Below are 72,089 nucleotides of genomic sequence, written 5' to 3'. Positions count from 1 at the left end.
ACACCACATGGGAGAGACACACTTACGCACTCTGACCTGTGCTCAGTAATATTTGCTGTGAAATTTGCACACCAGTCATCATCTGACTTGCTTCCTTGCCTGGAGCTCTTTAAAGAGCCAATGAGCACTTCAGGTTCTATAGTGCCATAGACCGCACTTAGGAGTGATTCTGTCAATAGTCCTCTCCATCTTGCCATTCCATAGCAAGTCTAGGGCCTTAAAAAAAGTGCCAGCAGGAATATCCTGTCAGAACATTCAAGAATTCCTCAGATAAATCTCCAGGGGCTGACTTCCACCATTAGCCTCTTGTCCCTGCAGGGAGGGAATCTGCTGCCAACAATCAAAATCTCATCAAGGAGTGATCTATCCATGACAACATCCATGTTACCCTTCCCACTACTCACTAGAAGCCAAGCATTCATTCATTCATTCATTCATACATTCATACATTCATACATTCATACATTCATACATTTTCTGTCTTTCTGTAAAATGCTCAAGGTGGTTTACAACAACATAATTAAATTAAATTAAAATAAAATATGAGAGCATAGTAGCAAAATCAGCCACATCAGCAAATAGTAATTTCTTTAGACCTTCCTCCCACCACCAGTCTTAGCAGCAAAAAATAGGTGTCTCTCTCTCTGCATGTATGTACTTCGAATCAGCCCAAGAGTTTTTGTGTGCCTCCATCCCTCAGGTGAAAGAAGAAGACATGACAACATATATTGGATTAAAATGACACTTTGGGGCTGACTGTGCTTTCATTGGTAGCTTCGGGCCCCTTTTGAACTCTAGGAGCAGAGCAGAGTGGAGAGTACCTCAAGCACCCCTGTTGCCCTGCCCCCAGGCCACTGCAGATAAGCTGGATTTGAATCTGGGTTTGGCGGGAACGAAGAAGACACCATGCCGGCCATGGGAGTGAAGAAATGGCTGAAAAGAAATGGCATGGCTGTGGGAGGACAAGAGAGTCCCATGCTGGGTTGCAAACATCACCCACCGGTGGATTGGGTGAGCAGCCATTATGAAAAAGCAGCTTTTGCCACATACAGAAATACCAGACATGAGATAGAAATGCTGTAGACCTATTTGGGGGTGATGCTCCACAACTGAGGTTCTGCAGTCAAAATGCTCTCATTGTGCATTCTCTCCAGTTGCACTGATTATAGCTGGGGATAGGTGGGAGATAACTTCTTGGTTGCTAAACAATGTACAGACAGGTTTATGTGGAAGGATACGGTATTTAAGATATCCTGGTCCCAAGCTATTCAGTGTTGAGTTGTTCTCCAAGCTCTGTGCCCAAAATCAAATCAAATCAATCAATCAATCAATCAATCAATCAAATTTCTTCGACAACCAACCTGCCCAATACTCTGCTTTTATTTTTCTTGAAACAGCTGTGAAATTTCAGCTAAAAACACCACAGAGTTTTCATGATTTGAATACCGAGAATATCGGAAGCCGCGCTTTGGTTTCCAAACATTTTGGAAGTTGAACTGACTTCTGGAACGGATTCCGTTCGACTTCTAAGGTACAACTGTACTCAATATTGTTACAGGCAGCCAAAGCAGATGCTGCTGCACACAGCTTTTTGAAGTAAATCAAGCCACATGATCTTAAGGTCCTGGTCAGCTTGGCTAGTCAGTCCATCTGTCATGGTGGAATCATTGGACTTCCTTGCAGGTAAAGGTAGCTTGGCCAGGGCAGTCAAATAGACAGACAGGTACATTACCCTCTTCCATACCAGCCAAGTGGGCACTGACTGGGCACTTTCTGGATTGCGCAAGCATGGTTCCCTTTCTCATCCCAAGGCAGTCCAAAAGGAGAATGGGAAGCTCACTTCTTCCCTTCCGCAACTTTAAACTCAGCACCAGCCAATGAGGAATGCAGGCAGTGACATACTGATCATTACTCAGTAATCTTTCTGACTGAGAAAGGAATTGAATCTAGGTTCTTGATATAGGGACACAGGTTAGGAATGATTCAAACTGTGAAGCATTATGCTGCAGTGGACAGATGCCCAGAACCAATGGTCTGAGCACACAGCAGGGGCGCCATCTGGGGGGACCAAGGGGATGAGGGCTCCCCCAATTTTCAAGGAGGGGGCCAGGTCCCCTCAGTATTGCATGGTGATGTGTGCATGCTATATGCGCACATGCTGCACAACATGCTCATGTCAATTGCACACGCCATGCAACATGCTCATGTCATGCGAACAAGCTACATGTCATGGCTGCAACATGTGCATGCCACTTCAGCATGTTGCTCAGCATGTACACATTGCACAGCATGCACATGAGATGTGAGCACATCCCATGTGCATGCGCCTGTCCCCTCAATCGCAGAGACAAGCTGGTGTGCCTGGCACACAGTAAGATGTGGAGAACCAACACTCCACCAAACAGGAATGAGCTCCTTAAGAGCGTAAGTGGGAGAATAAAATTGGTTTTTTCACATATTGGTTTCTGTTTTGCAGTTTTTCAACAGTGTCGTTTCGACTGAAAAAGATAAAAATAACCATAAGCTCTGCATTTACTCAGAATTATTATGTGGCAGGAACTATTGGAAGAAAACAGATTCAGAAGGAATTTATCATGTCATGCTTCTCATACGCAGTTAGAGAGATACAAAACGGAGGCTATGGGCAGGATGTGTATAATGGCTTAATGTGTCTTCCCTTTAGAAGGCTGCCTGATCAAGAGCAGAGACGGGAGCAAGACACTGTTTCATTAGCATCGAGGAGGCATAAATCTAATAACAAATAATGGGCTTTTATCTGACCAAAATACAAAAACCCATTCCCAAAATCATTAGCTCCAATCGCAAATTAATTTTGCAGGGTTTCAAGATAGTTTGCACCTTTGTAACGAACTCTAATAAATTCATTGGACAACATGTTAAATAAAGAGATAGAAGGGTCTAATTTACTGGTTCATTACACCAGCTGATTTCTAGGGCGCCTGGCATAATACTTTGAATTTCATATCTCTGAAACATGAAGAAAGTCGAAGCATCTGGCTCTAATGTAGTGTGGCGCGCAATTAAGAGCTCAAAAGCCTTGAATCTGTTTTCATCGCAGATATACAACGCTATTATTATTTCATTACCAAAAGCTGTCAAATATTACATATCTCCAATACTTACTGTGACACCTGATTTGAATGTTTAAGCATATGTTGCCCGTTGCAAACTCAGTAATTTGAAAATGCCCAAGCTATTCCCTCGGAGAGTTTTCCCATGCATTTCGTTTTTTTGTTTTTTTTTATAAATATTTATTAAGGTTTTTAAATATAAAACATAATAAACAATCTTATTTCTTTCACAACAGTTTCATCACTTCTTTGGGCTCCCTCACGTCTCCCGCTCCCATTTACATCGTTAAAAAATTTTTTCCAAACAAATTATCAACTTGTTTACAATCTCATGTCCACTCACACCTATAATCTAGCGCTTCTTCCAGAAAATTTTATATTTTCTTTAGTCTCACTTATCATCAAATTTAAATCTAGTTTAGTGGTGACCAGTTTTTTATAATCTAGCATCCTTCTTAACATTCAACCAAATTACAATGTTTTTGTAAATACATCTTGAATTTCTCCCAGTCTTCCTCCAACTTCTCTTCTCCCAGATCACGGATTCTGCCGGTCATCTCGGCCAGTTGCATATAGTCCATCAGCTGCATCTGCCACTCTTCCAGTGTGGGTAGATCTTGAGTTTTCCAGTTTTTTGCGATGAGAATCCTTGCTGCCGTTGTTGCATACATGAAAAATGTTCGATCCTTCTTTAACACCTTCTGGCCGACAATGCCCAGAAGAAAGGCCTCTGGTTTCTTTGTGAAGGTATACTTAAATACCTTTTTCAGCTCATTATATATCATTTCCCAGAAGACCTTCACCTTAGGGCATGTCCACCAGAGGTGAAAGAATGTTCCTTCATTTTCTTTACATTTCCAACATTTATTATCAGACGAATGGTATATTTTGGCAAGTTTAACTGGGGTCATGTACCATCTATATATCATTTTCATAACATTTTCCTTCAGAGCATTACATGCGGTGAAGTTCAGCCCAGTGGTCCACAACCTTTCCCAGTCCTCAAACATAATGTTATGCCCAATATCCTGTGCCCATTTTATCATAGCCGATTTAACCATTTCGTCTTGTGTATTCCACTTTAGCAGCAAGTTATACATTCTAGATAATACCTTGGTCTTTGGTTCTAACAATTCTGTTTCTAACTTCGATTTCTCCACCTGGAACCCTAACTTTTTGTCATTTTAAAAAACTTCTTTAATCTGAGCATAATGTAACCAGTCTCGCACCTTATCCTTCATTTTCTCCAAACTCTGCAATTTCCAATTGTCTCCATCTTTTTCTAATATTTCCCAATATTTTGGCCATTTGGCCTCCATATTGGGTCTTTTTCGGGCCTTGGCTTCCAGAGGTGAAAGCCACCTTGGAGTTTTATTTTCCAATAAGTCTTTATATTTTGTCCAGACATTAAACACTGCTTTCCTGACAATATGGTTCTTAAAGGCCTTATTGATCTTAACTTTGTCATACCATAAATATGCATGCCAACCAAAAGCATTGTTAAAACCTTCCAGATCCAACACGTCAGTGTCTTCGAGAAGTAGCCAGTCTTTTAGCCAGCAAAAAGCTGCGGCTTCATAGTACAACTTTAAGTCTGGCAGGGCAAAGCCCCCTCTTTCTTTCGCATCTGTTAATATCTTAAACTTAATTCTGGGCTTTTTGCCCTGCCAGACAAATCTAGATATATCTTTCTGCCACTTCCGGAAGCACTCCGTTTTGTCCACAATCTGTAATGTTTGAAACAAAAACAGCATTTTTGGCAATACATTCATCTTAATAGCAGCAATTCGGCCTAACAAAGAAAGCTTCAATTTTGTCCAACTATTCAAGTCTCTCTTAATTTCAGACCAACATTTTTCATAGTTATCCTTGAATAGACTCAGGTTTTTTGCTGTTATGTTTACCCCTAGGTACTTTACCTTTTTAACCATAGTTAATTCTGTTTCTCTCTGAAACCGTTCTGACTCTGTGTCTGTCAAGTTTTTTCCCAACACTTTGGTTTTCTGTTTGTTTAATTTAAATCCCGCCACCCGACCAAAGTCCTGTATCAATTGTAATACTCTTTTCGTACTAGATTCTGGCTCCTGCAGGGTCAAAACTAGGTCATCTGCAAAAGCTTTAAGTGTATTGTTTCGCTCCGACCTGAATCCCTTCCACCAACCGGTCCCCTCTAATCATATTCAAGAGCACCTCCAGAACCGAGATAAATAACAAAGGGGAAATCGGGCAGCCTTGTCGTGTTCCTTTTTCAATTTTGAACTCTTCTGTAACCACATTGTTAACTATCAGTTTGGCCTTTTGTTCTGAATATATTGCATCAATCCCATTCTCAAACCCCCGTCCCACTCCCATTTCTTTCAAATTTCCCTTCATGAATTTCCAAGAAATATTATCAAAGGCCTTCTCCGCATCTATAAAAATTAACACTGCTTTTGTATTTATGTCTGTTTGCAAAAGTTCCAAAATGTCAATAATGTTTCTAGTGTTAGCAAACATATGTCTACCTGGGAGAAAGCCTGCCTGGTCTTTATGAATTACTTCATTAAGAACTCTTTTAAGTCTACTTGCCAAAATGTCTGCAAATATTTTGTAATCCACATTCAGAAGGGAAATGGGACGATAGTTTTTGAGTTGTGTCTTTTCAGTTTCAGATTTTGGTATCAATGTGATAAAAGCTTCCTTCCACGATTCCGGCGCCTTCTTCCCTTCCATAATTTCATTGCAGACCTCCATCATTGGTTGGATCAAATAGTCTTCTAATGTCTTATAATACTTGGAGGTCAAGCCATCTGGCCCTGGAGATTTGCCCAGTTGCATGTTCTGAATAGCTTGTTCAATCTCTTGTTGTGTTATTTTGTTATTCAGGATTACTCTGTTTTTTTGTGACAACTTTGTTAGTCCATTTCTTTCCAAAAATTGTTTAATCTCAACCTCATCTTGCGGCCCTTGAGTATATAATTTTTTGAAGTATCTCTGGAAGCACTTTCTAATTTCCATGGGGTTCTGAATGTTTCTTCCTTCAATTTCTAGGTTTGTAACTGTGTTTAATTTCTGTCTCTTCTTCAACTGCCAAGCAAGCAGTTTCCCACATTTATTCGCCGATTTCCCATGCATTTCGATGTCTTTTGCTCCATATTAAATTCCCCTGGGGAAGTTGGCACCAGTCCTCATAGCACTAAGGGCAAGCTGTTATAACCTCCTCCTGCCTAAGCTAGCCACTGCTTAGGCATGGTCAATCATTTATCAAGAGGAAAACACAGCAGATATCTGAGCTATGATTGTGTACAGCGGCTAAGGGCCTTCACAGGGAATCTTGTAAAATAAATGTTCGGCCATTGTGGGGATCCAGACAACTTTTTCCAATATAGTGAGCTTGTTCCAAGGAAAATCGCATTTTCTGCACACTGCAATCTTTGGGCCCTCTAGTAACTGGTCAATTACAGAAGTTGGTGGAGGGTATTTATATATGTTTGTCTTAAGGCAAATTTTTAAAAATGTAGTATAAACACCAACAATGGGGAAACACTTGCCTGTGAGCGCTCCAGTTGGAGAACAGCCTTTACCAAAGGTGACATGGGCTTTGAAGACACTCAAACTCAGGACGCAAGCGAGATACGTGCTAAGAGGAAGGCACGCTTGGCAAATCCACACTGTGATCAACTCCCACCCGGAAACCAATGTCCCCACTGTGGAAGGATCCAGAATTGGACTCCACAGTCACTTACAGACTCGTTGTTAAAACCGTGTTTATTGAAGACAATCTTACTCAGCTACGAGTGATCAACAAAGAAGATGTTTGTGACTACCTAAAGAATAATGCTGATCAGAACGATTACAGAGTTGCAAACCTCAACAACAAAAACCCACTCGAAAAGATAGCGTCCCAAGTCTTTAAAAAGTAAATTTATCCACATTGCAATGTTAAAACCCCCCAGTAATGAACATACATTGGTCTCTTTCGGGTTTTCAATGACTTACCCTTGATAATATGATTGGCTGTGCTTTTTAATTATTCTTAGGCTCTTTTGGGACATCCTCCATCTTGACTGCCTTTCAGCAGCTGAATATATGAGCCACTGGGGACATGCTGCATGTCTTCTCTCTGTCTTGGATGGAAATTAGTATCCTTCACACAGTAAATCTGAACATGAATTAATGCCTCATTATTCATTTGTATTTAATAAAAATGTATGTGTTAATGTCACGGATGTGCATAGCATTAGGCTCTCTGTTCTTATAAGCTGAAACATGTGAGCAATAGCAACACAAGTTTTAAATTACATAGCGTATGAAATGAATTGTTACTTAAGAAGCTGGGAACAAGTGTTGACCCTACACATTCCTTCCTTGCCTCTTCACATGATAGTTTCATCTCAGAGATCCTTGTTTGTTTAAACCAGTGCTTCTTGTTATGCCTGAAACAGGGACTTTTGGTTTAGTATCAGCTTACTAACCAGGAAATTAAGCCAGGGATACAAAGGTAAAGGGACCCTGACCATTAGGTCCAGTCGTGACCGACTCTGGGGTTGCAGCTCTCATCTCGCTTTATTGGCAGAGGGAGCCGGCGTACAGCTTCCAGGTCACGTGGCCAGCATGACTAAGCCACTTCTGGCAAATCAGAGGATCGCACGGAAATGCTGTTTACCTTCCCGCCGGAGTGGTACCTATTTATCTACTTGATGTGCTTTCGAACTGCTAGGTGGGCAGGAGCTGGGACCAAGCAACGGGAGCTCACCCCATCGCGGGGATTCGAACCGCCGACCTTCTGATCAGCAAGTCCCACAGCGCCACCCGCGTCCCTAGCCAGGGATATACTGGTTTGTAAATTGACATAATTAGATGCTATGGAGAATTGACATAATTAGATGCTGTTTGTTTGCTTTAAACAAACCAGATTCTCTGAATTTTGTACTACAGTTTTCAGCTTAGAAAATGTAATAAAATGCTGCATATCTTAGCGTAAGTATGTTTATAAATAAGTGTGTTAGGATAAAATATGTATATAGACAGTATTTAGTGATAAAATACATAACGGTAAATATATAAATACTAATTTTCATACAGACCTGCAGAGTCACGTGGAAACAGGATGGTACAGATTTACGAATAAACATATGTGATATTGACACAGACCAGAAATAGAGTGACCTCTCCATCTTCATTCAGCCACAGCATAGAAACTCTGGTCCCTTTTTGAATGGAGCATGCACTATGCCTGACTTGTGAAACCAAGGTTCCCAGTCAGTCCAATGACAGGTCTTGCACCCAGGGGCAGAGGAAGCAGGGTGCAGTAGGGGCGGGCCGACCCGGGTGTCACCACTGGGGTGTGTGTGACAAAATGCCGGGTGACACTCACCCCGGGGCCTGCAGCGTGCCAAAGCCATGCGTCTCTCCTGGGAGTGGCGCAGTGGCTTGGGCACCCACAGGCTCCCCCCGGCTGTGGGGCAGCTGAGTGGGAGGAGGCAGGCAGACTCCTCGGAGGCCCCATGGGTGGCTGGCCCCACCCCTGGGCGCAGGGCATGCGTGCCGCCCCAGATGTCCGATCGGCTTGCTCCACCGCTGCTCACACCAGATCCTGGGCACCATTCAGGATCAAGTCTAAGGCTTCTTTAGCCAGTAATGGAAATGTATACAGCTGACAGAATCCTACAAACCAAAAATGTATTTTCAAATAAGTGATAATGCTATTTCAAGGGCAGTTTAAAGCCTCTTCACATCCCATATTCTCATTATCATTCTAAGCAATAAACTGAAGCCCCTCGATTCTGGCATAGTTCTGTTAATCTCTGTTCACAATATTCAATTTCCCTACAATGATTTGGCTGATTTATTGGCTCTCTTTTATATTTTAATGGCAAGAGCTGCCGAATAACCCCATAAATTTGTTTCACTCCCTCAGCTTTGATATTCAAGGTCGTTAAAACCCCTAAAAGATTCTCTGCTTGTATCACAACTAGAAATGTTCTCCAGGTTACCCAGTGGCTTGTTTTATAATTACTGGAGGCAATACCATCGTTTGTGTGTGTGTGTGTGTGTGTGTGTGTGTGTGTGTGTGTGTGTGTAAGAGATGGAGAGAGATTTATGATTAACAGGAAAGAGAGGAAATGAAAATTGAATAAAATGTTTAAGTTAGATAAAATATAGTAACCATCATGGCTGCAATCTCACATATAGTGCTAACGGAAGTTATAGATGAGCAGCTTTGCATGGGGAAAGCTCAGAATTGTGCAGTGCATTGCAATTGTGCATTTATAACACCCAAAACACTTTCTATATCCCCCGACCCCAACTTTCCTTCACCTTGCATGCTGTCATCATTTACTCTGCCATAGGCCGTCCCGCACAGAGTTCTGAAGTCAGTTATGGTCATCACATTCCCCTGTCCCTTATTTCACTTAAGAACATATAATAGAACATCGATTTGCAGCACAGTCCTATCCATGCCTACTGAGAAATACGCACACACACCCTAATTGTGTGTCTCTCTGTGTGTTAATCTTCCTGGAGAGTGCAGCTAGGGATCAAGCAGTCATCTTTTCCCCTGCCCCCGCCACCAGCCGCATCTCCAGGATTAGTATGATCACCTATAACAATTAGGTTTGAAAGGAATATTCTATTGGAGGCAACAGAAAGCTTTTCCAAGTCTAACTGTAGCAAGGAGGGACATTTTCAGAGGGTTACAGCTGGGTGTCTTCCAAGCCTAATTTCAGAGCGGGGCAGGAGTGGGGAGACCCTGTGGGTTTCTGCCAGAGGTCCACTTAGACAACCCGTGGCTTTAAAGGGCTGAAGTCAAGGTATCTTAAACTCCTGAACTGCATGGCCCTTTTATCGCTACCCGACAAGTCATTCAGAAAACGATTAAGGCAAGCACTTGGCCACCATCTGCCTGATGACGAATCGAAAGATAATGTAAGTGACTCTTTAGGCACGGAGCTAATTAATAAGGAGTTTGTCCAAGAGCACAGCAGGAATAGGTTGCCGCAGCGGTTCGGAGTAAGCAGACACCGATGTTGCTGAAGGGAAAGAACAAAGCATGCTGCAAGCACAGTGTACATTGCAAAGCTGGGACTCGGGAGGTATGAAGAGCTAATCAGCACAATTAAACAGATATCTCAGTGCCACTAATGGTTTTGTGATTAATTCATAATCTGTTTCTACAACTCTGCTGGAACAATTTAATGACATAGTTTCATGTGCCTATAAATGCACCGGTCAGATTACAGGTCTTCTGTGGGTAGTGAAAGTGAGTGTTGAATCCCAGGCAGAGACGCAGTTGTCTAGGTGATCTCGGAGAGAGGAGAAAGCGAGTGTCAACACCAGAAAGCTCTCAACAGGCTGCAGATGGGCAGGCAAAGCTTGCTGCTTGCATATAGCAAGTTATTGCTATTTGAAGACTGTTCATCCTGTTTCCAAAACTTATCTTTTCTAGGCAAGGACTGTCACGGACTGGCTGGATGCAGAGGAGTGGTAGGAGGCACCAGCTGGGGAACCCCCAAGGGAAGAAGGCTCAGAGCCAAAACTGCTTGGATCTCTGCTTTCTAGGCATGGGCCAAGCACAAGGCTGGATGAGCCGTTTCTTAGCATGTATCCAAAGCCTGTATAATCTGCCTGTGGGCATAGTGAAGGCAGTTCCTTTCTAAGTGATGCAGCAAGCTTCAAAAAGCAGGAACATGAATAATTTGCACCATGCTGGTATTTTGCTGGAGGCTGTAATGTCCAGAGCTGCCCTAAGCAAGGCCTTTCCAGCAGAGAGTGACCAGTGGGAATGCTCTTCACGGGCTGCACCTTTAAAGAAATGCTGGAGCCAAGTCGGATTTACAGGTCAAACTCTGCACCTTGGATTGTGGAAGGCCCATAGCTCAGCATGCAGCAGAAGCCAACTTCAGCACCTGACACCTCCAATTACAAGAGTCTCAGACAGCAGGTGTTGGAGGCCTTGGAGAGCCACTGCCAGTCAGAGCTGATTTTTACCATATAGAAGTTAGCTTTCTATGTTCCAGTGCAGTGCTGATGTTATTGCAACTTAGTCCCCATGGAAGAGAACAAAATAAAAAAATTCCTTCCAGTAGCACCTTAAAGACCAACTGAGTTAGTTCTAGGTATGAGCTTACGTGTGCATGCACACTTCTTCAGATACACTGAAACAGAAGTCACCGGACCTTTCTATATAGTGAGAAGGTGGGGAGGGGTATTACTCAGAAGGGTGGTGGGAATGGGTGATTGGCAGATAGCTGCGATGAGCCTGTTGACGACTCTTAACGACTGCAATAGGTCTAACAGGAAAAAGCAAGGGGTGAGAAGGTGAAAAATGGCTTTGTCATGTATAATGAGATCTGTCCCATGGAAGAGGTTCTTCTTAGAAGCTGCTCTGCAAACATAGGAGCCAACTCCTAGGGGCTGAGGTCCCATTGCCCCCCAATAAAATATTTGAGGGGCCAGTCCCCCCCCCAGGTTGATGGGCATTGCTATTCAAATGGTGTGTGCGCACTGCATCATGTGATTGATTATGTGGGGTGGGGCTTACCTGGGCCCCCCAATATTTTATTCAAGTTGGCACCTGTGTCTGCAAACAAATATATTCTCTCTCTCCCCCTGCTCTCACTCTAAACCTCTATCTTTGAGGAGCACCGTAAAAGGAATGCTGGCATGACAATGCTTCTGGCTTTTAAAAATCTATGCTTTAGTTAGTATTAGGTTTTTTTATATTATCAGTACAACTGTGCTTTTAGAAATATTTTTGCACTTGCTTTTTGACAGTGTGTGGGAAAAAGTGTGTGTGTGTGTGTGTGTAAATGCCAAACAAATGAATAACCAGCACCAAAATGTACAAAAACCAGACAAGTGATCTAAAGTCGTGCAGTCTCCTGCTAAAACAGCTCAGAAAAATGTGATCTATGTGTGCACCTTTTCCCTCCTGCATTAGGATTTTCATTCCTTCTGTAAGGAGAGACCTTGAATAGCCATTTTAAAGAGGTTTATCATTGTAGTTGAAACCCCCAAATAGCTCCTGGAGCAGGTGTGTTGGGAACGCAGAGTATCTCCAAATGATCACTGTTGACAAAGCATGTTCAGTTTGGACTTGAAGCACAACGTTTTGGAGACTGTGAGATTTCTTTCGGTCCCTGGCGTCTTTGTCCAATGCCTCTGACCGTCTGCTTTAGCCATGGATCTTATCTGCAAATGCTTTTTGTATCTAGGGCAGGCCGAAAGTGACTGGCAGTTTCACCATTTGCTTCACTTGGAATTGGATTAAGCCCCGTAAACATTAGTGAAGTGTGTTTACTTCCCTAACCTGAAAGAGCCTGGCGGAAAACAATTGTCAGGTTGCAGTTCTCTTACGCTCATTATGCTCCTCTGCATCTTCACATTCACATCTGTGCTTTCCCCCCTTTTCCTTTGAACTCCCTCCTCTCCCGACCAAATTCTACAGAGATCACTGTACTTAGATGCCCTCCCTGGCATTGTGTTGCTGCTGTCCTAAATGTAGTGTCAGTGTGTGTGGATAGCATTGCAGCCTTACGTGCGTACCATGCAAATGGATCCCTTGCTGTTAACGCTACCTCCTCCACAATGGAGCTTTTTACCACTTAATCCTTCCTCCCCAAGAATGGAGCTGCTTCACTCTACAATGGCACATAAATAAAGACAAGATTAAACCTTACTGGATGCTGAGAGGCAAAGTGCTGCTCTCTGATGTTCAAAAAGCCAGAATAATGTGATGCTTATAGAGACAGACAGCTCAGGCAAGGACTGCCTGGAGCACGGAATGATTGTCAGGATGGGCAAAAATATAAAAAATCATGTGAGTGTATAAGCTGCCAAGGCCAATTAATCCAAAGAACATTTTGCAACCATTAGGGTATTTTTACCATGCAGACAACATAATTGCTATGGGCCCATGTGTATAAGATGGCAAACCTTTCAATGATATTGAATTTTCGTTTGACCTATAATTTATGCTCATTGTGTTTGTCTCCATCTGGATGACATTAGTATCGGACATCTGAATTGCTGACTCGTTTCTAAACCATCAAACAAACCATATTGGGAGAGAAGCCTAGGAAGTGCCTACTAAGTGGAAGGACTGTAGTTCAGTGGCCAAGCACCTGCTCTGCATGCAGAAGATCTCAGGTTCAGTTCTAGACTACCAGGTAGGACTAAGAAAAAGCCCTCTCTGAAAAAGCCTTGGGCAACTGCTGGCTACCAGGGGAGAGAATACTGAGCTAGTCTGGCTTAGCCTAAGGCATCTTCTTGGGTTCCTACAGAAACTGTCACACATACTAGCTTAGGTTTCCCCAGCCTGGTGCCCTTCAGATGTTTTGGACAACTCCTCCCTTCAGCCACAGTCAGAATGACCAGTGATCAGGGATGATGGGAGTCATTATCCAAAATATCTGGGGAATATCTGGTTAAGGAATGCAGTGCTACGTTTTGGATGATGATGCAGGCACTGGTGGAGGAAGAGGAGTGTGGGGGAAGCGCACCGCCCCTGGCAGTGTGATCCCCAGGGTGCCATTGCAGCTGCCGCCCACCCGCGCTGGGCACCCCACCCCCGCAAGTGGCACGCCCTGCCCCGCTTGCTCTCCACCCCCGGTGCTGGAGCATGAAGCTCCGCCACTGGATGCTAGTGTTTATGAAAGGGAGTTTGCTTCCTAGATATTTGTAGTTTAGTCATGTCTGACTCTTCATGACCCCATGGACCAGAGCACGCCAGGCACTCCTGTCTTCCACTGCCTCCCGCAGTTTGGTCAAACTCATGCTGGTAGCTTCGAGAACACTCTCCAGCCATCTCATCCTCTGTCGTCCCCTTCTCCTTGTGCCCTCCATCTTTCCCAACATCAGGGTCTTTTCCAGGGAGTCTTCTCTTCTCATGAGGTGGCCAAAGTATTGGAGCCTCAGCTTCAGGATCTGTCCTTCCAGTGAGCACTCAGGGCTGATTTCCTTAAGAATGGTTCTTCTTGCAGTCCATGGGACTCTCAAGAGTCTCCTCCAGCACCATAAATCAAAAGCATCAATTCTTCAGCGATCAGCCTTCTTTATGGTCCAGCTCTCACTTCCATACATCACTACTGGGAAAACCATAGCTTTAACTATATGGACCTTTGTTGGCAAGGTGATGTCTCTGCTTTTTAAGATGCTGTCTAGGTTTGTCATTGCTTTTCTAGATATAACAGACTGATAAATCTCCCTCCCTCCTTCCCTCATGCTTATGTTATCTGAAACCGTCAGTTCTGCTAATTTAGGGCTTAATTACACATTACCGGTAATTGTGTGGCTTTTCAGCCATGTCAAGAGAGACACCTCACCCTATATGTATACGGTTCCCAATTTTTACTGGAACCACAGGAAGTGGAGAGGGGAGATTTAACCCTTCTTTTCCATGCTTTACTTTGCTGCAGGGACACAAGTGGACCTGTGGTCTGAACCACTGAGCCTCTTGGGGTTGCTGATTGGAAGGTCGGCGGTTCGAATCCATGTGACGGGGTGAGCTCCCGTTGCTCTGAGCCAGCTCCTGCCAACCTAGCAGTTCGAAAGCACACCAGTGCAAGTAGATAAATAGATACCGCTGCAGTAGGAAGGTAAATGGCATTTCTGTGCGCTCTGGCACTCGTCATGGTGTCCCGTTGCACCAGAAGCAGTTTAGTCATGCTGGCCACATGACCTGGAAAGCTGTCTGTGGACAAACACTGGCTCCCTTGGCCTGAAAGCAAGATGTACCTCCTAGTCTCCTTTGATTGGACTTTACTGTCCAGGGTCCTTTACCTTTTTAATTTGCTGCATTTTTTTTTATTCATCTCAGCTGGGGTTCTCTCACCAAACAGTGCTTGCCTGAAACCTGGATTCTGGCATCCAGGGAATTCTCCATTTATAGCCCATTTTTTCCCTTGCCACCAACAGCAAATGGATTGCATTATTCAAGATTTTAAACGCAAAACTGTTTTCTTTGTTTGGGTATGGGCTGTGAACTGCGAGTTATATTTTTGTTTGGTGGATGTTATTTTAAGTCTCTGTTCTGTTGCTGTACAGTGCTCTGGGCAACTCAGCTGGAAACGTAAGGAATACATATCTTCACCCCCCTGTGTTACTACCAGCATTAGCCAATCCCATTTCTTCTCCCAATGCAAAGAACTGTAAAAGAGTCCAGAGGAAAATCATTTGCCTCTTATCTCAAGGGACGCATAACATAGTACCATAGTACTGCTGAGTATTATAAAGGGAGCCAAATGCCCTCCTGCCTTCTCATCACTTGTAAGTGGAACATGAACAGCAAACAGAAAAACAGTCTCATCACAGCCAAGAGGGTGAACATTATTTTTCTTTTCAAAAGATATGAATACTGCCTCTCCAGAAAACTTTGGGTGCAATTTGCTAGATGAGGGCTTTAAATCTGAAACAAAGAAAGCAAGTTAAGATAGGAAACAAGGGCTTCTCTGTTTAGCGCTGCTGAATCCTGCCCCACCCATAGCACACTTTTGGGGTGTATGTGTTCGTGCGTGTGTGAAAATATGGTCCATGTTCTCACTGTGGACAACAGATCTTGAAAAGCTGAAGCACGTTATTTAAAAGCATCTGTTTTTATGAGAAATCTGCTGTTACGTGTGTGAGTTATTGAACCAAAGACACACAATAAGATTCAACATGAATTCTGCCACCCGATATTTCCCAGAATGGCAAGGTAGAGTTCAGTTTATGAGAACTGCAGTGAAGCCTTAGCTGCTATGCTTGCTGTCATTAGGTGAGGATGGGGAAAACACAAATTCCCATCCTTGGTTCCCCACCTGGGAAATGAGACTGTAAACTGTAATATCTATCGGTTTATAGCAAGATTACTTATTCATCTATTTACAAAATTTTAATCCCACCTTTAATAATGATATTCAGGTGTGGGGGGAATAACATGAAAAGGTTTAAAGTTACCAAATAAAAATTAAACTTAAACCACCAAAACATCCAGAACCAGCACAAAAACAGCCACAGTCATCGTATTAGTGTGCTGAATCATCCAGCATTATAGGGGTTTTCTGGAAACCATGTGAAGTAAGATGGGAGGGGAAGTCTCAAGGCACAAAAAACCCCCAGAAACAATATATGGTCCAGTGCTCCATTTGCTCCTATGCTTCCAGACTGCCTCCATTATGTACCCATACCTCCATTTTGTCTCAGTCTCCATCTTCTCTGCTGCTGCCCAACTGTGCTAGAATTGGTTTCCACCCTCTGTTGCCACGATGAAAGACATATCCGAACCCTAATTGCCTTGGAATTCTTATATGCACAAAAGTCAAAATTCCCTGTGTCCTAAAGCAAAAAGAACACCCTGTCACCCATTAAGTGCCTATACAAAAAGCCTCGCGTTCGTTTGTGTGGCTTTCCACTGATGTCCAAGTCTGCCAAAGGCCATCTTTTCAGGAAATAGCTTGGGCACCTCCACCATTTTTGTTCCCCTGGAAAACACCCTTCAGAGGACACCTGTGTTTTTCGTTTTGTAATATCAGATGCTTCTGAACCCCTGAAGAAAATGTGCTCTTTGGAGAGTGGTCTTGTCAGTATCCATATTCTCCAAGATTTGCACCCAAAAGTCCCTGAGCTGTTGCTGCTCTTGCCCCTCTGCCTCCTGTGATGCTGCCTGAGAAAAGCTCTATCATGACCTGGAAGTACTCACTATGCCTCCCTTTTGATTTACACTGCTGTTGGGGATCATTCTACCTTCCATTTCTCCGTGCATCTCAGCAGACACAATGACAGGTAAAACCCCTTTCCTTCCTCTTTCCCACATTCTCTCCCTGCCTCTTCATCCATGCTCTGCCTCTTTTTTCTCTATTTCTGCCTGGATGCTGCTGCTGCTGCTACACAGCCTTAGGCTCATTGTGGCTTCTCTTCTTCTCCCATATCCCCTCTGGGATAGCTTTCAGCAACCTGACTGCAATTTTGCCAGTTACTGCCTTCTAATAAAAACACTCCTTTTCTGGGGTTGGTGTCTAGATCGTGGCCACTAGCTTTAGATGGCTTTAGAAAAGGGGTATCTAGATTTTTAAAAAATCCCGAGGGAGAGATCTATCAGTGCTTCTGAGTTATGAGGCTATATACAATATCCGGGTTCAGAGGTAATAACTGGTCACTGAATGCTGGTTTCTGGAAAGCTATGAAGAGAGAGGCTATTGCTTTCAAGATCTGCTTTCAAGAACCTAAAGTGGGGAGGGGGACTGGCTCAACACACAACGGTCTTTCACACCCCCAAACAGCAAAAGGTTGCTTATTCTGCAGACCGAAATTGTGAAACCTTCCTTGGAGGTTTTGAAGCAGAGGTTGGATGGCCATCTGTCGTGGATGCTTCAGCTGAGATCTCTGCAGGGAGTTGGACTAGATGACCCTCAGGGTCCCTTCCAACTCTACAGTTCTATGGTTCAATGTTTGCATTTTACAGTAGATGCAAAGAGTCCCCGGTTTGGAAATCCAGCTTCAGGTTGCCTTCCTGAGTATTGGTGTTACGCACCAACTGGGTCCCTCTTGAAATGCGCCATTCATTCTGCCATTGTGCTTATAATAAAGCCCAAGTACATTTCAAAGCCATATGGTGTCATGAATATTTGAGTGTTTCATAAAATTAATGGGAAATTCTGCTGAAAAATGGATGTCCTAGCATGGCCTCTTTTTCTTACCAGCAGTGGAGAAGTTTAGCAATGTATAAATATACACAAAAAGCTTTAGCTGATTATTATTAGTATTATTCAGAGCATCACATCTGCTCCCTTTCTTCATTTTCAGTATCAGGAGCTTTTGCCCCATGGAGCTCAAAGCCCAATCAGGTTGGCAGCATCAAACTTACAGTGACAAGCCTTGGACAAAACTAGTCACAATACACTAGCAAACAGAGTCTGTGCAGCTAAATGGGATTTAAAAATTGATATGGCACTGGTTTGTTTTACAACAAGGGCGTGCATCCCACTAAGGCAGGCAGGGAACTTTTTTGGCCTGAAAGCCACATTCCCTCATGGGCAATCTTCTGGAAGCCATAAACCAGAGCGGGATGGGGGACAAAGTCACATCCACATGTCCACACCCTTTCCACACATATCTGTCTATCTATGCATCCAGGCCCCATTTACAAACACATCCATGCACGCATGTTTTCATATACACTCTTTCATCACTTTTGTTCCTTTAAAGAAGCAAGGGAGGAAAAATGTGTGTGGTGGGGAGAACCCCTCCTCACAGTTTAGAAGGAATTGAAGGGAGGATTTGTATTAACTAAAGTGGCACATTTAACAGTGCAAGATTGTGGTTCACATTTATTATTAAAAATAACTCAGGGTAGCTGAAAGGAAATGTGTATTATAATGACTCATTAAGTGAATTAAACTAGACACTTCAACATAGGTTATAAAAAGCGAACTTTGTTTGAATCTGGGAGGAGGAGGTTATGCTGCAAGCAATGGAGGCAGATGTGCCTCTCACATCTCAGACACATGTCTGAAGCTAACTTTGCTGAATTTCTACTAAGAATATTTTACCTGCCTTATTTTATTGCTGCTGCATAAAGGAAAGTTCATGCCTGAGACCTAGAAACTGTAAGTAAAGCATTTAAACTTACTCTGCAGTCTGTGGTCTGATTGATTGAAAAAGGGGTAAAAGGAATAAATAAGATTTAATAGTGTCCCTTAATCTGTCTAATAATGGGACTCAATTGCTTTGCTACTGGGGCTCTCTGTGTGCCAGCCCTATGTTTTTTAAACTAGGCACCAGCTGTTTTCCTTTGTTGTTAACCCCCACACATGGGTCTTTAGAGGATTAAATATGATTAATATATCCTCTTACCAATTCCCATCATTTCTCACCTCCTCAAAGCTTTGACAGGCTCAAGCTAGATGGCAAGTTACACCCATGGCGGTGATGACCCTGCCATGAGCGTGCTGTTGCCATGACAAGGGCTGCCTGGTTCCCCTCTTCCCAGCTGCAATATATGGAATAAGTCGAATGAAAGGAATATTAGGCCTTAAGAAGAAGAAAAAGGTGTGATAAATAAATATAACTAATAAATATTTTTTTATTTATACCCCACCCTTCCTGGTTCAGAAAACTGGGCTCAGGGTGGCTAACAACAAATTTAAAACACTTAGTTGATGCAACAAAAAACAGCATAAAATGCAGTATAAAATGTGAATAACAATAAAATCATAATTCAAAAATCAATTTAGGGGGGAAATCCATGCAATAAACATTAGGTGATCACCAGGGCTAGCTGGCTAAATTACCGGTAGTCCTATTTGGGCCAGTGAGGAGACTAGGGGAGAATTAGCTGTGAGATCCAGAGCGGGTAATCTTCATAAAAAGGGGAAGGGGAGGGAAGAAAGGGAATGAAAGATCAGGCTAAGTTCAAATTGAAAGCCAGGCAGAATAGCTGTCTTACAGGCCCTGTGGAAGGAAGTTAAATCCTGCAAGGCCCTGGTCTCATGGGACAGAGCATTCCACCAGGTCGGAGCCATCACTGAGAAGGCCCTGGCCCTGGCGATAAGGGGCCTACAGATGTCCGGGGTAGTGGTGCTGGTGGTGCAGAATAAGCAGGGCCATAGTGTAGCACCCTGCTTGTGGTTAACGCTTAGCTGGAATGAAATATTCAACGCAGCAATAGAGAAATTAAAATAGTAATTTATTTGTCAGACAAATAAATAAGAGGCACAGTGGTACATGGTTACCAAGCTCTGGCCTGGCCTCCTGCCATTCTGGCCAGCACTTATATTCCCTTAATCCAGCCCCCTTTGCTCCTCCTGTGGCTGCCTCTGTCCAATCAGCCTGGTTGAAATTCCTATTGGCTGTTTGCTAGAACCAATCACAAAAGATACACCCACAAAAGATACACCCACTTCCTTGCCCTTATAAGGGAGACAAAGAGCTATATATATGACATATAAGTAATAATAGATCTTACATGGAATCTTAATTACCAGCTCACCTCTTGCCCTCCTTGCCCTATTGCCTTCTAAAACAAATGGTTAATCTTACATTTTTATGTTCAACAGATGTCAAGGATCTTGAGTTTCACATCAACATTGAAAGATTTCCTTCATTTAAGGTTTCTAAACAAATGCCTGACAACTATATATCAAGACTGCTTGGATGGCGTCTTCTGTCTGGCAGGGGGGCTAGGCTGGTGGCTGACTTAATTTCAGGATAAATACAACTCTTACAACCATATGAAATAAGAATCTAGCATTCCTTAAATCCTTTGCATAATTACATTTAAGCCAATATATTTAAGCTAATATATTTCATACATTTATCATAGGTAGCCTCTTAAAAGAATAAAGCTTTTCAAAGTAAAAAGGAAGGAACTCAATAAAACACAGCTTTTAAAAAGAAACCTCTTCAGTGTACACCTCCCCCTTTCACCCCCCTTTCCAGCCTCAAAATAAAATAGGAAGAAGCTTCTTCTTCTGCCAAGCCAGTTGCCTTTCCACCATTTAACACATTTTAACCTTTTTAACTCTCTCAGTTTAAGAAACAGCTTTAGAAGAGACTTTTCAAAAATGTTCTCTTTTTCTGTCAGCTAAATGTTTTTCCCCATTTGCTCCTGGCCTTTGAAAATACAACTCAAGGTTTAAGAGAGGCCCCATGGTATCATTTTACTATTTACCCATTCCTAATTGTGTTTTCTCAGCCTGCAAGGGCAGTGTATGTAATTTCCCCTTTTTATGACTTTGAGAATTGTTTTTCTACTATAAATCAATGGGGCCCCCTTGTCTTAGGAGAATGGCCAAGGTTTTCTCTGCCTGGCATGAAACATTTGAAAATCCTTTTTAAGCTCATTTTTAAATACAAGCCTTGATTGAAATGTATAGAAGCTTTGATAAAAATGCAGGCTTATGGTTAGGTGCCTCATTCCCCCCTTTCAAGCTCAAGGACCTTCATCCCAAGTGTCCTTGATAGCTTGACCTTCATCATATTCCTGAGGTAAAGCTCTGTATAGGGCCATGATATGAGGTAGAGTTTCATTTGAAACCATCTTGCTAATTGTACTTCTAAAACATGAAATGATACATGGCATCATACATAAAACCAATACTACTACTGTCAAGAAAAACAAGCAAGACAATAGTATCCCTTTGAGTCCTGTGACATTAGGTAACCAATTGGTGAGCCATCCCATATCCCATCCTTCCCATGTTTGTACTGGGACATGTGCTATATTCTCCATCTTTGTGGCCAACACACGGATTGCCTCACCATTATCAGAAATGTTAAAGCAACAGGCATTCCCTGTCAAGTTCAAGACTCCACATAGGCCTCCCTGCCTGGCAAGTACATAATCCATTCCCATTTTCAGCTGCAAAATGGCGGCTCTACTTTCATCCAACTGTTGTGCAATAAGTCTCAAACTCTGGGCCGTTGCATTGGTTACAAGTTCCACTACTGCTTGCAATCGAATTATTCTGTTTAGAATATAAATAGGATCCCGTGCCCCTTGTATGAGCTCACCAGGATTCCAGGAGGCAGGATCATAATAGGCTATAATGCGCTCTGGCGGCCAATCATCAGTACCGCTCCAACTTTGGGTACTTCCTCCTGCTATATGAGAAATATCAGCATTCCTTCGTGTTCGCCTGGCCGAACTAGTGGGCATAATCCACATTGGTGGTAATACCCAACCCAAGAAACAAGTCCCACTCCATTTGGAAGGGAGTTTCTTGTATGCCCATTCTCCACATATCCACCACAACCATCGGGTCTGAGGTTTTTGGTACGTGGAGTACAGAAGGCGAAATACCAAAAGGGGTAGAGAGTTCACAGTGCAGTATGTTAGATTGCCTTTTTCTGTCACAGTTATGTTCCACACCACTTTCCATGCGTGAATAAAAGGAGGTGCACAGGGCAAGGTATTCCGAGTTCAATAGGTAGTACCGTGTGCCCAGGTATGACTATTCTTCTTATAATCCCAAGTATAGTGACAATGAGAAGAGCCTATCATGGGAGAATCAGCTGCATCTGATGATTTATGTACACAGAATTCCCCTTGTACAGGTATAACTCGTAATGGTTTAGTTGAGTTCCATCCGGGGAAATTCTGTATTTCAGTTTGGTGTGGCATTTCGCTTACCATACCAATGGCATCTAATGGTATCGGTAATAAGGGCATACCTCCCTCTGAATCATCTGGCCCAAGAGAGCAAACAAGGCAATTGGTCCTATTTGCAACATTAGCTACCATTTCAGCTAAACCTACCCACATATTGTGGTCATGGCTGAATCCATATTTAGCCAATTTGGTCAGATTCAAGGACCCTTCCCCTTCCCAAGGGATCAGGATTAATAAAATCATGTTGATGTCTAGTATATGCATTCCTTCCACAAAAGATTACCTTATTGTGATAGCAAATAATTATTAGCCCCAATATAATTCCCCCAGTGACAGAAATGGGGAACCACCAAGACCAAAACATATATCCCGAGGATCCCCAATGAGTAATATCTCTGATAATTGTTCCACAAGGGGGGCAGTCAATCAATTGTATTAGAGAATCTTTCCGTTCACAGTCGCTGGTTCAGACGCTCCTCAAGCTTCAGGCGTGCGCAGGTCAGCCAGCTTCCAGGTTGTGGCTGCAGCAGGCCGGTCGTCAAATGTTGCCCGTGACCTAGCCCGTTCCCGGTAGGGCTAGATACAGGGGTTTTTGGAGAGAGTTAGTTTTAAAGGATTAGAGGGGTCACCTTTGCACGTCCAACTGCCTTCGGACTTCTTCAAACGAGAGTGATGAATCCAGGGGGTCACCTCAGCTACCTTCACTGCTGTTGGAGTAGAGAGCAAGACGGTGTAAGGTCCACGCCACTTAGGTGCAAGTGGATCGCGTTTCCACTCTTTCACCCATACGCTATCGCCAGCCTGGAACTGATGAATCGGCTCGGCAATGCTGCACGGCGTGCGCTCGAGGGCCCACCTGTTAAGAGAAACAAAAACACGGGAGAGAGATTGCACTTGTCCCTGTGTCACATGATCTCCTATTTGTTTAAGGTCAGCTGGAATATCCTGAACAAAGGAGGGCGGTCTCCCATACAGGAGCTCAAAAGGTGACAACTTAAGTCTTTTTGTGGGTGCACACCGAACACGAAACAGTGTTATGGGTAACACATCTACCCATCCCAATCCCTTTTCCTGGGTTAATTTTGCCAATTGGGTTTTCAGAGTCCGATTCATTCTTTCAGTTTTCCCTGAACTCTGAGGCCTATATGCTGTATGCAGTCTCCATTTTACTTGTAGGACTCGACATACATCTTGTACTACTTGATCAATGAACGCTGGCCCATTATCACTTCCAATGCATCTAGGTAATCCAAACCTTGGGATCAATTCAGTGAGGAGTCTTTTAGTTACCTCTCGTGCCTTTTTCTGGGAAACTCGGTAGCCAGCTTCCCAGAGCAAGTGGAGCAGTTCCTCTGTCCCTTCTTTACAGGTATCAAAATCCTTTGCAGCTATTATAAGATCATCCACATATTGCAGAACCACCTTTTCTCCCGGTATTGAGGGGTAACTTGTTAGATCCCTCGCCAAGGCAGTGCCAAATAAAGTTGGGGAATTTTTGAATCCTTGGGGCAATCTTGTCCAGGTTAGCTGGCCTTTTGTTCCTGTCAAAGGGTCTTCCCACTGGAAGGCAAATATAGGTTGGCTCTGTGGTGCCAGCCGGCAACAGAAGAATGCATCTTTCAAGTCCAATACAGTAAAAAATGTTGCTTCTGGTGGGATCAAACTCAGCAAGGTATATGGGTTTGGTACATTTGGGTGCAAGGTCTCGATAGCCTGGTTTACGAGCCTCAAGTCCTGCACTGGCCTGTATTCATCTGTCCCAGGTTTTCGAACAGGCAAAAGGGGTGTGTTCCATTCTGATTGGCAAGGCTTAAGCAGACCATATTTTAATAGGCGGTCCAAATGTTTCTGGATGCCCTCTGCTGCTCGCCGGGGTAAGGGATATTGCTTTACAGATACAGGGGTAGCCATAGGTTTTAGGGTTACTACAATTGGAGCTATATTCTTAGCCATTCCTGGTGGGCTATTTTCGGCCCATACTCCTGGTGGCACCTGTAGAGTTCGGAGGAGCTTGTTTAATTCTGTATCCAATGTGGGTTGGACTTGCAAGGCTGACATTAGGCGCCATGATTGTTCCTTAGGTACTGAGAGGGTAATTATTCCTGCTGCTTTTGATGGCAGTTTCATTTCTGGACCTCGAGGAGTGAAAGTGATTTGGGCCTGCAATTTGGACAGCATATCTCTGCCTAAGAGAGGTATTGGACACTCAGGTATATACAAAAACTGATGGGTTAAACGATGTCCCCCAATCTGGCATTCCAAAGGTTGGAGGAAAGACCTCTTGGCTGACTGTCCAGTGGCACTTTTAATGACTACACTTTTGGATGCCTTTTTCTGCAATAGTTCTGGGAGTACTGAGTATTCAGCCCCAGTATCAATCATAAAATCTATTAAATGGCTTCCTAATTGAATCGTGACCGTGGGCTCCTGGAAGCCTAACTTTATGGAGTCCGGTCGTTCCTAGTCTTGGGTAAAATCCTCTTCTGCCAGTCCAATGAAATTGTCTCTACTCCGTCCCTGTCCTGGTCTCTGATATCTTCCATCTCGGATCATTCCCCGTCCCCGTCCCTGGTTTCTTGGGCCGGAGCCTGGGCCTGGGCCTGGGCCTGGGCCTGGGCGTACTTCTTCCAACCTCAGGGGTTCAGGACACTCCCGCTTCCAATGACCCTCCTTCTTGCAATTTGCACATTGATTCCTTCCCAGTGGTGGATTCCTTCCTCGCCCTCGCCCTCCATTTAAGGGGCGGTGGTCTTGCTTCACTGCTGTGGCTAGCATTACCATCTTTTCCTTCTGCCACTTCTTCTTCTCTTGTTTCTCAGCCTCATCCCTATTCCGATAAACTCGGCATGCAATGGCCATAATTTGGCTCATCAGCATCCCTTCCCATCCTTCTGATTTCTGAATTTTCTTACGAATGTCAGAAGCGCACTGGGCCACAAATGTAGCAGTAATCATTCTACTGTTTTCAGGGGCTTCAGGGTCAAAAGGAGTCCATATACGATAGGCTTCTTGCAGCCTCTCTAAAAAGTCTCCCGGACTCTCATTTGGTTTTTGTTCTACTTCTGAAACTTTAGACATATTAGTGGGCTTCTGGCATGCCCTGCGGATACCTTGCACAAGTGTCTGGCGGTAGGTGGTAAGTCTGGCCAGGTGAATTGCATTGTTTGGATCCCAATTAGGATCTTCCAAGGGAAAGTTATCTTGGAGATGACGGTCAATATTATAAATATTTCCCCCTCTGGCCTGCTCACGCAAATATATCTGTGCCTTTTCAATTATGTCTCTCCTTTCCTCAGTGGTGAACAGAGTATTCAGGAGCTGGCGACAATCTGTCCAAGTAGGACTATGAGTATTTATTATTGAAGTCACCAAGTCCATCATAGCCTGAGGTTTTTCTGCAAAAGATGGGGTGTGTGTTTTCCAATTCATCACATCTGTAGTTGTGAATGGAATATATTGCAGGGTCGAAGTTCGAGGTGGCCGTGGTCCGGGTTGCCCATTAACCAGCGCAGGCTCCTCAAGTGCATCAAATACTCTTCTAAGAGGGGCTACTACGTGACCTTTCTCTTCACTTTGCTCTAGGGGCCTCAAATCATAGGGGATGGTATCTGTCGCAAGGCGTTCTTTTAGCAGCTTTATACGCCTGGCTGTATTGCTTGCTGACCGAGCAAGGTCTCCCTGTAACTTCTGTAACATTTCTCTGGGACTTGGATGTACAGGGGTTTGGGGTGGGCAATCAGTTGTTCCACTAAAGGAGACTGTAGATGGAGGTCTATTAGGAGTCACAGGTGGAATAACCACTTCTGCTTGGGCTTTATTATAGGACTCCAATGCCTCCTGAAGATATTTATCATAATCTATCAAGGAATCAAGCTCTGTGACTCCACTCCCATTATTCATTCCAGTTTCTTGCCTTGGGGTTACAACTGGTGGAGTGTTTGGATTAAGCTCCCTTCGATGTGGAGCATAGGGTGGAGGTGGAAGCACCTCTTCCTCTGGCCCCTCAAAAATGGGTTTGAGTTTATTTGGCAAGATTCCTTTCCTAGCTTCGGCTTTTACAGCCAATAATTTGCATCGTTTGACTTTGCATTCCCTTATCCATGGAGGATTTTTATTTAATGTGCTCAGCCAGGAATCTATATATGGAAATTGTTCTGGGCACCCTCCAGTTTCTTTGGCGATATCAGTCCAAAGTTTGCTTACTAAATTTATATCAAAAGTTCCCTGAGATGGCCATCCAGTATTTTGTTTTGGCCATTCTAGTTCACATAACGTTCTCAAGCGCTCTGGCGTCATTTTGACTCCATATGCCCCTGAGAAGGCTTTCTTAAAATTATTTAACATACACTCAAGAGGTGTATTTTCCCCCTTTGAACCCCCAACTCCCATTGTATGGCCCTGTGAAGTATCCACTCAGTCACTCACAGACGCGCTTTGTGGGTTTCCTTGCCTAGATGGAGTCGCCTCACTAGGAACCGAAGTACTGCCCACTCCACACTCGGGTCAGCTACAGATTGCTCTGTACTTTCTCACACATACAATGCGCTGGATACTTCACCACACTATACCTCCCAATTTTTCCCTTTTCCTCCACCAGACCACCATCTGATGTACCCAACCACCTAGCGTACTCAGTTTCCCCTTACTGAGATGCAGAAGTTTGATCAAGACTTCTCTTCCTCCTAATTAATTGGAGGGCCAAAAATCCCTTTGTGCACTTACCCTTGGTTGGTTCCCTGTTTCCCCCGGTCCGTCGCCGCCAGTGAGCAGGGTATCAGACAGACGAGTCTTCTGCGTTCCCCCTGGAAAAATTTACCAGTGCGCGCTTTGGGTAAGCAGTTGTCCTCTCTCTTGTACCCTGCCCAGTAGGGCGAAGGGGCTGCGTTCCAGCAGACCACTTATCCGAGTCACAGGGCACCATAAAATGTAGCACCCTGCTTGTGGTTAACGCTTAGCTGGAATGAAATATTCAACGCAGCAATAGAGAAATTAAAATAGTAATTTATTTGTCAGACAAATAAATAAGAGGCACAGTGGTACATGGTTACCAAGCTCTGGCCTGGCCTCCTGCCATTCTGGCCAGCACTTATATTCCCTTAATCCAGCCCCCTTTGCTCCTCCTGTGGCTGCCTCTGTCCAATCAGCCTGGTTGAAATTCCTATTGGCTGTTTGCTAGAACCAATCACAAAAGATACACCCACAAAAGATACACCCACTTCCTTGCCCTTATAAGGGAGACAAAGAGCTATATATATGACATATAAGTAATAATAGATCTTACATGGAATCTTAATTACCAGCTCACCTCTTGCCCTCCTTGCCCTATTGCCTTCTAAAACAAATGGTTAATCTTACATTTTTATGTTCAACAGATGTCAAGGATCTTGAGTTTCACATCAACATTGAAAGATTTCCTTCATTTAAGGTTTCTAAACAAATGCCTGACAACTATATATCAAGACTGCTTGGATGGCGTCTTCTGTCTGGCAGGGGGGCTAGGCTGGTGGCTGACTTAATTTCAGGATAAATACAACTCTTACAACCATATGAAATAAGAATCTAGCATTCCTTAAATCCTTTGCATAATTACATTTAAGCCAATATATTTAAGCTAATATATTTCATACATTTATCATAGGTAGCCTCTTAAAAGAATAAAGCTTTTCAAAGTAAAAAGGAAGGAACTCAATAAAACACAGCTTTTAAAAAGAAACCTCTTCAGTGTACACCTCCCCCTTTCACCCCCCTTTCCAGCCTCAAAATAAAATAGGAAGAAGCTTCTTCTTCTGCCAAGCCAGTTGCCTTTCCACCATTTAACACATTTTAACCTTTTTAACTCTCTCAGTTTAAGAAACAGCTTTAGAAGAGACTTTTCAAAAATGTTCTCTTTTTCTGTCAGCTAAATGTTTTTCCCCATTTGCTCCTGGCCTTTGAAAATACAACTCAAGGTTTAAGAGAGGCCCCATGGTATCATTTTACTATTTACCCATTCCTAATTGTGTTTTCTCAGCCTGCAAGGGCAGTGTATGTAATTTCCCCTTTTTATGACTTTGAGAATTGTTTTTCTACTATAAATCAATGGGGCCCCCTTGTCTTAGGAGAATGGCCAAGGTTTTCTCTGCCTGGCATGAAACATTTGAAAATCCTTTTTAAGCTCATTTTTAAATACAAGCCTTGATTGAAATATATAGAAGCTTTGATAAAAATGCAGGCTTATGGTTAGGTGCCTCAATAGCTCAGTGGTAGAGCACCTGCCTTGCAAGGAGAAGCTCCCAGGCCCAAACCCAGGCCTCTCCAGAGACACTCCTGACTGAAATCCTGGTGAACTGCTGCCAGTTGGTGTAGACAATGCTAAGCTAGATGGACCAATGGCCCAGCTCCATATAAGGCAGCTTCCTATTTCCCTATGGAAGAACCGAAATATGGGGAGCCTCATTCATTGCTATTAACTGTGAAGTTTATTGATTGTTTGTTATCCCAGTGCCACTGCCCTAAAATGGCCAGAGCAGAGAAAGGTTACCTTCTTACCTATTAATTGGGCAGAACACTGCTTTGTACCCATTTCCAAATAAAGACTAGTGTGTTACTTTTCTGTGATACGGTAATTAGAACTGAAATTCAGGAGAGGGCCTGAAATTGCCCTGAGGCTACTAGGGGCCTGTTTATGACTTTGGTCCTTTGTGATACTTAGAGTCACCTGTTCTGCATGGCGCACAGCATCTGAACGCTCTGAGTTGCTGTTGGTTTTCTGCCTGCCAGCAGCAAGGGGCAACTCACTGTGCAACGACACTGACAGGTTTGTGAGTGCTCCATCTAGACACCACAACACAAAAGGGTGGGTTCTCTACTGGGAAGCTGAGTTCAGCAGTAATCCCATGGTGGGCATTTCCAGATGGATACTCAGAACACAGTGTTCTAGGATTGGGAAAAGTGTGTTATCACACCTGGATCAGATTCTTCATGTTGCATTCAAGTTGCTTTTGGCCTGTGGAATTTATGTGAAACTTCCGGGTCAGTGGCCAGGACCTGATGATTTGGCAGCCTTGACTTTCTTTCCTTCCTTCCTTCCTTCCTTCCTTCCTTCCTTCCTTCCTTCCTTCCTTCCTTTTTACAGTCAATCAGTTTATAATGGCATTGCTAAATTCAATTACTGCACATTACTGTAATCCACAGCACAACCTTGGGAATACAGAGACGAAACCCAGCTGGGTCATTAAGCACACCTTTGCAGCCCATGCACCAACAGAAACATTTGTTCACGCTTGTTATGACTGACGGGGTCCTCTTAGTCAGCAAATGCTGACCGCAGAGCAAATTGGTTTGTGCAGCAGCTCCACATGAGTTACTAAATGAAAGGGGGCATTGAGGGAAGTTCAGAAAGTGTTCCCACTAACGCCCACCAGGTGGCAGCAGGAAGAGATGTGATTTAGACCAACAGGTATACATAACCGTAAGAAATATTGGAGATTGCTTTATACAGGGAGGGAACGAAAACACTATTACAGTGGTACCTCGGGTTACATACACTTCAGGTTACAGATGCTTCAGGTTACAGACTCCGCTAACCCAGAAATAGTACCTCGGGTTAAGAACTTTGCTTCGGGATGAGAACAGAAATTGTGCTCCGGTGGTGCGGCAGCAGCAGGAGGCCCTATTAGCTAAAGTGGTGCTTCAGGTTAAGAACAGTTTCAGGTTAAGTACGGACCTCCGGAAAGAATTAAGTACTTAACCCGAGGTACCACTGGTATTGGGAACTGATAGCCAAACAAAAATCTGGAGTGGGAAGAACACCACCAACACTGTATTCAAGTTACATCTTCACCAGGCTACTCTGAATTCCAAAGTTTTCATTTCCTCATCATAGTAAATCATAGTGTTGACTAGGATTTCCCACTTTTTTGTAGTTGGGTTCTGTGCCGTCTAGCTGCCTGCAACTCCTTATGGGCCCTGCTAATCATGTTCCTGTCAGTTTTCCTTTGCTCTCTGTGAGGACTCAGTCATACTTACCATTATCATCATTTTATTGTAGTGGCATTCATAAAGCAATTTGTTTATCCAACTTGTGTGTTTTCTTGTGTGTGTGTTTCTTTGTGGCTGATTAGCTGCTCTCCCTGTGCAAGGGTCAGAGGGGGCAGGGTTTCTGTTGAGGCAGGTGATTAGCTGTGGGAGGAGCTTATCAGAGCTTGCAGGGCAGTTTGATCCATCTTTTAGATTTAGGGGAGCTAGTCTCAAACGTTTGTTGGGGGAGACCTAGGGTTTTTTGGGGTGGGAGTTATTTGTCCTGTCTGCACGCTTTTTATGATGGAGGACCGCTGTAGCCACCCCCAACGACACGTTCTCAAGATGGAGGGTAAGGGAACAGCTGCAGTCGCCTGCAGTTCCTGCGCAATGTTTGCCATCTTGCCAAAGGTTTCAGGCAGCTTTACCTGCAACAATTGCATGTTGATTGCCCTCTTAGAAGACAAAGTCCAGCAACTGGAGGAACATGTAACTACGCTCCAAAGAATTAGAGAGCTGGAGCTCTTCTTGGAAGCAATAGAGCACACCGTCTCCACCAAGGAGGAGACAGGGGACTCCCCTGAGAAGGAGGCTAGTTCACCAACACAGGAGCCAGATATATGGAGAAACGTGACTCAAAGAAGTAGGAGGCCCAGGGTTCACTCTGATTGTTTAGAAATACACAATCACTTTGAGGTCCTCTCCCCTAGCATGGAAGACGAAGAGCAGACTCCATTTGAGGATCTCTCCCTCATTACAGTTGATCATGTATATGAAGACGAGCAGCAAAGTCAGTCCTCAGGGAATGTGCAGGCGACCTTGGAACAGACGGCTCACAGAAGAACCCCGACCAAACCTAAGAGGAGGCGTGTAGTGGTGATAGGGGATTCCCTACTGAGGGGAACAGAAGCAGTGATCTGTGGGCCTGACAAGATGTCTCGGGAAGTGTGCTGTCTCCCCGGGGCTAAGATCCAAGATGTAACTGAACGACTGCAAGGAATCATAAAACCCACTGACAAATACCCCTTCCTCTTGGTTCATGTGGGAACCAATGACACTGCAAGCAATAGCCTCCAGAAGATCAAAAGAGACTACAAGGCTCTGGGCAGGAAATTGAAGCAATTAAATGCACAAATTGTCATCTCATCTGTCCTCCCAGTTGAACGACGTGGCCCAGGGAGAGAGGGAAAAATAGTGGAAGTGAACAGCTGGCTTCGCAAATGGTGTAAACAGGAACGGTTTGGATTCTTAGATCACGGACTGCAGTTTCTTGAAGATGGACTTCTGGCAAGCGATGGGCTGCACCTCACAACGGTTGGGAGGAATGTTTTTGCCAACAATCTCAGAAACCTCATCAGGAGGGCTTTAAACTGACTAATGTGGGGGAGGGAGACAGTGCTCCTGAAGGTAGGAGTCTATCAATTGATGAAGATGATCATCCAAATGTCATAGACCAAATGGAGCAAACAGCATGCAGACCTAGTGGTGGGAGGAAAAAATCCTTAAATAAGAGACTCGGGGGAATGATTAATGGACTTCAATGTCTGTACACTAATGCGCAAAGCATGGGAAATAAACAAGATGACCTTGAGCTCTTGGTACAGCAAACTAAATATGACATAATAGGCATCACTGAAACCTGGTGGGATAAGTCCCACAATTGGAATGTAATAATGGAGGGATACAATCTATTTCAGAGAAACAGACCAGACAAGAAAGGAGGAGGAGTGGCGTTATATGTCAGGGATGTGTATACCTGTGAAGAGATCCAAGATTTAGAATGTCAAAGCCAAAGTGAGAGCATTTGGGTCAAAATTAAGGGAGAGAAGAATAACAGTGACCTCATTGTGGGAGCTTACTATAGATCCCCAAGCCAAACGGAGGACATAGATGATGCCTTACTGGAACAGATGGCCAAGCATGCAAAAGGAAGGGAGATAGTAGTAATGGGGGACTTCAATTACCCGGATATTTGCTGGATGTCAAACTCAGCCAAGAGCATAAGGTCGAACAGATTCCTCACTGGCCTTGCAGACAACTTCATTGTCCAGAAAGTGGGAGAAGCAACAAGAGGAACAGCCACTTTAGATCTGGTCCTAACCAATGTTGATGACCTGGTTAGTGGGGTAGAAGTGGAAGGATCATTAGGCGCGAGTGATCATGCTCTTCTGAAGTTTACTATACAACGGAAAGGAGCAGCCAAGCATACTAGGACTTAATTTCTTGACTTTAAGAAAGCCGACTTCATAAAACTTAGGGAAGTGCTGGGTGAGATCCCATGGACAGTAATACTAAAAGGAAAGGGAGTTCATGATGGCTGGGAGTTTGTTAAGAGGGAGATAGTAAAAGCACAACTTCAGGCAATACCAATGAGACGGAAACATGGAAGGTGCCTAAAGAAGCCAGGGTGGCTATCTAAAGAACTTTTAACTGAGTTAGGATTAAAAAAGGATGTGTACAAAAAATGGAAAAGGGGGGAAACCACCAAAGAGGAATTCAAACAAGTAGCCAGCACGTGTAGACACAAATTCAGAAAAGCTAAAGCACAGAATGAACTCAGGCTTGCTAGAGAGGTTAAAAGCAAGAAAAAAGGCTTTTATGGGTATGTTTGTAGCAAAAGGAAGAACAAAGAAACAGTGGGGTCACTCAGAGGAGAAGATGGTGAAATGCAAACAGGGGACACAGAAAGGGCTGAACTCCTTAATGCCTTCTTTGCCTCAGTCTTCTCCGATAAAGAAAACAATGCCCGACCTGAAGAATTTGGAGCAAATGATTCAGCAGAGGAAACACAGCCCAGAATAACTATGGAGATAGTACAAGAATACTTGGCTAGTTTAGATGTATTCAAGTCTCCAGGGCCAGATGAACTGCATCCAAGAGTATTAAAAGAACTGGCAGATGTGATCTCAGAACCACTGGCAGTCATCTTTGAGAATTCCTGGAGAACAGGCGAAGTCCCGGCAGACTGGAGGAGGGCAAATGTTGTCCCTATTTTCAAAAAGGGGAAAAGAGAGGACCCAAATAATTACCGCCCAGTCAGTCTGACATCAATACCAGGGAAGATTCTGGAGCAGATCATTAAGCAAACAGTCTGTGAGCACCTAGAAAGGAATGCTGTGATCACCAATAGTCAGCATGGATTTCTGAAAAATAAGTCATGTCAGACTAACCTGATCTCGTTTTTTGACAGAATTACAAGCCTGGTAGATGAAGGGAATGCAGTGGATGTAGCCTACCTTGATCTCAGCACGGCATTTGACAAGGTGCCCCATGATATTCTTGTAAAGAAGCTGGTAAAATGCGGACTTGACTATGCTACCACTCAGTGGATTTGTAACTGGCTGACTGACCGAACCCAAAGGGTGCTCATCAATGGTTCCTCTTCATCCTGGAGAAGAGTGACTAGTGGGATGCCACAGGGTTCTGTCTTGGGCCCGGTCTTATTCAACATCTTTATCAACGACTTGGATGATGGACTCAAGGGCATCCTGATCAAATTTGCAGATGACACCAAACTGGGAGGGGTGGCTAACACCCCAGAGGACAGGATCACACTTCAAAACGACCTTGACAGATTAGAGAACTGGGCCAAAACAAACAAGATGAATTTTAACAGGGAGAAATGTAAAGTATTGCACTTGGGCAAAAAAAATGAGAGGCACAAATACAAGATGGGTGACACCTGGCTTGAGAGCAGTACATGTGAAAAGGATCCAGGAGTCTTGGTTGACCACAAACTTGACATGAGCCAACAGTGTGACGCGGCAGCTAAAAAAGCCAATGCAATTCTGGGCTGCATCAATAGGAGTATAGCATCTAGATCAAGGGAAGTAATAGTGCCACTGTATTCTGCTCTGGTCAGACCTCACCTGGAGTACTGTGTCCAGTTCTGGGCACCACAGTTCAAGAAGGACACTGACAAACTGGAACGTGTCCAGAGGAGGTCAACCAAAATGGTCAAAGGCCTGGAAACGATGCCTTATGAGGAACGGCTAAGGGAGCTGGGCATGTTTAGCCTGGAGAAGAGGAGGTTAAGGGGTGATATGATAGCCATGTTCAAATATATAAAAGGATGTCACATAGGGGAGGGAGAAAGGTTGTTTTCTGCTGCTCCAGAGAAGCGGACACGGAGCAATGGATCCAAACTACAAGAAAGAAGATTCCACCTAAACATTAGGAAGAACTTCCTGACAGTAAGAGCTGTTCAACAGTGGAATTTGCTGCCAAGGAGTGTGGTGGAGTCTCCTTCTTTGGAGGTCTTTAAGCAGAGGCTTGACAACCATATGTCAGGAGTGCTCTGATGGTGTTTCCTGCTTGGCAGGGGGTTGGACTCGATGGCCCTTGTGGTCTCTTCCAACTCTATGATTCTATGATTCTATTGATTGACTAGAATATCTGTTGTGAATATTTTACACATTGACAACAGAAAGATACAATGAGCTGGAGTTATCCTTAAAAATGGGAGTGCAGGTGGTGCTGTGGTCTAAACCACTGAGCCTAGGGCTTGCCGATCAGAAAGTTGGAGGTTCAAATCCCCGCGATGGGGTGAGCTCCTGTTGCTTGGTCCCAGCTTCTGCCCACCCAGCAGTTCTAAAGTATGCCAAAAAGTGCAAGTAGATAAATAGGTACCACTCTGGTGGAAAGGTAAACAGCATTTCTGTGCACGGCTCTGGTTTCGCCAGAAGTAGCTTAGTCATACTGGCCACATGACCTGGAAAAACTGTCTGCAGACAAACGCGGCTCCCTCGGCCAGTAAACCGAGATGAGCGCCGCAACCCCAGAGTCGTTCGCAAATGGATTTAACTGTCAGAGGTTCTTTACCTTTACCTTTTTATCCTTAAAAATCCAAAAACTGTGCAATCCTATATTGATTGATTGATACTCACAGCAAGCCCCACAGAACCTCTACACTTTCTTAGATGTCCAAATCATTCAAAATGCCCTAGCTCCATTTTTTATGCCAAGAGGACTTTGCAGCTCTTTATTTTTTTTATTTTGATTAGCGAGTTGCCTTCATGTGCATTTGCATTGTAATTGTTTTAAACTGTGTCTTCTGTTTTAGCATTGGAAACTGCCCTGATATTTTATGATACAGATATTGCAAAAAAGCTTTACAGTGGAACCAGAGCAGCACACGGAAATGCTGTTTACCTTCCCGCTGGAGCGGTACCTTTTTATCTACTTGCACTTTGTCGTGCTTTCGAACTGCTAGGTGGGCAGGAGCAGGGACTGAGCAACGGGAGCTCACCCCATCACGGGGATTCGAACCGCCGACCTTTTGATCGGCAAGTCCTAGGCTCTGTGGTTTAACCCACAGCACCACCCACATCCCTAACCCGAGGTACCACTGTTTAAATAAATATATAATAAGCAATGGGAGCAGTACCACTGAGCACTGATTCACGTGCCACTTGAAAATACAGCTTCTGCCAGCTGAAGGTTCATGCCCATCTCATCGAATACAACAACCACTGCATCTAGGAGCAAGCATTTGGCCTGAATACCCCAAACATAGTTTTAAGGACATTGGGTTGTATAGGTTTATCAGCAAGAGGTTGGTGGCCCATTGATCCCGACCTGCCTTTTTGGTTTTCTGCTTTTCACTTGAATTAAATGGAGTGAACTCGATATTTCCAGAGGCCAAGTATCCTCAAGTGGAATTCCTCCCTCCCACTCCTGAATCAACTACTTTTAGAAAACATAAAGGTTTAGCACTTGTCAACTGCATTTGAATTGCTTTTGCAACAAGTCCCTGTCATATTGCTATCTACTCTTACAGCCCTCTATCAAAATGGATTTGACAATCCAGCTATGCCTAAGAGGGAGAAAGAACCCCATACATTTCTATCAAGCGATCTCAGAAGCCAAGGGTGATGGCTGCACTTAGTAACTGTGCCTGATAAAGGCTCTGTAGGGACGAGGAGACAAAATGCATCTGAATCCTGTCAAATTGTGTTCCAGGAAAACATGTTTTTCCCCCAGCCCTCATCAGGTGACTGCAGGGTCAACAAACTGGCTTGACAATCTGACCTCTGAGTAGTTTAGGGTAAAGCTCATGATCATCCTATAGAAGCGAGGAGTTGAGCATCCAGCAGGATCCATTTTGTGAACAAATCCTTGCTCATGCCAATGGGAACCTTTATAGGAGTGAGGGACTTGTTACCCGACAGAAGCTGGAGAGAATGATGTATATAATCTCTCCACTTGCTTCACACAACAAATGGAGGATTTAGCCCTAACCTGGGCAAACAGAGGCTGCAAAATTGAGGAGATAAGACTTGATAAGTCTGCATCATATGCCTCGAGGAGGCACTTCCAGAATTGCAATTCCAGCATTACACCTTCAGTATCTAACTGAATTAGACTGAATCTTGAAAAACATGGTGCAGTCCAGTCTGCTCCAAATATCAATTTTTGCTGGATCAATCTCAATTACAAATCTAGAGAAAGAGTCCATATGGATCATAAAACCATTTCCCATTGTTTAGGTTAAACAGTGCATTCTGACTCCGTTCTTCCCCGAGTTGCTATTTTTCTACTTTACAGGTTGCCAATAAATATTTTAAAAAATTAGTTACGGATTTAGTTTTCTTTGTTGATCAAGCTTTTATTCATTTCAACACAATAATTTAAGATGTGAGGCAGGGGTGTTGCTTAGCGCCTAAAACAACTCAGGCACAGGTCATGGCACATATTTGCATGAAATTTGCATATGATAATATACACGTGCCTCTGGGCAAAGTAAGATGGGAAGCTGTTGATGTCTCACCACAACTGTACTTTGTGAGATGCCCAGCTCCTCTAGGAGTTAAAGAAAAAGATTTTTTAAAAGATGATAAGGGACAGGAGATCTAGTGCCCAGTGGGAAATATCTAGGGCTTTGGCCTCTTGGGCCACCCCCTAACAAATACCTCTGTTAGGGGTTCATTTTGTTGATGTTATTGTCATTTTGTTGATGTTATTGTTGATGTTATTGGCCAGCCCCTGGAGGCAGAATCAAGTAGCCACCTGGGTGGTGAAATCCCACAGGGAGGTGCCCCTTTGGGCACCCCGCCTCTGCCACCACCAGGGTTACGGCTGCAGCAGTGGCTTCCAGAGAGATCTTGTGACCCTCGCATGAGATCTCATTAGAACTCTGAGTTCTCTCTGGAAGCTGACGTGTGACCCTGGTAAGCAAGGCTTCGGGGAGGGGGCAGCTTTTCTCTTTTGCCTCAGGTGGTGAAACGGGATGGGCCTCCTCTGCTTATTGTTACACAATTGAGAATCAGAGAACCTTGGAGATCAGCCCTGTTTAGGGAAGTTTTTAATGTTTGATGTTTTATCATCTTTTTAATATTCTGTTGGGAGCCACCCAGAGGGGCTGGGGAAACTCAGCCAGATGGGTGGGGTCTGTCTGTCTGTCTGTCTGTCTGTCTGTCTGTCTAAATAAATAAATAAATAAATAAATAAATAAATAAATAAATAAAGTTTATAATCTAACAACAGGTTCTGCTCTTTTTTCTGCCCGTTCCTGATTTAAATGATACAGGTTGACTGAAATCCTACGAGACACTCTTCTGCTTTGATTTCCTGACCCTTCATTATGAACTCAGATCAGCATCTTTCTGCTTTGTTTGGATCAGCTTGATTACAAGCAACATTATAAATATGATTTAAATAATTCTCATCTCCGTATATAACAGTACTCAGCAGCTCTCTGAAATAGGTATGTTTACCATTGGGAAAATATATTTATCATGTCAGTATCAAACTGTTAGGGGTTGGCTCATGCCTCTGGGAAAATCAATTGTGCTACAGCTGTGGTTCTCACCTTCCCATATATAATGCAATCTGCCAGATTTAATCCAACTTTGCATTTGATGCCCCCCAGTAGGATGAAAAGGTGAAGCTAGTGTCTGATAAACAATGCTGGGCATCATCCTCCATGAAATTTTATGTGACAGTTGAAAGGTGCTGAATTATCTCCAGATAGTCTGGGGACTTCACAGCTCATACATCTAGGCAGTTTAGAACAAGGCAAATATCCTTCTGCTCACTTTGCCCCTATCCCACTCCTTTTAATTGCAAATTGGATCCCAGTCAATGCAAGGATACATTCTTGCAGTAACAGATGGAAGCAAATATTTGTAAGGGTCTCATTTTCTCATTCTGGGGCAAGGTTCCCACCGGCACTAGGTGTGAGCATCTCAGCAAACTGGAACAGCGAAAATACACAAAAGAATTCCAGTGAAATTTACGTTAAGACAGAACAATCAGCCTGGGGAGATAATGACTTGAATGTAAAATGTTTCACAGCCTGATCCTCAAAAACATCAACTCAAATGTAAACCCTACTGACACCAGTGGAACTTTCTTCCAGGTAAGCATGCTGGGAACCTTGGTCTAAGTCTCTTTAACTACCATATTTTTCGCTCTACAAGATGCACTTTTCCCCTCCTAAAAAGTAAGGGGAAATGTGTGTGCATCTTATGGAGCGAATGCAGGCTGCGCAGCTTTCGCTGAAGCCAGGAGAGCAAGAGGGATCGGTGCGCACCGATCCCTCTTGGTCTCCTAGCTTCACTTCACTGGAGAGGTGCTGCGCAGCTTTCCCTCTGTGTGCAGCGCCCCTTCAGTGAAGCGGGAGGAGAAATGGAAGTGGCTCTGCTTCTCCTGCCGCTTTGCTGAAGGGGCGCTGCGCAGAGAGGGAGAGAATATTTTTTTTCTTGTTCTCCTCCTCTAAAACTAGGTGCGTCTTATGGTCGGGTGCGTCTTATAGAGCGAAAAATACGGTACTTTGGCTTCATTGATCAGGCTAAATGAAATCCCTCAATGTATGGCTGTTGCAGTGTGTCTTGCCAAATATAGCAGTTCTTTCCAAGGATATCAGGACAAAAGGAATGAGGAGGTGGAAGGGGAACCAAAACAGATTTATTAAAAAATAAACAGCAGGCATACAAAGCATAACATAAAACATACCAGACAGGGGCTTCCCAATCTCCCCTTCAGCTGCCCGGAGCCCCAGGTAGAGCAGCAGGAGAAAGACCCCAACCGTCAGTCTCCCAGCATCAGGTCCTTTGATCTGGGCAGACGCTCACCTTCCTACCTATGGCTTTTATAGCCTGCCTTGATGTAATCAAGTGCACCTGGCATTACTCATGATTAGCCCAGGACCCTGAGATGGCACTAATACAGAGCGGCTGAGAGTCTCCCACTACCTGCAGCCGGGCATCCAGCCAGCACTTGCAACACAGAATAACCTAAGAAACTCCCGACAGGTGTGTGAAACACAAGAATCAAACTGGGGATGTTAAAGGGAAAGGGACATGCCACCTAACTCCTCGAAATACAATTGTCTTCTGCATTTCCACTACACAGTGTAGCATCCAATGGTCTAACCCTAGAGCCAGTTTGTAAGGCATTTTTGCTAGAAGGTCCACTCAGCTTCTTCTCTGTCTATGGTGGAAGCCAGGCTGATCTTCTGTTTTGGTGTCCTTCCTGAAAGAGTTAGGTGGGTGCAACCCTCCCAGTGCTCCTTGTTCATTGGGCTGCTGAAGGACCAGGATGACCTTCTCCTCCTTTTTTTTTAACAGGATGGGGAGCTTCAGGCACTCCATTAACACATGACCTCAAAATGTTGGATCCTCTCAAAACTGATGCTAAAGTTTTGTGCCATATTGTGCAATCGGACAATGTTGGATTTTTGGCATCAGCCTGAAGTCAACCGGAGAAGGTTAGGTGTTTTGTTTAGCATTAACTTGTGACCCCAATTTGATTGAAATTATGTCTTCCAGAGAACGTCTGAACGCCCCTGACCCATGTAAGAGTGGCAGATATTCCTCATGCAATAGATCTCCAAGCAAGCCATGTTTTGCATGGTAGGCACTACCCATCTAGCCCCATGTGAAAACTGAAAGGCAGCAGTGTGAGCCATGCAATCAAAACATCCGCCTCCTGCAACACATAAACAACCTAACACTTCCACGAAATATGATGCAGTATTAATCATGAGCAGAAAACCTCTTGGGGACTCTTGGCTGCGTTTCATAAATATTAAAATATGGGGAGGGTGGGGGACGATTTCCTGAATCACTTTACAAGTTTGTTCTCCTGGCAGCAATTAGTGAGAACTATATGCTTTAGGTCTGTTGGTAGTAGTTGGATTACATACATTAATAATTTGAAATGCTTTAAACCAGAGATCATATAATAAAGTAACTCTCTCAGCTTGCGGAAGCCTCACGCTCTATAAGTTGCTAATTAAGGGCACATTAGAGTGACAGTTCAGTAAATTGTATGGTCTGGTTTCATCGTACCTTTAAGAAACGGGTGACGTGCAAATGCATGAAAACTCTAAGAGATCATTGTGAATTCCATGCACATTTGGCATATCGTGCATTTAATCATTTAAGAGAAGCATCCTCATCAGTGCTTTGAAAAACTAGAATGAGAGCAATGTGTGATAATCTGCTAATGATACTTCTTGCTATACGTATGTGATTGTTTTTGGGTTTCATAACTTCTTGGGGGAGTTTCACAACCTTCAAACAGAATGTTTGTGGCAATACATAGTAAGAAAGAGAAAAAAGTGGAATTTGTGTTTATAATACAGATTGGGGAGAATAAGGTGTTGATTTAGGAAAAAACAATAGAAAGGAGAATTCCTGGATGCCAAGGTCCAAGTTTGGGGCAACTACTCTTTGGTACCCCAGCATCTAACTCTACAATTTTATAGTTCTGTGGACTTCTGATCACATCCTTGATATGCTTTTCAAATTGTAACTATAACTATGCAGGCCAAAGATTACAGTTCTTGAAGAATTTCCCGCTGGAAGCCACTCTAGAGGCAGAAAGAATGGAAGGACAGCCTAACAGTTCTATACTGCCTTAAAAAATATTCCTGGGTGAGTATTTAGTGCTGGGCTTGCATGGCAGGGGACAGCCCAAGACATTTTGACATCTGAGGTGGGCCCCAAAATAGCATCTCTCTCTCCCCACCAGTGAAGAAGAGGTGAGGGAAGCCCTACATCAGGAACAAGGTGGGGAAGGAAGATTGAACTGGGATCTGCTGCCCCAGTGAATCCTGCCGCCGGAGGCAGTCACCTCACCTTGCCTCACAGGTGGGCTGGCCCTGCATAAAAAAACTACATTGGGAACACAGTACAGGTATGGAGAGAGTCCCTGTTATTCCATGATGTTGCAGCCACTACATTCTAACTATCAGATATAATAGCATTTGATGCAGTCTTTTTGCTGGCTGAGGGGTGAGATTCCAGGTATTAAAAAATGGTACTTTGAGTGCTTGGAAAAGAAGCTCTTTTTCCTGTGTAGTCTTGAGTGAAGACTTATGAACATTGCACAGCAGATGAATAATGGATAGGCATATGTTATGCAAAACACACACACGCATAGAGCCCTTGCTAGTATAGAACAAGTTCTTAGTGAATCAAAGGCCAAATTTGCTCACTCTAATTGGAGTTAGGGCCAATTTGTACCACTACTGCTTAGGCATGTGTCAAGTCATCAATCCAGGCTGCGGCTCGGAGTGTGGACTGAAACGAGTAGGAATGTCAGGGCAATGCGCTGATGGGCTTTCAGCACTCGCTGGCTTGAATCCACCTAGTGCACACATGTGTCAGTCGCCTTGCGTAAGGCAGAGAGCAGTGGGGATAATTTGCTATGTTATTCCAACACCCATCTGCTCAGAAACTTGACATTTTCCCGACTGACGAAATAAGGTTTTCTACTACCTGTCTGCAGCATTGCTCTAAATTGGGAGGTGTCAGTGTCAGTTTTAAGTATGCTTAGAAAGTGCAGGCACTCTGCAGCTGCCACTGTGCAAGGATAAATGGAAAGTATCTATTAGATGTTGTCTTCTTGCCTTTCTGATCCTCAGCTTCCAGCCACTTCCACACATGTGCATGTTGTAACTCAGGACAGTGCGAAGCCTTCATGGGTGCACTTTTTCCTAGGGCCTGCCATACTGTGGAAGAGCAAGCAAAACTCCTCCATAAATACTGCTACAGTCTTGCTGTTCTGTTTTTTCTAGGTGAAGAGGAGATCCTGCCTCCAGGTTATTGGAGAGCCACAGGTGCTTGCGCAATGGGAAATGTGGGTTCTTTTTGTTTCAAGTTTCATTGGAATGCACTTTGAGGCAGATCTGCCTACATGGTAGAGGAAGAACAAAAACACATTTGTGTAGTAGAGTGAATGTGCAAAAAAAGTTGAAAGGGGAAGTAGTTTTTGGAGTTGGCTGGAGAGCTGGTTTAAGTTACCGTGGCACTCCATGTAGGGATAAATGAATCTGTTCTTTTTGGTTTGTCTCAGTTTCTCATTTTGCCAACCTTAAATTCAGTTCACCCCCATTTCTGCATCAACTTGCTTATTTTTTTTTTTGGAAAAAAAAGTATGCAGATGGTGACAGCAGCCACGAAATTAAAAGACGCCTGCTTCTTGGGAGAAAAGCAATGACAAACCTAGACAGCATCTTAAAAAGTAGAGACATCACCTTGCCAACAAAGGTCCGTATAGTAAAAGCTATGGTTTTCCCAGTAGTGATGTATGGAAGTGAAAGCTGGACCATAAAGAAGGCTGATCGCTGAAGAATTGATACTTTTGAATTATGGTGCTGGAGGAGACTCTTGAGAGTCCCATGGACTGCAAGAAGATCAAACCTCTCCATTCTTAAGGAAATCAGCCCTGACTGCTCACTTGAAGGACAGATTCTGAAGCTGAGGCTCCAATACTTTGGCCACCTCATGAGAAGAGAAGACTCCCTGGAAAAGACCCTGATGTTGGGAAAGATGGAGGGCACAAGGAGAAGGGGATGACAGAGGACAAGATGGTTGTATAGTGTTCGCGAAGCTACCAGCATGAGTTTGACCAAACTGCGGGAGGCAGTGGAAGACAGAAGTGCCTGGCGTGCTCTGGTCCATGGGGTCACAAAGAGTCAGACACGACTAAACAACAACAACATGCATGAAACCTCTGAGACTTCCAAACTTCCTTGAGACCTCCAGGTTTAGGGCGGTATATAAATTCAATGAATGAATGAATGAACAGTTTATGCATTTTGTGTGTATTTCTCTTAATATATTGTAATGCACAACCACAATCTCCAAGCAGTGAGAGACTCCAGGGATTCCTGTGTTTGCTTTACCTGGGAATGAAGATCAGTGGAGACTTTTAGATATATGATGTATTTGGGATAGATGGTTTTATTTACACATATACAACTTGAGAATAGGATAGAAGAATTCACAGCATTAACACCACAACAGATCTTGCTTCCCCTTTAGGTTTCTTGGGAAGCCCCAAGTCCAGCACAAAGCATGTGTCTCCAGCATCAGCCAAAACTCTCACTCGCTCTCTCCTACAGTCTCCAGCCTGTTGTTCTTCATCCTAGGAGGATGCAGCATCCAGCCTTGTGAGGTTGGAAAAGACCAACCATTTGTCTCTAAGGTGCAGAGCAAATTCTTTGGATATGTTAAATTGCACTACTTAACTGGCCAGCGAAAGCCATTATCTGAACAAAGGAACTGGTATGGAAGGGATGTTGAGCCAGAAATCCAAAGACCAGCTGGTAAAGAATGACTGGCTGAAATAACTTAACCAAAGTACAATTAAGAGAAACTTAATGAAAACCATCAAGGCAATTTACACCAAAGTGAAAAGTCTGCCTGCACTTCAACAGCTGGAGAAGTGGCAGCAGAATGCTAACAGAGAGACAATTTTCTCCTGTCACTAATCACTAAATTGTTCAAATTTAGCTGCAGAAGAGGTCTTATTAGGAACAGATGGAACTTTAGGATTTAATAAACTATCCCTCACATACGTGTTTGGTGAGGGAGGTCATGCATAATTGCCTTATTTTGTGATGATTTGAGAAGCAGGAGAGCTTGGTGCTAAGAGATGTGTGGAGATAACTGTTTGCTTCCACAATGCCGAAGTCCATTTCCTTAGACACACCACTAACTGCATATTGCAGAGCTTTCCCACTTTCCCTTTGTAATACACAGAAAGTGTGCCCAGTGGGTCTCAGAGGCCAAAGCTATTATGACAGGGCCAGCCCACCCATGAGGCAAGGTGAGGCGACTGTCTTGGGAGGCGGAATCCAAGCGGAAAGCAGATCTCGATGTAGATATTTCTTTTCCCACTTGTTCCTGATGTACCACATTTTTCCATGTATAACATACGCACGTGTAAAAGACGCCCCCTATTTTTTGAGACTCAAAATAAAGAAAATGCACTATGCACTATCAGTGTATAAGACGACCCTTTGTTTTAAACTTCAAAAATTTAGGAAAAAATATAGTCTTATATACGGAAGAATACGTTAGTTCTTCCCTCACTCCTCCTTCCATAGCAGGGAGAAGGATGCCAATTTGGAGTCTGCCTCAGATGCCAAAATGTCTTGGGACGTCCCTGCATTGTGAGCCGTCTTCTTTTTTTCTCATCTTCTGAAGAAGCATGGTGCCTGTGTTGAAGAATTTCTAAAGAGCAACACAACCTTGGCTTTAGGGAGCTCAGTGCTGTTGTAAACCTAACGACAGTTCTAGTTGCGAAAGCAGGAAGGGATGCTTCTAAAGCTTTGGTTTGCATATGCGTAAGTATCTATCCAATGATCCCTGAAAGGGGAGGCAGTATTCATGGTTGTCCATACCTTCCCCCAAACACATTATTCCTGTTTTATTATTTATAGTATAAGATTGTCCAACAGTAACAAAGGCAGATAATTGGGCTGCAGCCGACGATGGTAGAAAAATGTGCTCACTGGCATTGGAGGTGCCAGCACCCAGCTGCGTCTGAGATGAGGCAAGGTGGCAGAGTGGTGGGCATTCTTTTTCGGCCCAGTTCCAGGCAGTGGGAAGCATGGAATCTATGACCTACTCTAGTCCTTGATACTCACTTCAGGTGCTGGAGCAATTCCTTTAACCTCTCTTGCCTATTGAGCCATATGTAACTAGGAAAGAGGGTTAAATGGGAAGCAGTGACTTGGGGGCAATTGCTGTGGCCTCCCTGTCCCACAATCCCTAGGGTGTAACTAGTGGGGCATGTGGCTCTTTGTGTGTTGAATGGCTGCCGCAATGAGCATTGCTAGGGGAGCTGTGTGCAATGCGTCCCTGTTTGTACTGTTGTGGTTTGTGGGGAGGTCGGTCTGGATTGTGCCCCGAGTCCCTTCCAGTTCTTGGGATCCCATGCCTTGTGAGGGTTAGAATCTAACAGAGGAGGTTGCTGAAGCAAGTTTCTTTGTAAAACAATGGCCTTAGCTGGCCATTTAAGTGTACTCATCAACATCCCAAAAGAATGAAAGTGCTACAACTAAGGGATGTGCCCTCCAGGCTAATGGGTGGACCTTTCCTCCAGACCCTCACTTAGCTACTATGTAGGAGAACAGTAACCAGAGTATGTGTGAGCTGAACTGGAAAAACAGGCTGGAAGCTGGAGATATAATGACATGCTTGCTCTGTGCTGGATCCAAAGCTGTGAGCAATGGAGAAGCAAGATCTGTTGGGGTGTTAATGCTGTGAGCCCGTTCCTACACTCACATCCTAAAGACAACTGAGTCTCTGCTGAACAACATTCCATGGAAACTGAACTCTGGGTACGTGCCTGGATCCCCTGGATTCTCTCCCCCCCCCTCAGAGATGTGGGTGGCATGTACCAATACTTCAACTTGGTCAACAATGCAAACAGAAAAAGTCAATGTTGATGAGAATGTGACATGTCTTCTAAGCTTTATTCGGAATGAAAAAGACTTCACTTCCAACTTTTCAGGGGGATGAATCATAATATGAACCTGGGTGAGAAGCTATGGATCCTGCGTAATCATCACACACTCCTGGAATGTGGGCTAACAATTGATAGCTTTTGGAGTCATGTTTTCAATGTCACATTCTCAAGCGCTAAATGGAAAGCTTTTCTGAACTGTGAGTTACAAAACCAAGAAATGCCTTTTGTTTTGTTTTAACAAACACAGGTTGTTTCCATGAACCCGCTCCTTGCAAGGGGTTGAAACACAGGGATTTTCAGAACCAAGCATGGGCTGCTCACAAAAGCCATGGGTACAGCCTGTGACCTGCTTTGTAAAACAATCTCTATGCTAAAGAAAGCAATGGAAAAGGAAACAGAAGCCCCCATTGCTGCAGCAGGAGAGCCTGCAGCCAGAGTTCCAAACTATGTGAAATTCTAAAGGATTTGGTATTCCAGTGTCTTGCACTTGCTAACAAAGCTGGCAACTGCTTCCATCGATGCATTGCCTTAGGAACTGGCTGCCCTAGAACAGAGCAGACAAGTTGTTTGGCCCTGAAGACAATGCTGGAAAGCCTTGCCATTTAAATACAAAAATGTATTTATCCCAGCAAAGTCTTGAGATTTTGAAGGTTGCACAGTTCGTTTTCTCCTCACTTCTTTTAATGCAGCATGAAAGCTGGGACTCCCAGGGCTCTGAGGGAAAAACCATGAAGCCACAAATGGTCTGCAACATTGAATGAATATCCCCAAGCCAGAGAAAAGTTCTTAAAAGGCTGTTGAAACCAAGCATGGTGAGTTTTGATCTCAAACTATTTTGGAATATTTGGAAGAGCAGTTTGTCTTGAGAAACTTCCACTCACATGCTGTCCACCCTCATGGCAGTATGGTTTCTATCTGGCCCATCACCAGATAGAAACCATCATTTTTCTAGAAAAAGAGGCGCCAGAACTCATCATTAATGCCTCCCTTGTTATAATGGCAATGGTGCCCACCATTTTCCAGCTGAAAAAAAGCCCTGTGCTGCATTTAATGCATGCTGCATTAAAAGCCCTCCATTTTCACGTATGACAGCGGCCTTTACAGCCTGACTTCCTTGCAAAGTCTAAATTTTGTTCAGTGGTTGTTAAATATTGAATTTCAGAAATCAAATATTGAAAAGAGCAGATACTGGATTGCAAATATCAACACGGAAGAATCTGTGTGTTGAATATTCAGCTGATTCTCAACTAACTATAAGCTGAATATCAACTCCTTTGTAGGAGAGGATTTCTGTGAAGCTTGGAGGGAAATTTTTTTAAAGCACTTCTCCTGGGCTGGTTTGTATCATGTTCATTTCATCTTTTGAATTGTGTGTACTTTCCAAACACACAAATACATTGTGTGTGTGAATCTGTGTGTGCGAATCTGAAGCATGTATATTTACATTTAAATTTGATTACCCTTCGCACAGACTTTCAAAAAGCTTTTGATCATGTCCCCTGCCAAGAACTCTTCAGAAAGCTTAGCAGTCACTTGGTAAGAGGACATGTTCCTCTTATGGATTGGTAAGTGGTTAAAAGCCAGGAAGCAGAGACTAGGAATAAATGGACAATTCTCAAAGTGGAGGGATTGGCAATTGTGTGAATGGCTTTTGCAAAAGCAAATTAGAATCATAGAATCATAGAATCATAGAGTTGGAAGAGACCACAAGGGCCATCGAGTCCAACCCCCTGCCAAGCAGGAAACACCATCAGAGCACTCCTGACATATGGTTGTCAAGCCTCTGCTTAAAGACCTCCAAAGAAGGAGACTCCACCACACTCCTTGGCAGCAAATTCCACTGTCGAACAGCTCTTACTGTCAGGAAGTTCTTCCTAATGTTTAGGTGGAATCTTTTTTCTTGTAGTTTGGAACCATTGCTCCGTGTCCGCTTCTCTGGAGCAGCAGAAAACAACCTTTCTCCCTCCTCTATGTGACATCCTTTTATATATTTGAACATGGCTATCATATCACCCCTTAACCTCCTCTTCTCCAGGCTAAACATGCCCAGCTCCCTTAGCCGTTCCTCATAAGGCATCGTTTCCAGGCCTTTGACCATTTTGGTTGCCCTCCTCTGGACACGTTCCAGTTTGTCAGTGTCCTTCTTGAACTGTGGTGCCCAGAACTGGACACAGTACTCCAGGTGACGTCTGACCAGAGCAGAGTGCAGTGGCACTATTGCTTCCCTTGATCTAGATGCTATACTCCTATTCATGCAGCCCAGAATTGCATTGGCTTTTTTAGCTGCCGCGTCACACTGTTGGCTCATGTCAAGTTTGTGGTCAACCAAGACTCCTAGATCCTTTTCACATGTACTGTGAAGTATGTGCATGGCAGGACGTATCCACAATGGTACTTTGGTGTGGTGGAGGGTATGTGGGTTGTAACCTTTCCCCAATACTCTGCAGTTGAGATTGGGCCTCACACAACTATTTTCAGGGCAAATTCCAATTTGTGCCAAAGGAACCTTTTCTTCCAATGCAAATGGCACCAATCTAGGCTGGGCCTGTCACCATAGCTGCTTTTTAAAAAAAGCTTTCCCCCTTCTTTTTTTACAATTACTATTGCATGAATGGCATCACATCTAGTTGGACTTGGCCCTTAGTGTCTTCAGTTACATTATTCCTCCTATCTCCAAAGTCCACAGGTAATTGTGAATCCGTATGTAGCCATTCGGGACGTGGGTGGCGCTGTGGGTTAAACCTAGGACTTGCCGATCAGAAGGTCAGCGGTTCAAATCCCTGTGACGGGGTGAGCTCCCGTTGCTCGGTCCCTGCTCCTGCCAACCTAGCAGTTCAAAAGTATGTCAAAGTGCAAGTAGATAAATAGGTACTGCTCTGGCGGGAAGGTAAATGGCGTTTCCGTGCGCTGCTCTGGTTCGCCAGAAGCGGACCCAGAAGCTGTACGTCAGCTCCCTCGGCCAATAAAGCGAGATGAGTGCCACAACCCCAGAGTCGGTCACGACTGGACCTAATGGTCAGGGGTCCCTTTACCTTTACCTATGTAGCCAATACCACACCACTCTGTCTGCAGGTTTGCAAATCTGGGGTGGGGGAGAGGGAATGGAACGGAGTATCAAGAAGTACAGATTATGACAGACTAACTGAACAAAAGGACTCCATACCACAACATTTTGTTGCAGTACCCTCCTGTTCTAACGTAGTGCTAAAACGAGCCTGGAAACTGTTCTTTTACAAAGAACACATTTTCATAGCGCCCTCGTAAAATTTTTGATTTGAGGCTTCTTCATATTCCTAAGCACTTTGGAGAGAAAAGGATAAAGTCATAATGATGCTTTGTCTGCTAATGTGACCAATAGATAAGTTACAATGGTTGTTGATTCAGTCATAGGAATCAGGGGAAATCTCATCTGTATTGTTTCTTTAACTCAGCACTGCTGCCATCTAAAAAGTATACAAGGTTGCTCTCTGGTGGTAAATGCAGAGGAGTATAAAACAGAGAAGTCCTGCTATGGGATTAGGCATATTTTACACTAATAACTATGTATAAGAATAAAGGAATAAAAAAATGCTAATTATTTTGATTTAAATCAGATTCTTTAATTGAAAAGAAAAACTTTAAAATGATCCTAGGGGATTTCTTTCTTTCTTTCTTTCTTTCTTTCTTTCTTTCTTTCTTTCTTTCTTTCTTTCTTTTAAAAGAACCCATTAAAGGTTTGCAAGAAATACTAAATATTTTAGTACTGTTTTGGCTATGGGTGCTGCTGGGAATTTTGTCCATTTACTAGCAGCTGAGTGGCTGGTACTAAAAATTCAAATACCATCTTTCTAAACTGGAGCCTGATTTGCTACAAATGCTCGAGCAACAAGGCCTTGGTTTTACGTTCAGAGCAATAAGAGCATCCCCAACCCACAGCTCTGAGGCTCTCTCTTGGGTGCTTCCCTCTGAATTATTGCTAAACTCAGTTGCTAAACTCAGTTGCTCTGTGGCTTTGCAGATACAGATCTGCTCCTTCTTTCACACTTTGGTCCATACTCTAGACTGGCTGTTCAGCGGAGGGTTGTTGTTGTTGTTTAGTCATTATGTCGTGTTGGACTCTTTGTGACCCCATGGACCAGAGTGTTGTGTTTGCAGGGTCTTCTACACAGCGGAAGGATGAGCAGTACGTGCCACATACTTTACTTTACTTTATTTACACTTCAATGCTGAGAGATTACACACATGCATCTTGCCTCTGCAAGAGCAGAGAGGCAACTCTCTCCTCTGAAACACTGAGAGAACTGAGAAAAAACAGGAAACCAGTGTACGTCACATCCAGTCTCCCTTTCCCGTGGGAAACCCAACAGTACGCTGACTGTGGAATGTAAACACCTGTCTCGTGACAAGCACTTCGCTGCACAGTGAAGGAAGCAGAAACCAACATCCTCCCCCTTTCTGTGAACATCACTGGGCAGCGTGTTCGTACAATATCAGTACAAACCCAACTTCTGCACATAGGTACAGTGTTGATCCCTTGATACAACCTTGGACAATACATCAGCAGGAATTTCATTACCTGGCATATAGGACACCGTTACGAGTCCCTTCTGAATACGTTCCCTAGCATGTTGCAACTTCAATTGCAAGTGCTTCGTACTTTGCTTACAACCTTCAGAATTCAGCAAAGCCAAACATGCTTTGTTGTCCTGGTAAACCTGGATTGGACATTTGACAGGAATTTTCATGTCTTTGCACAACTGTAACAACCATTCACAATCCTTAAGTGAATAAGACAGTGCATTCAGTTCAGCTTCACAAGTACTTAAGCGAACTGTTGTTTGCTTCTTGCATGACCAATCAAATAGACTCTGATTGTACATATAGCAAACTCCAGACGTACTTTTCCTGTCTGTAGTGTCACTTCCAAAACTTGCATCTGCAAATATCTCAAGACTTCAACCAGACTTCTGATTGTTAAATCTCAGTCTGTAATGCATAGTGCCTTTCAAATACCGCGCTATGCGTTTCGGAGCTTTCCAATCTTTAACAGTAGAATTGTTGACTTGTCTGCTTAGCAAATTACAGCTAACAGCAATGTCAGGTCTTGAACATCTGGCAATGAAGTTTAGCTTGCCTAGCACACTTCTGTACAGTGTAGTGTCAGAAAATGCTTCTTCAGTGTCATCTACCTGATAACCTGTTGTCATTGGTGTGTCTACAGGGTTAGCATCCATCAGGTTTAGTTTGCTTAACACATCAGCAATTTTCCGTGACTGGTGTACTAGAATGTTACCATCTTGATCTCTCTCTATTTCCAGAGATAGGTAGTTGTTTACCTCACCAAGATCTTTCATGTCAAAGTGCTCTTTCAGTTGAGCTAGGGCGTTATTGTACATTGTGACATCTTTCCAAAAGATCAGAATATCATCAACATAAAACAAACAATACAGCTTCTTTTGCCCCTCCTCTTTGACAAATACACACGGATCAGCTTTCCCTTGCTGAAAACCTAGAGAAAACAATACTTCAGTGAGTTTTGTGTGCCAACACCGTGCACTTTGTTTGAGACCATAAAGGGACTTCTTCAGAGCACAAACAAATCCCTGTTTTACCTGTACACCATCAGGTGGAAGCATATAAAGTGATTCACCTAGAGATCCGTACAAAAATGCTGTATTCACATCATGGTGACTAACGTGTAGATTCTCCTCTGCAGCTAGCTTGAGCATAAGCCTAATGCTCTCATACCTCACTGTGGGTGAGTAGGTCTCATGATAGTCCTCACCTGGTACCTGTGCAAAACCTCTGGCTACCAATCTGGCTTTGTGTCTGACTATCTTGCCATTTTGATCAGTCTTCGCTTTGAAGACCCATTTGCTTCCAAGCAGTTTCATTCCTGGAACTACTGGAACAAGCTCCCATGTTTTGTTCCTTTCTAAGGAATCAAGCTCAGCCTTCATGGCATTTAACCATGGCTCAGCTTCCTTTGAATCCAAATCCTGGATTTCTTGGAAACTTGAAGGTTCAAATACCTTCTTGGAGCTTTTAACAGCTGTTACTGCTATCTTAGCAAATTCATCAGCAAATCTCTTTGGAGGTCTGCCTTTTGTGGCTCTTTGTGGCCTGCGAATTAGCCTTAAATCTTCAACACTCTCCTCTTCCTTCTTAGGAGAAAAGTGACCTATTGTGAACAATGGTTCCTCCAATTCTTGATCAGAGCTTTCAGAGGGTCGCATAGAGGCTTTCGCACTCTTGAAATCCTCTGAATCACCCGATTCAGTTTCAGACTCAGAATCAGAACCTTCATCAGTGGGTATGGGTTGTTGCGGCTGCTTTTGCTGTTGCCTATCCTCAGTTTCATCACTGTCATCAGGATAACATTGGAAAATTCCCACATTCTCCCCCCACTTGGCATTGTACTCAATACTTCTTGTGAGCTTAATTGTCTTAGAGTCAGTCATCATTATTCTGTAAGAACCTTTCTGATAACCTAGAAAGATACCATGCAATCCACGCTTGTCTAACTTGAAGCTTTGTGGTGTGTGAACCCACATGTCAGAACCAAAAATTTTCATGTGTTTAATGTATGGCTTCTTGCCAAACATTTTCTCATAGGGGTACAACCAATCGCTGAAGATAACCTGCGATTATAACTGTAAGTAAAACACGAGAGAGCTTCGGCCCAATAACTCTCTGGAAGATTGGCATCATGCAGCAAGGTTTTTAACCCTTGAAGCAATGTTTGATTTGCCCTCTCGCAAAGTCCATTCTGCCATGGCGAGCGAGGACTAGATAAATCGTGTTGAATTCCTTTCTCAGTCAGAAAAGCTTCAAACTGCTGAGAAGTGAATTCCCCCCCGCGATCACTGAAAAGAGTCTTTATCTTCTTACCATGCACATTTTCCAACCAAGCACAGAATTCCTTGAACCTAGGAAAAGCCTCTGATTTCTACTTGAGATTGTACACATAAATATACCTGGAAAATGCATCAATGAGAACCATGAAGTACCTATTTCCACCCAAAGAGGGCGCTAGTGGACCAACCAAATCAGCATGAACAACCTGGTATGGTTCTGTAGCTTGCCTACTAGACACCTTACCTTTTGCAGCCATTTTTACCTTGTTTGCTGCGCATGCCTTGCACTTCATGTGGTACCTGCAGGGTTTAATAGTCATACCTTCAACCAAGGCAGGCATTTTAGATACTGCCTCAAAATGCAAATGACCAAATTTCCTGTTACAGATAGGTAGCCGTGTTGGTCTGCCATGGTCAAAACAAAATAAAAAAATAAAAAAAAAATAAAAAAAAAAATAAAATAATTCCTTCCAGTAGCACTCAGTTGGTCTTTAAGGTGCTACTGGAACAAATTTCCTGTGATAATCATGAATACATCCTGCATGCAAACTTTTGTTAGAACCTGCAATGCAACAAGTTTCATCCTGCACAACATCATCAAAATATAAAACAAACAAACGATCAACATATTCAGCATGCAATACATAATCATTTTTCTTTGTGATGGTGCACTTCTTGTTCTTGAAGGAAACGTCAATGTTCTGTTCATTCAGCTGCGCAACACTGGGTAGATTGTGTTTGGCATCTGGTACGTAAAGTACATCTTGTATTGATAAGTCCAAACTGTGAAGAACAACAGTTACGTAGCCTTGACTGGCGATTGTGTGGTCATCCGCCTGGTGAATCGCACCTTCCTGCGGTGTAAAAGACATGAACAGTCGCTTATCTTTGCACATGTGGTGGGTTGTAGCCGAATCCACCACGAAGAAAGATCTAGACGTCTTCTGGACCTTTGCAACCTTTGGAGTGAAGCGTGAGACCATTGCCTTGTGCTGCGTTGTCCTGGACACTGGACCTTTGCCTTTGCTCTGGCCTCTTCCACGCGATGAGCTTCCGCTGCGCTGCTCTGTCTTGGCCCTGGGATATCTGCATTCCCTCTTCATATGGCCTAGACGTCCACACGAGTAGCATTTCACTGCCTTCAAAGCTTTGGCACCATCTGGTGGTTCCACTGCACACTGGGATGACGTTTGTGAAGACTCCCCCTTACCCATGCAGCTAGCACCCCGGTGGTCTGCTTCATTCTGAATCACGGCAGTAACATAGTCTACTGTGAGCTGCGCAGTGGGCTGAACAGCAATCTGAGTGGCAACGGACTCCCAACCTGAACCCAAAGAATGTAGTATCATGAAGGAATACACAGCCTCTGGAAAGGTGAGTCCTCTCTGTTGCAGCTCATGTCTCAGATTCTGCATCTCCATCAGATGTGTACGCACATCTCCACCTTCAGCAAGAGCCATATTATGCAGCCTAGTATAGTAAAACATAGTGGACCCAGCTTCTGTCCTCAAGTGAGCCTCTCTCAAAGCGTCCCAAATTTGTCTGGCTGAGGTTTTACCACGCAACAGACAGAGCTCTTCTGGGGATACTATCAATGTAAGAGTTCCCCTTGCTTTGGAATCTTTAGCTTTCCATGCATCTGTAACTGGAGCTGGGGGGGTTTTCTGTAATCACCTCAAACAAACCCTCTTTCCGCAGAATAGCCTCTGCATAGAGAACCCAGTCCACGTAGTTTTTCTTATTGAGCTTAGGAATCCCAAAAGCATCAGCTAGCTTTGCATTCGCCATTTCTGCTGCGTTAAACAAGCTGCGTCACTGCTGCTTTGAAACCTCTTTCCAAAAGCAATTTTAAAAGTGCTTTCGGTTTTCCAGCCTCCCCAAGCCTATAAGCTTGTGCCTTTGAGCCTTTGCCTGGTCGCGGCAAAACAGCTCTAAAAGTTCAAAGTCCAGCCATAAATAGGAGCTGGCAGGCTGCCCGGAGCATGAGCACATACCTCTCATCAATCATCTTGACGCGCAGAGCAGATACCGTCCAATCCGTCTCTCTGTTCCTCTGCATTCTGATTCGACTTCTGGAGTCCATAACCAAAAATGTTGTGTTTGCAGGGTCTTCTACACAGCGGAAGGATGAGCAGTACGTGCCACATACTTTACTTTACTTTATTTACACTTCAATGCTGAGAGATTACACACATGCATCTTGCCTCTGTGAGAGCAGAGAGGCAACTCTCTCCTCTGAAACACCGAGAGAACTGAGAAAAAACAGGAAACCAGTGTACGTCACATCCAGTCTCCCTTTCCCGTGGGAAACCCAACAGTACGCTGACTGTGGAATGTAAACACCTGTCTCGTGACAAGCACTTCGCTGCACAGTGAAGGAAGCAGAAACCAACACAGAGCACGCCAGGCACTTCTGTCTTCCACTGCCTCCTGCAGTTTGGTCAAAATCATGCTGGTAGCTTCGAGAACACTGTCCAACCATCTCGTCCTCTGTCGTCCCCTTCTCCTTGTGCCCTCCATCTTTCCAAACATCAGGGTCTTTTCCAGGGAGTCTTCTCTTCTCATGAGGTGGCCAAAGTATTGGAGCCTCAGCTTCGAGAACACTGTCCAACCATCTCGTCCTCTGTCGTCCCCTTCTCCTTGTGCCCTCCATCTTTCCCAACATCAGGGTCTTTTCCAGGGAGTCTTCTCTTCTCATGAGGTGGCCAAAGTATTGGAGCCTCAGCTTCAGGATCTGTCCTTCCAGTGAGTACTCAGAGCTGATTTCCTTCAGAATGGATAGGTTTGATCTTCATGGGACTCTCAAGTGTGCACGGGATCGCACTGCTTCTTCATAACCTCATTTTCTTTGCTTTGCTTTTCCCATCCCTCCCTTCTTCTGGTTTCAGCCTGCACTTCAAAAGTTTTAGATTGTGAGTTAGGAGTTAGGAGGGGTGGTGAAGGGGAAAGCTTTCCTTTCCTCCTCCTAATGCTGTAAAGCAGTGGGCTTCAAACTGTGTTCTGGGGAACCTGAGGTTCTTTGGAAGAAAGGTCATTTGATAAGATGGGTAGGAATCATGGCCAACCCTTCTTTGAAAGAGTGTGTGTTCTCTTTTGCAACATGCAGAGGCATACCTAGATTCCCTTGGCAAGGAGCTGTATCGGTGCCTCTGAAAGCAGGAGAGATCCTGGACCAGAAAATTTTAAAAAGTTTGCTTTATGTCAGTAGCATAGCAGGGGTTGCCAGTGCCCAGATTTGTGCGTAATGGAGTGGGTAGGAAGGAGGGAAACAGACGAAGTATGCATGCACATTCAACTGCATAATGGCATCTGCATCACCCAGGAGATCGCAGCCGGAGGAAAGAGCAAAGGATAGAATTGTATTTTTAAGCATAAACCTGGTCTGCAAATCCCCTTTCATTTAGTTGCTCAGATTGCTTCCTCATATTAAGGAAGCTTATTGTTTTGTATTCAGAAGATTTGTTTTTGCAGTCAGAAAGGAGCTGACTTTACGACTGCAAGGACAAATAAAACATCATTTATGAAGTACACATGCAGACCTTTCGATCTTGGTGCCTAATTCTACAACGTCCCAAGAAGCGTACAGATTATTTCTTCATAGAAAACCACTTTTAAGATAGTCAATGTATTGCTTGTGCCAATTTTCCTTCCGCGAAGATGATAATTTACAGCACTCGGAGTGCATTTACAAGTGCTTAAGGAAATTAGCAGGGATTCCAAGTGCCCTTTGAGAGCATTGATTAGCAATCCAATGAACAGCCCTTTTATTGATTCTGCAATTGAAGGCAATTTCTCTTCTTATGTCCTATAAATTGCAAATTGTTGATTCAGTCCGCACACACAAAAGACACATGTGTGCCAAACAGTGGGCTGAGCAGACAGGATACGCCGGATCCACATTGGGGCTACTATGTCCAGGGGCTGTCAGCTGCAATAGCTTGCGACAGGAAAAATAGCCATGGAACTTGTGGCACCTTCAAGAGGAATCTCCAACCAATGGTGTAGCATGGGTTGCTAGTGCCCAGGGACGCACGGAGGGTGGGGGGGATGGAAACAGATGGAGTACACATGTGCACTCAACTGCCTGCTGGCGTCCGTGTCACCCTGTAGATTGCAGCTGCAGAGATAAGAAAAGAAGAGTCCTTCTGTTGTCTGGAGAGGTCGCTTCCTGGTTCACATGGAAAAGCTGACAGAAGCGCATAGCTGTATTGAGGTAGCACCCGGTGTTGGAATTTTGTGCCCTTAACAATTTTGCACCTGGGGCAACCACTCCTGTGGTCCCCACATGCTACGCCACTGTCTACGACAGGAGCTTTCATGAACGGCAACCCACTTTGTCAGGTGCATGAAGTGAAGCCCTCAGCTAAAGGAGATAAATATATAGACAATCATAAACAACATTCCCACGCAAAGCTAAACCATATACAAGAGAAGCACAGTCATTGTTCTCAGCAGCAGTTAACTCGCAACAATACATGGCATGGGTCCAGGAAGGGCTGTTGCCAGGGAGGGGTAGTGTGGAGGAATGGGCTGGGGAGGGTCTCAAGGGCTGGAGAGAGGCCATTGGAGGGCTATAACTGGATCCTGACCATGAGGTTCCCCATCTTTGCTTTAAGCCTCCAGTGCTTTTAAATATAGTTGTATGGCTGATCTAGAACATGGTGCCTCTTGGAAAAAGTGCAGAAGAAGAAGAGGAGTTTGGATTTGATATCCTGCTTGATCACTACCGGAAGGAGTCTCAAAGCGGCTAACATTCTCCTTTCCCTTCCTCCCCCATGACAAACACTCTGTGAGGTGAGTGGGGCTGAGATACTTCAGAGAAGTGTGACTAGCCCAAGGTCACCCAGCAGCTGCATGTGGAGGAGCAGGGAATCGAACCCACTTCACCAGATTACGAGTCCACTGCTCTTAACCACTACACCACACTGGCTGGAGAAAATTTGCCAAGAGCTGTAAGACTATGGCTGCTTTCCCCAATGTTGCCTCTTCCCACTCTCCTGACACTTCCAGAATATATTCATTTTTTAAATAAAAAGTGCAGTGTGTTTCTAAAGCCAGTGCTGCCTTCTTCTTCTTCTGTCTACATGCAGGCTAGGAAATCACCATCATCCATTGCATGTTATACTGTCCTGTGGGGCAGATTTGGAAGGGAACATTGAAATGAAGATATTGAGGATAAAACGTTAAGGCTGAAGGGATAAAATATAGTGGGGGCAGAACACAAGTTTTTGTTTGCTTAGCTTGAAGGAGTTTATACAGTGGTTTTGTGACAGGCGGGGAATCCTCCCACTTGCCAAAAAACCCTCTAAATTGTCTCTTTGTGAGAAGCCAGCCTCAAGCTTCTCCAGCGCCAAGCTTCAGAAAAGACCCCAACAAGTTGTCTTTCAGTCAAGCTATGATCCGTTTGCATTCAATGCTGTTCCTGGCGATGTAAACACTTCAGCAGCTCTGCAGGTTACAGGTTTCCCGCTGGTGGGTTTGTTTTCTTTGGGCGTTGCTGCCAATTTAGCCAGAACAAAGAGCTCATTTCTGCGGCTGCCAAGAGAAGCCTCCTCAGCAGGCAGATGACATCAGTTCAGGGACATTCCTGCATCTTCCCCGCTTGCTTTCCCTTTCCCTCTTGCCCCCACCCGCTCGCCTCTGCTTTCTTTGCTTAGTTGCTGTAGCCAGGGGGCACACAGTGGTGTTAGTCATTAATCCAAAGACATTAGGTGCATAAAGCCAATTCACTGGGGCATGAAAGCAACTTGCAAATGCAAGGGTGAAAAAGCAGGTTCAATGTGGCAAGGCCTCCGTGTGGCTTCACTTGCAGCTCTGTTCTGTCTTTCTACCCCTCTTCTTTTATGATGGCACAAAAATAACATGAACCACATTAGCAGGTGCTTCATATTACAGTGATACCTCAGGTTACAGACACTTCAGGTTACATACGCTTCAGGTTACAGACTCCGCTAACCCAGAAATAGTGCTTCAGGTTAAGAACTTTGCTTCAGGATGAGAACAGAAATCGTGCTCCAGCGGCGTGGCGGCAGCAGGAGGCCCCATTAGTTAAAGTGGTGCTTCAGGTTAAGAACAGTTTCAGGTTAAGTACGGACCTCCGGAATGAATTAAGTACTTAACCTGAGGTACCACTGTATTATTATTTATTAAATTTATATATTGGGTGCTTAGCATCCAAGGATCACAGAGCAGTTTACAGTATAAAACAAAAATACATAATGTAACAACAAGCAAAGCAATAACTACCACTACCCCACTTTAAAAAGCCGTAGATTGTTTCATGAGCCAAAGGCCTGGGAGAAGGGCAATGTATTAGCCTGGTGCCTAAGGGCATGTAATGAAGGTGCCAGGCGAGTCTCTCAGGGGTAAGCATGTGAAAGGCCATAGCTCAGCATTAGAGCATCTGCTTTGCAAGCAGAAGGTCCTGGGTTCAACCCCCAGCATCTCCAGGCAGGGATGGGAAACCCTGGAGAGCTGCTGTCAGTCAGTGTAGACAATACTGTGCTAGATAGACCAATGGTATTACCCAGGCTGCCATGTTCCTATGTGTTACCACTGAGCTGTCTGTGCATAGTTGTATTTTCCAATGGCCACCCACAACTCAGTGTGCATGTCTGCACTGGTAAGATTTAGTAGTGTTCTGCTGTTGGCTTTCCACAACCCCCTTTTTCCACCCTAGGTTTGCAGCCCAGTCTGGAAGCTCTTTTTAGGTTCCCCTTCCCACTCATCTCAGTGAATGGAGAAAAGAATGATAAAATTGGAAGATAACACATGTATTTGAAAGCAGGACATTGCCTACAATCTGGCAATAAATGGGCACACAGGAAACCACTTGGCATTGGATTGACTATTTTTCCAGCTAACCCAGAAGCAGAAATGCACACTCCTCCCCTCCCCACAAATCAGCAAAAATGTAAATACAGAGTCATCTGGCTGTGGCATAGTGGCAACAGCTCTATCCGTTGAGGCAAATAGTTTCTACCACCAGGGCTGGAAAACCTGAACTGGTGGCAATCTGTTGGCTGGGTAAACGGTAAAGGACCCCTGGACAGTTAAGTTCAGTCAAACTTGACTATGGGATGCGGTGCTCATCTCACTTCAGGCTGAAGGAGCCGGCATTTGTCCACAGACAGCTTTCCGGGTCATGTGGCCAGCATGACTAAACCACTTCTGGTGCAACAGGACACCGTGATGGAAGCCAGAGAGCACAGAAACACTGTTTACCTTCCCGCCGCAGCGGTACCTATTTATCTATTTGCACTGGTGTGCTTTCGAACTGCTAGGTTGGCAGGAGCTGGGACAGAGCAACGGGAGCTCACCCCATCATGGGGATTTGAATCGCCGGCCTTCTGAGCAGCAAGCCCAAGAGGCTCAGTGGTTTAGACCACAGCTCCATCAGCTCTACTATGTATGTGGCAAACATAGTTGTTGCATTAACACAGGATACCCTGGTTTAATGGAAGTTTCCCAACCTATGTAGCTGAGTGCTTAAAAACATGTGTGTTTCATTCATGCTCTATTCGGGGAAAGGCTGGTGTACATGCAGCACTCATGTTTGTGGTGTATAGAAGCCCACATATCTTACTTTTCACTCTAGTTAGTGCCAGATAACCAACTTTTACAATGGCAGAGAGACACAGAAAGATAGAGAGGCTTGGACTGGCAGCTGGCTTGAACTTTTAACAGAGTGGGGGGTTTCAAAACCAGACAGCAACAGGGTTTAAAAGTTCTGGGTACCTGGGTGGTGGGAAGCAGTGCCCCAGCCATGGTAATATGAAAGATCAGTTGCTTGTCTCAAACAGACAAGCAAAAGAACCAGGAAAGATCAGAGCATGATCACACCTAAGTCAGGAGATATAAAACACTTGAGACTGTCAAATACATTTTCCTTGCAGACTGCACATTCAGCTGTAGCCACAACAGCCTGCTTAACCCATCACTGAAAATGTAGCTTGCTGCCGAGTTGAGGGAGGGAGGGAGGGAGGGAGGGAGGGAAGGAGGGGGAAATAATAAAGACATCTTTTCCAAGGCTGTCTTAGCTGCCCACCTGCTGTTTGACAGCTTTACACAAGTGTGACAGGTAGTAATGTCAGTGGCAGTCTTCCCCTATCATCCATTTTTTTTAAAAATTCAAACTGACACTGTCTACACATTTATAGGAAGGGGGAAAATGTGGGAAGAAGCCTCAGGTTTTCTCTGTTAATCTTACCTCTCTCTCTCTCTCTCTCTCTCTCTCTCTCTCAGATGATGTTTTAGTGATTGTTCTTCCTGCTCTTCTGCCTTTTCCAACCTTAAAAGCAGTGAGTTTCAAACAGCCAAGACACTCATAATACTCCTAGCTTACTAGCCTTTTCACTAAACTAAAAAGTCTACAGTATTATTATTATTTATTAAATGTGTATACCACCCTGTACCTATAGATCTAGGGTGGTTCACAGTATAATGTTCACCCAACCCTAGATCATGTATAAACAAGTTAAAAGACACAGGTCTCAATACCGACTTGGCATTCTATGTATCTCTTTTGGCGAGAACAGTCCATTTATTCCTACTCTCTGGTTCCTGATTCTTAATCAGCTACTGATCAAAAAGGGACCTCTCCTCTTATGCCATGACAGCCAGTCTTACTGAAGAGTCTTTGGTGAGGTGTTTCATTAAAAGCTTTTAAGTCAGGGGTGGGGAACTGCTGGTCTGCAGGGGGGAAATGTGCCCACAAGTTGATTTCCCCACCATACCACTCCTATGTGCCCCACACAAACACCATATGTGGCAGGTAAAAGTGTTACTGGATCACCTGTGAGGCTGAGATTCCTGTGGGGAATTTGATAATGCAGCCGATCCTGTAGAAAGCAGATTTGCCAGTCCTATGCTCAGCACTGGCAAACTGGCAACCAGCTGGCTGTTGGGCAGTCGGGAAGCACTGCGCAAGGAGCCCACCTGCCAATCACGTGACATTGTGATGGTATCAGATAATTGACAGGTGAGTTATTCAACCCACCTGTCAAAGTTGCTCCAAGGGGGTGTGGACAGATAAGGATCTGGCCTGTCAGGTCAAATGTGTTCCCTTGACTGGATCACTTCTCTCTATATTTTTATCAAGACTCTCAAAGAACTCTAAAAGTTTAGTGAGACAGGGTTTACCCCTGCAGAAGCCATGCTGGTTCTGCTTTAGCAAGGCTTCTTCTATATGCATTGTAATTATTTCTTGAACAATGCTTTCCACCAGTTTTCCAGGAAAAAGTGATAAGCTAACTGAAATTCCCCAAGATCCTCCCTGAATCCCCTTTTGAAAAGTAGTGTTACATTGGCTGCTTAGTTCTCAGGTACAGAGGTGAGAGTCATATCTGTTGCTTTGCCCAGTTTTGCCTGTGGCCCTGCCCACAACTAGCATGTGGTCACTTGAAGGCTGCCCATGATGTGACGTAGATTTCAGCTATAAAACAAAGCTGCCTTATGCTGAGCCAGACCATTGGTCTATCTAGCTTGGCATTCTCTACGTCCTCTGACAGCAGATCTCCAGGGTTTCAGTCAGGACTCTTTCCTGGTCCTACCTAGAGATACTGGGATTCAACCTAGGACTTTCTGCATGTATAGCATGTGGTCTATCAGTGAACTGTGGTTCTTCAGGAAGGAAGGAAGGAAGGAAGGAAGGAAGGAAGGAAGATAGATTAGTAGATGTGTCTGTCAAGGTAAGAGTTGCACAAATGTAAAGTCTGGCAGGTATCTTTTGAAGGGCATTGCTTTTGCCGACCATCACAGTCCATTTGAATTTGCTCAAAAGCCCAGTGGGATGCAGTGGCTAGAGCAGGGGTAGGCAACCTAAGGCCCGGGGGCCGGATGCGGCCCAATCACCTTCTCAATTGGCCCACGGACGGTCTAGGAATCAGTGTGTTTTCACATGAGTAGAATGTGTCCTTTTATTTAAAATGCATCTCTGGGTTATTTGTGGGGCCTGCCTGGTGTTTTGACATGAGTAGAATGTGTGCTTTGATTTAAAACGCATCTCTGGGTTATTTGTGGGCCATAGGAATTCGTTCGTTGTTGTTTTTTCAAAATATAGTCCGGCCCACCACATGGTCTGAGGGACGGTGGACTGGCCCATGGCTAAAAAGGTTGCTGACCCCTGGGCTAGAGTGTACATTTTGAACTGCAGAGACTTGGGTTCAAATCCTTGCTCAGCAATGACGCTCCCTGTGTTTTCTTGACACACTCTGCCTCCTCTCTGTGTGTGCTTAACTTGCCTTGTGTAGTCGTTGTTGGCTTGCCTTGCGTTGTTGTTGTTTAGATTAGTTTAGTTGGGGCAACCTTGTGTACAGTGCATGGCCAGCCTAAGCGGGGGGAAACAGGACAGTGTCCACTCCACATATAGCAGCTAATTTGACTGGCAGCTGAACCCTCCTTCAACACTGGCCATGTGCCATACAGGACTCTGTCCTCCATCAGTGGGATGTGGTGATGACAGGGAGGTGGAACAACATCCAGCTTGCCTCATTTGCCTAATCGTTGGTTCCTTGAAAGAAAAGCAGGGGGCGAACATTATGTTTGTAGTTTACATTTCCACAACTGTCTTTTATTTCCCGCACAATAATGGCCAAGTAACTCTTATTACTGAAAATTTGATCTAGTAGCCCAATGGATGGCTCAAAGAATTGGGAGCATCAGAGCACAGCATATAACAGAGAAAATGCTCACCAACCCTAAGAAAGAAAGAAAGAAAGAAAGAAAGAAAGAAAGAAAGAAACAGAACAATTTTACCATTTCGTTTATTTAAACTGGTTCCAGTTCAGTTCCTCTTTCACATTCCATGTTCAGAAACTGTGACTTACAGACATTTCTATCGCTTCCTATCCTGCCACAAACTTGATTGCAGTTATCTATCTATGCTTCCCAAATCCTTAAAAAAGTATTCTGCAGATACACTTTCCTGCCACTAGAGGGCACTGTGGAATGCACTGACTGAAATGTCAGCTATTTCCCCAGTTCTATTCAACGGCAGGAGAAAAAAATCTAGTTCTCTTTCTCCCCGCTACTCATTCGGGAGATGCATTTCTCTCTCAGTTGCAAAATTAGATAAGGAACAGTAACACGCACTGACAAATGCATTTTAATAATGTAATTTGTGCAAGGGCCAGGAAGCAGGGTGGAACACAGCGCGTTTTAACCTGCAGGAGTTCAAGGAGACCCTGAAATAGTCTTGTGACTGGGAAATTAACTTTTACCGGAGTCTGGCCCCTGCTCCTTGCCCTGGTGAGATATGATTTTCTGCAAATGGCTAGGAAAGACTTCAATCTAAAGAAGGGGGGGGCTCACCTTTCCTCACACGTGCTATTTTATAGAGCTATCGACTGGGAGTTTTTAATCAATCCATCCTCTGCCTCAGAACCAATTGATTAATTGATTGATTGATTGATTGATTGATTCATGGAACTTACAGATAGGTAGCCGTGTTGGTCTGCCATGGTCAAAACAAAAATCATGGAACTTAAATTAATTTGGACATGACCAAAGCTTCAGTGCAGGAACTGTTTTGAGATGTTGAAGGAGGTTTAAGGTAACATACTGTCACAGCTTCTGGCAGACTGTTCCTGAGTTAAGACAGATTGCCAGTTAATTAGCGCAGGATGGTTGGTTGACGCTTTATCAATGGGAGTCAATGGTTAGGAGGATGCTTGGCTGATAGTTGGGGATTGCTCTCCTTTTGAAGAAGATGCTCATCAGAGCTTGGGAAAGATCTCCAACCAGGAGAGGAGACAGGTGTCTGTGTGAGAGGGGGGTGGGTAGTGGGAGATAATGATTCTAGCTGCAGTTAGCTGGCAAAAATCTTCTGCCTTGCTGCATTACTCTTATGCATATTTGCAAATAGAGCAAATGGTACAAAGATACATTAAGAATTCAATGCAAACTGCAAAGGAGCCTGTGGGAAGCCTGCAGACAGGACCTGCTCACTTGCAGTTCCCAGCAACTGGTTTTCAGAGGCAGGTAATAAGGTAAAAGTTAAAGGACTCCTGGACGGTTAAGTCCAGTCAAATGCAACTATGGGGTTGCAGCACTCATTTCGCTTTCAGGCCGAGGGAGCCGGTGTTTGCCGTCAGACAGCTTTCCGGGTCATGTGGCCAGCATGACTAAACCGCTTCTCGCACAACAGGACACCATGACGAGTGCCAGAGTGCACGGAAACGCCGTTTACCTTTCTGCCATAGAAGGTAAAGGTAAAGGACCCCTGACAGTTAAGTCCGGTTGCGGTGCTCATCTCGCTTTGCTGGCTGAGGGAGCCGACTTTTGTCCGCAGAGAGTTTTTCTGGGTCATGTAGCCAGCATAACTAAGCCGCTTCTGGTGAAACTAGAGCAGTGCACGGGAACGCCATTTACCTTCCCACTGGAGTGGTACCTATTTATCTACTTGCACTTTGACATGCTTTTGAACTGCTAAGTTGGCAGGAGCTGGGACTGAGAAATGGGAGCTCACCCCATTGCGGGGATTCGAACCACCGACCTTTTGATCAGCAAGCCCAAGGCTCAGTGGTTTAGACCACAGCGCCACCTGCATCCCCACCATTCCGCCATAGCTGCACCTATTTATCTACTTGCACTGGTATGCTTTTGAACTGCTAGGTTGGCAGGAGCTGGGACAGAGCAACAAGAGCTCACTCCATTGCGGGGATCCGAACTGCTGACCTTCTGTTCGGCAAGCCCAAGAGGCTCAGTGGTTTAGACCACAGCGCCACCCACGTCCCCATTTCTCAGATGCACAATGCCTCTGAAAGTGGAGGTGGAACTTAGCCATCTTTGTTAGTAGCTGTTGATAGCTCTCTCTTCCACAAATTTGTCTAATCCCATTTTAAAGCTATCCAAGTTGGTGGTCATCACTACCTCCTGTGGGAAGTGCAGTTTAACTATGCACTTTTATCTTCTCCTGAATCTTCCAATATTCAGCTTCACAGGATAGATGGAGAAAAGCTTTTTTCCTAGCTACTTCTTCCATGCCATAACAGAATTTGGTAAACTTCTATCTTCAGCTGAGTTGCTTTGGCTGAGATTCCTGTCTCACATGGATAAGCACTTCTTGGACTTCTTGCTGCTTGAGTAAGTGACAGGTGCGTGAAAATCTACCGCCCACTAGGAAGGGGTACAAAAAGTCATTTTTGGTATTATTTCCTTTTTCATTCCATATTACTGAAGTACATCAGAGCAAAAACTAGGCCCTCAAGTAATAAAGGGCACCTTTCACTTGCAAACTCACCCCCACAGCTAAAAATTCACCCTTCTAAATGATTTGTATCATTGAAACCAATTCAAGCTAGCGCATACCTGCAATTCAGCAGAACGCTTCAGGTCATGGGCATAGCCAAGGTGGGGCTAGGGAGGGGGCAGCTGCCCCCCCAAATCAATAAAAATGCATAGCTAACTGAGGTTCTGCCCCCTCCCCACAAAAGGCCTGCTCCCCCTAGCAAAAATCCTGACTACGCCCATGCTTCAGGTATCAGATGAAGTGGACTTTGGTCCATGAAACCTCATGAATTAATGAATTTGTAAGTCTTTAAGGTGCCACAAAACCTTTTGAAGCATTTGCTAGGGAAGGGTAGCAGAAAATAGGGAGTTTCCCTGTTAAGTAAGTTGGGAGTGTATGAGAGTGATTGCAAAGCAAGGAAAAATGAAATTCCTCGCAGGTTAATGGGCCAATGGACAGAAGGACGTTTCAAAAAGGGGTCCTTGGATGTATTACTTGCACTGTGCAGAGTCAATTTTTAATTAAAAGATTATCTGTTGCCACCTATGCTTTAAAAGGTCCATTGGTATTCATTAGCATTTGAATTGAACAATGGGACAAGCACAGGGGTGTAAAGGATCACTAATGAATGCACAGGGCATGTTGCAAGTCTCAAGTCTGAAAAGGAGAGTGACTTTAATCATCAGGGAGGTATACATTGAGTTGATACTCTCTGCGGAGATAACTTCATTGCTAGGCTGACACAACGAAACCCTGCAATTAGCTATTAAAATGCCCATTATCCCAGAGCCCTTTAAAAATGGTCATCAGCACAGCCTTCGTCTGCCAATTGCCACTATTTTTTTTGGCCAAAGTCCAAAACGCTTGCATTTGCAACGGGCCCTGTGCCAGAATCGTAGGAACTTCTGAATGTTGCTTTGAAATGTAGAGCCAGTTCAGAAGAACCAGGTCTCATGGATGCCCAGTAACCCTCAGGAACACACCTGCATGGAAGAAGTCAGGTCTGGCCACCCTCAGCTGCAGGTATTGTACGCAAATCTCCAAAAGGAAGCAATGCTATATTCATCAGTGGTGCTAGGTCATATATTATTTTCCTCCTATTGCTGTGAATTGTGAAGACTTGCACCAGCTCTAGATTGATATCTGCTTAGCAAACTACCTCCCCACCCCCACCCCTATGTCTGATGTATTTTGCAAAGATAGAGGCAGGACTAACACCCACCATATTAAACCTAGATGGCCCCTTGGTCCATCTTGCTCTGTATTGTCTACATCAGGCTTCCTCAACCTCGGCCCTCCAGATGTTTTTGGCCTACAACTCCCATGATCCCTAGCTAGCAGGACTGGTGGTCAGGGATGATGGGAATTGTAGTCTCAAAACGTCTGGAGTGCTGAAGTTGTGGAAGCCTGGTCTACATGGACTGGCAATGCCTCTCCAGGGTTCCAGGCAGGAGTCTTTCCTTGCCCTACCTGGAGATACCAGGGGTTGGACCTTGGACCTTCTGCATGCCAAGAAGATGCTCTGCCATTGAGCTATGGTCCTTACCAGTTCCCAGATAGGATTGGAGTAGAGCGGTGTCCCCCAAATTTACAATACAGTTGTACCTTGGTTTTCAAACTTAATCCGTTCCGGAAGTCCGTTCCAAAACCAAAGCGTTCCAAAAACCAAGGCACGCTTTCCCATAGAAAGTAATGCAAAATGGATTAATCCGTTCCAGACTTTTAAAAACAACCCCTAAAACAGCAATTTAACATGAATTTTACTATCCAGTGAGACCATTGATCCATAAAATGAAAGCAATAAACAATGTACTGCAGTCACACAATCAATCAATCAATCAATCAATCAGCAGCTGAACTGGGTTCTACACAGCCACAAAAACAAAACAGAAAAGAGCCGTAAAAACAAAAATGCAAAATAAATAGCAAAACCAGACAGACCTCAATGTAACACTCGAAATGGAAATGTGGCACTCAAATCAGAAGCGTAACACTCAAAACGGAGCACGTTCGGCTTCTGAAAAAAGTTCACAAACCGGAACACTTACTTCCGGGTTTGCAGTGTTTGGGTTCTAAGTTGTTGGAGTACCAAGGCATTTGAGAACCAAGGTACCACTGTAATTGCATACCCCTTTTGGCAGTTTAGTCTTACCAGCATACCCCTTCTCGGGTGAAGATCATTTGGAGGTACTTTTGATTGTTTTTTGAAGCTGAGAAAATGATGGCAAAGTAAAATTAAAAAATTCTGCCGTGTACCCTTTTGCGTACCCACAGGGGTACATGTATCACACTTTGGGAAACATTGGGGGATAATGTCACAACCAGAAGATGCATGAGAAGAGCCCATCTGGATCAGCCCAGAGGCCTACTTTGCCTGTAGTGACCAACCAGGTGGCTTTGCAAAGCTCACAATCCTACAACTGTGCTTCAGAACAGATGGTATTTGTTTCAACGTACGACACTTTTGAGACTCATTGGCAAAGATGCAGTGCAGAGGCTTCTACAGATGGCTGTTAGTCAAAATAGCAGGTCAGGGTTAAGTTAGCTTCACAAGCGGTGACAAGTACAAGCAACTATTCTCAAACAAGAATGAGAGGGATAGGAATAGTCGTGAACTATTATACCATTAGACAGAGGACTCAGCTACATTAGTAAAGAAATGGTGTTTTATATGCATTATAACGCTGTGACACCAGATGGCGCTGTGGAGTTCCATCTTTCGCCAACATGACTTCCCACTTTGAGGTTCACAACACGTTTTCCTGAAACACTTTTTTTGATGTGTCTAGATCCAGCCAGAGTGAGGTGGCTGTCTCAGACAGTATATGTTGCAGAATATAGCACTCAAGATACCTTCCCCTCTGGTTTCAAACTATTTAAACTGTTGGAGGATTTTTTTCTTCTTGATTGCTGAATTACTGTTTGCTCTAGTTCTTCTACCAGAAACTGCTTTCTACATTATGGGTGGACTGCCACTGATTCTTTTGCTGTTGTGGCTAGTAACAACCCCTTCAGTCTAATGGTCTGGAAAGTTACATGTGTACAGCAAGTCACATCCCTTATACCCAGACTCATTCTATGCTTAATTTCTCGTTGCGAGTGATAGGGTGTGTGCTTGGCAATAGTGTGAGCTTTGCATTCCTGGCATGACCAGTTAAAACGGTGCTTGGGGACCTGTGGCCCTGTTGTAAGACTTCCAACTCTTATCATCCCCAGCCAGCAGGACCAGTGGACTGGGATGCTGGGAATTCTAGCACAATAACACATGGAGGGCCTCACATTTCCCACTCTTGAGTTAAAAGGATCAGGGAGCAGATGATGGGAAAGATTAGGGAAAGATTAGGAATAACGTTTTGATGGCAAAATGTAGAACGGTGACTGTGGAGCAGACTATCTCGGAAGATGGTGGATTCTCCTTCATTGGTGATTTTTAGACAGAGGATGGATGACCATCTGTCAGGGATTCTTTAGCTATGATTCCTGCATTGCAAGGGGTTGGACTAGATGGTCTTTCAGGTCTCTTCCAACTCTACAATTCTGATTCTAATAAAACTGTGTGCGCCACACCACCTGCCTTGCTGCCTTAAGGTGCAGTGGAGGATGCTGTGAAATTCAGCTGCCAGCCCAGTTGACTTCTATGTCTGGGAAGTGGTGCACCAACTTCTGTTCCTCAGAAAGTGAAATAAGTTGCGTTGGAACTGCAGTTATAGCACTAGCTTTTCACACCAGGGCTAGAGCGTTTGTGCCTGATCTACCACTACAGAATGATTGAGGGAGAGAGCAGGACTCCTGGTTAAGTTGAGCGGGCCGCCATCTTGCTTGGTGGAACTATGGGAGAGACAAACAGAGATAAAGAGTGTAGTTGCTGCACTTTCTATACATGACCTGTTTTTGTTCTCAATAGTTTTTTCTTTTATTTTTTTAGCCTCAACCCCGCCCCAGTATCTCTGATGTAAACCCTCTAGTTGCACATTTTTACCTCAGCTTTCTTCCCTGGTCCATTGTAGCATCATGTCTTAGAGTGGAGGGCTGATCTAGACAAACCTCCTTGCACAAGATTAAAACCTTTGTTATTTTCTGTTACAGAGCCACAAAGAACCTGGAAGCTTTGTAAGCTGTAACAGTTGTGGCAACTAGCAGCATACCAAGCAAATTCACTTTTCTGCTAGGTGGTAACTGAGACCGTGATAGATCGCAGGACGACAACAGTTATTATAATTATATTAATCCCCATATGTGTAAACTAACCCTGCAGGAGAGATATTGATAATAGATGCCATTTAGTCACAATGCAGCATTAATCAATGGCGAAGACATTTTTATTTTTTTTCAGTGCGGGGGCTTATTGATTGATTCCATGTAAATAGGTGGGACCATTTAATTAGACGCAGCTGCAGAGGTAATAACTCTCAGCAGGGCATTGACAAGGTGCTCCACAGACAATGACAGAAGCTTATTTTTCTGATGTTTATTTATACTGGTAAGGTTCATCCCAAAAGTACAAGTGTGCTTTTAGGAGATGTATTTTATCTTCATGTTTTTTCCACAGTGCGGCTTATCACAGCTTAAGCTCTCACAGTGCTGGTTTATTTTAGGGTCTTTGTGCTATCTTGAATAGTGGTTACCCCCCCTTGCCACAGAACTCTGTGCCCAACGCCACATGTGTTTCGTTCTGCATTGCCCCAGGAGGTGAGGGCAGGAGTTTTGCTTGTGTTGGCACCCACAAGCCAAGTCAATGTGGCGGTGTGGAGTGGATAGGCAGTTGAATACATGTTAGGGAGACCCAAGTTTGAATCTCTTCTCAGCTATGAAACACATCAATCTTCCACCACCTGCTATCTCCCTGGCTTACGTCCCTCATAGTCATGAGGTGGGCAGTCAAATTGAGGAAGGAAGTTCCAGAGGATGTAGTGTGTGTGTGTGTGTGTGTGTGTGTGTGTGTGTGTATGTAAATATTTTATTCATTTTCCATTTTTTATATTATAATCACATCATATCTCCTTTTATAAATTTTTAGCTCTCGCAAGCTATCGACTTCCCTCCGTTCCATCGCCTGGTTTTTATAACACATACAGTATCTTAAGTCCACACATTTATACCATCTCGTTTCTACATTTATCATTAGAAAGTTTACATTTAAAACCTGAGTAGAAAGTTTCTTCCAATATTTGCTGCATAGGTCAGCACAGTCCTGCAAGTGTCTCTACATGTTTACAGTTACTAACTATATATTGAGTAAATTTACTCCAGTCTCTCTGGAACGTCTGGTCGCTCTGGTGTCGGATTTTCCCCATCAGCTTTGCCAGTTCCACATAGTCCATCATCTTTGTCTGCCAATCTTCCACTGTCGGTAATTCTTGCTGTTTCCATCTTTGGGCTAATAAAGTTCTTGCTGCCGTGGTATACATAAATAATTTTTGATCCCCTCTTGAAATTTCCTCTCCTGTCATACTTAACAAAAAAGCTACAGGTGTTGTTTTTTTGAAAGGTATATCTAAACATTTTTTTTTAAATTCAATTTAAATATTCTCCCAAAATACTTTAACTTTATCACATGTCCACCACATACCCACCACATTGAAACACATCAAACTTGCACCACCTGCTATCTCCCTGGCTAACTTCCCTTGTAGTCATGAGGCGGGCAGTCAGATTGAGGAAGGAAGTTCCAGAGGATGTAATGTTAATGACTTAATATAACATAGGATTGTATCGAACCAAATTTTACCCAGAGCAAGCCTATTGAGATTGGTGGACCTAAGTGAGTCATGTGTGCTAATTTCAACAGGTCTACTATGAGTATGACTAACACTGGATGAAACCTACTTTATTAAGGTGGAAATAATTAGTCATTGGGTCTGGGCCTCCATGCCCCTCATCTGCCCTCTTCTTGTCATGAAAAGACTTCAGTGCCTTAGGAACATGTGTTGTCTAGCATCCTGCTTCTTGCCATGGACAACCAGATAGGAACATAGGCCTTATACCAAGTCAGACCATTGGTCCATCTAGCTCAGTATTGTCTAGCCTGAGTGACAGTGGCTCTCCTGGATTTTAGACAGGGAGTCTCTCCCAGCCATACCTGGAGATGCCAGTGACTGAACCTGGGATTTTCTGCATACCAGGCAAGTGTTGCACCTCTGAGCCCATCCCAGGCACCT

Source organism: Podarcis erhardii (assembly GCF_964252035.2).
Source record: "Podarcis erhardii genome assembly, chromosome: 2".
NCBI classification, from domain to species: Eukaryota; Metazoa; Chordata; class Lepidosauria; order Squamata; family Lacertidae; genus Podarcis; species Podarcis erhardii.
Note: the sequence above shows the minus strand (reverse complement) of the source record.